General features: G+C 32.6%; 1 protein-coding gene and 2 pseudogenes across 1 annotated transcript in view; all 3 read left to right on the top strand.

Moving 5' to 3' along the window:
- Nucleotides 1-22,830, top strand: part of LOC128169291 (multiple epidermal growth factor-like domains protein 10) — an 85,445-nt gene extending 62,615 nt beyond the window's left edge. The window contains exons 10-11 of the mRNA XM_052835447.1: nt 20,702-20,793; nt 20,898-22,830. The gene's annotated coding sequence lies outside the window, so the exon portion shown is untranslated. The remainder of the gene's footprint in view (nt 1-20,701; nt 20,794-20,897) is intronic.
- Nucleotides 12,325-18,028, top strand: LOC128169300 (multiple epidermal growth factor-like domains protein 10; annotated as a pseudogene).
- Nucleotides 22,831-40,470: 17,640 nt separating the features above from the next.
- Nucleotides 40,471-51,488, top strand: LOC128169286 (uncharacterized; annotated as a pseudogene).
- Nucleotides 51,489-72,089: the final 20,601 nt, after the last annotated feature.

The following is a 72,089-nucleotide window of genomic DNA, read 5'->3' as shown; positions in this document are numbered from 1 at the left end:
GCTGATTGATTCTCAAGGATCAATTTCTCTTCATTTTCCATTTTCATACAATATGAGCGACCACACCCTGGGTTTAAAAAGGCTCGATGGCAGTTGTCATTTTTAAACTGTGTTGATCTTCTTTAAAAGAACAGTACTATATAAAAGTATTAGAAAATACCTACATTTAAAAAGTAAAATGTATCAATTGTTTTCTTTACTTAATAATAGTTTAAAGCTTAACAGATTATATCATATATAACGGATATATCATATAAATTGGAGGTAGAAGGGATGGTTAGTTTTTTTCCTATTCAGCTTCTTCAAACGCACATGGAATAAAGGTGAAATACACATGTTCACGCTGGGTTAAAGAGTATTTGGGGTGAGGGATACATACAAGGCGAGCAATATACGCAAAGCACACTGAATTCTTACAAATTGTGTTGTATTAATTCTGCACGAAATAATTTATACTTGTAATCAATTAACCATAGTCAAGGAAGCATTCATTTGTAGGTAAAGTGTATATAAACAGTCTGGTGTCCCTCTGATACCGGTGATCACATGTGTGATTTGATTGGTCAATTTCAATATTTAATCTCAAATATCGAATTTGTAATATCAGGCATGCACGGCTGATCTTTATTTAGAACAATTTGGTGTTACTAGTATACAGGTGTTCACTGATATGTTTGGTTGGTTAAATAAATATATCTTTTTAATACTAATTAATTTTTTAATGTAAAACGAGGAATTTTTTTTTCAATTTCACTCAAAGAAAACTGTTTAAAAGATCAAACATAAGGTGGATAAAGAATGAGAAATGTTAGAGTACATGTAATAGTTCTTTATATTTGTTTTCGCAGAGTCTCTTTCTTTGGTTTTGCTGACAACAATCTCTCCACAGAAAGTCAAGGGAAACGAGACTCACTAGTGCTGAATTAAGCACAGAATTTTATTGTTTATAGTGTAGCCAAGTGTTAAAACTATATAAACATTGCTGATTGGACGTGTGTGAATCAACAATAGCCCAGGATATTGTAAATAGTCATTTTATGGTTCTTTTATTATTATTCATTCATCAATTGATAATTTAACTGGTTTAGGTTTCTGTTGTTTTATTTTCTCTTTGTTTGTTTTCACTTTCTGCAGTGTTTTAATACAATGGACTTGTATAAGTCAACAATTTTTTTCGTATCTAGGAATGTTATTTTCTTTTTCACATTTTGTTTGTGTATATTTGAGTGTACAATTCACAACGTCGCTAGGCTAATGATATAGGCTGAGAGAGACGCTGCTAGGAATTAAGTAAAAGCAGCGAGAACAGAGAAAAAAGATGAACATAAACTTACTATAGTAAGCTAAGCTCGTGGTAGAGAGAAGCGCCTAGCTCATAGGGAAGACAATAGGTAAAGAATTGATAAAGGGGTTTGATTTAAGGGAATTACATATGCAACTCATAAAAAGAGACGATATTAGTCTATACCCCCCTAAAATATTAAACACCTATCGTAAACATGTAAACATGTGAGCAAATATACATTTAAGACTCCGACTTCTTCCGAAAAGTTTTAAAAACTAGATACGATCTCGTTACGAGTAACGAGTAGGTCTTCCGTTCAATTTTTCAACGATACGATTAAAATATCAATGAAATTTCAGAATTTCCACTCAACCCCTCCCTTTCAGATAATGTATACGATTGTCAATATCTTTTTAAATGATTAACAAAACCTTTTGCTTTTTCACATACAAAACATTAAAGATTTAAGATTTTAGTCCCCTAAAATCTGTAATAACGTCATCACGTCTAATTACGTAATAAATGGGCGTGGCAATGATTTTACCTTATAGATAAAACAACTTTGCTTCTATAATGCATTACAAATCTTTATCGTATTTAAGTTATTTGTAATAGAGTTTACGAGTGTCTTGGCCCCTAATCTAAGGGACCAGTCCCTATTTCTTGGTTTTGTTGGAAAGAACTTTAAATTCTCTACCACTTTTATTATATATCTCTTAAGAAAATATCAACTCATAAAAAGATACAGATCAAAACGTATCAAAATTTTGATTTAAAATTCGTATCCAATTTTCGAGCCCAGGCGAGCTCCTAAACTTTGCGCCACTGGCGTAAAAAAACTGCATTGTGCACAACTTCAAACTATGGTCTACTTATCCTGAAAATTTTATATTCACGTCTCTGATAGTCTCTGAGTTTATGTCTGCACAAAATTAGTCGTAAAAATTTACAAAATCGGCCGTAAATCGGAACCGTAAGTGACGATTTCAAAATTTCAAAAAACTTCTAGAATTATGACCACTGGCAATCATCTGTGAAAAAATGGTTGAAATCGACCGAATAGTTTTTGAGATATCGCGTGCACAAAATTTGTGGAAAAAAATAATAAGAAGAAGAAACAGTACGAAAACTATAAGGTCTTCCGTTGGAAACGGAAGACCTTAATGATAAAATTTTATAAAATGTAATACCCCCTCTCCTTTGAAATTAAAGGTTTTTTGAAAGTCTTGAAAACAAAGGTGTATTTTCCAAAATCTTGAAAGTTTTATTCTTATTTCTGCGTAGATTCATAGACATTGTCACTTTAACATTAGCAGATCCAGAGATGGTGTGTGTGGGGGGGGGGGGGGGGGGGTAGTCGATGGTGGGAATCCTCTCCCAATCATTCCTTTATTACATATTTTTTTAAAAACTTTTAATGCTTATTAAGAGGCAATATATCTCAAATTTTAATCTTAGTACATGGCAATCATTATCTAAAATAAACGCTTTAGAATCACTTATTTTAAAGTTTTTCGTACAACGGACCGTAATTCATTTATCAAAAAGCAAACCCTATCTATATTTGATTGTAGAATAGTGATCTCTTTCAGCATTTGGTATTTATTTTTTAAGAGTAAACATGCGGAAAATTAAAAATGTTCTTAAAGTAGTAAGGCTTATAACCCATATTTTTTTTTTCAATATCCCCTTCTTTATTTCTTAAGAAAATCGATGGTACTTCATTCAATTTCGAACTATATGTGACCGAAAAATCGCGTATATTTACACACATTCGGTTTTACTTTAAAAATCTTCTTTTAAAGGAATTAACAAGCTTTTTAAAGGTCAGTTATAATTAAGTGTATGTAATCGATAACTTTTACTTCATGTATGATGTATTCTTTGTATTTTTTTTTTGACCTTGCATAAACTACTTTTTGATCGATCATACCTTAAGTTAAATTGAGAGCACAAACTTCACGGACTTAAACGGACTGACCCAACGACTAGATCTCCAAGTAATTGCAGATACATGTACATATAGCAATCGTCAAATATCTGGGTATAGAAGGAGGTTCTTTCGTGTTATGTTCTAGTATTAAATTAAATTAAATTAAATGTCTACAATCACTAAAAGTTTCGTGTCTTGATCACTTTTAGTTTCTGAGATCTTGCGGGTACAAAATATGTTTTAAATAAGCTTCTTGAGAAAATAGAGATATCTCACCGGAAGTAGAATGTTTTTGTTTATTTAACATTGCAAAGATGACATTTTAAAAGATTTATACTAATACCTTTTTTCTAAGGAAATTAAATTAAATACGTAAAAACAAAAAAAATTTAAGTGCTTCGGGTGACGACCGGAAGTTACGTCGAACAAAACAAAAATGTTTAAACACGTCTACAAAGAGAGGTTTATCATCCCTCAAAGTTTGGATATTCAAGTCTTTATCGTTTCTGAGATCTCGAGTAGTCAAGGTATTTTGGCTCGGGACAGGAAGCAGACAAACGAAAGTGATCAATGAAAATGAAGGTCAGTATTTGTTAAACAGTAGACAATATGACTTTAATGTCTATGAATTAATCAAAAATTGTCAAAGAAAAACAGTTTAACTTATAAACAAGATCGTTTGTTTGAACTCTTCCGGTATGGACCGGAAGTGACGGTCGACAAAAGAAAAGCAATTAAACATATTTTCAGTCAACTGTATCAGCCATGAAAGTTTCGTTCCTAAATTACAAGTAGATTTTTAGATCTCGTGGGAACAAAATTTATTATTAGTAACCTAACTGAGAAAATTGAGATATATCACCGGAAGAATAATTGTTTTGTTGCTTTAACATCGAATATATGACATTTGTATTACTTTATACTTAAATATTTCTTTTTTGTGAAAAATTAATTAAATAAGTAAAAAGCATAATTTTTTTAAGTACTTCCGGTGACAACCGGAAGTCACGACAAACGAAACAAAATAGTTTAACACACATTTACACAACTATAGGTCTATCATCCAACAAAGTTTGGATGTCCAAGTGCTTGCGGGTTCTGAGATTTTGAGGGAACAATATTTTTTGACGCGGAACAGGAAAGGGACGACCGGAAATGAATTTTGAAAGAAATGAAAAAAAAAAAGCCTCGAGATATAATCATTTTCTATCCTTCCTGAAAATTTCAGGGAAATCTATCAAGCCATCTCTGAGAAAATCTGCCGACAAAAAAGGGGAAAACAAGAAAGAAAGAAAGAAAAAACATTACAATCACTGTAAGGTCTTCAGACCTTAAAGAGGGATGAAACAATTGCCGACTCAACTATACAATGTTGCCGTTGCCTACCAAAGTGACAAACAATGAAACAAAGAATTCTTTGTAAATAAGTCAATAGTTTGTTAAATGAATGTAGAATTAATTTAAATTTTGAATTTAATTCATTGTTAAACACCTTTGACATAGTCTTTAAATTTTATATTTTATCAAGTTCAATTCTGTAATGGAAGATATGAGAGTAAGGTGGAGAAGATTATAATTGTAAAGCTATATATCTGTTATTGTTACTCCCCTATCATATATCTATTCTTATATGGGAATAGCTTTTTTAAACCTTGTGCATGTGTGGTGGTGGTGGGTTGGGGGTTGAGGGGGATGAGGGGGCCAAGGCAGTGTCACCATCACATTTTTGAATTGATGCATGCCTTTTTGTGGATATCGTCTGTCCTATAACACACCAGGCGACCGTTTCACTAACGTATCGTAGATCGTAAACGTAGACGTAAACGTGAACGTAGCACGTAAGTGCGTTTCACTATGAGATGCCAGTTGTGAGTTACGATAGAAGTTGCTCTTAAGTCTATGAGCAGCCAGGGACACTCTTAATTGATCTACGTGCACGTAAACAAATAAAAATGGCCGCCGTGATAATATTAGCAGACGACGTAGTGCAGAGAAAATTACGAAGAGAACGAATTTTCAGAGACAGGACTAACCCTCTGAACGACATTGAGGTGGTAGAGCGCTATTGACTGCCCAGAGAATTTCTTTTCTCTTTTGCCCGAAATTCCTTTTAACAGGTTTTGACACCCATAAACCAGTTTAAATCAACCTATTCCAAATATTTAACATATTTAAGGGTTATAAATCGATGTTTTGGTAAATATTCTATGTTGTCAATAATTTAGAAATAAATTATGAGATTTGTTGTCACTTAATTTTACAGTATCTAATCTATTCTCATATAGGCAATTTACAAACGCCATATTCATCAATCTTCTTTATATTTATCTTGATTCTTATACTGAAAGGAATAAAAGAATATTAAGATTTTTAAAAACAGATAAAATAAAAAAAATTAACCGGGAGTAGAAATACGCTCTATAGATATAGAACCCAGTAACCACATTTCCATCGCTATATTAAAATGTGGATTTTGTTGGGAAAATTTGCTTACATGAAATATAGTCACAGCTCCCCTACGTACAAGATCACAGCCCCCAGCGCAACATCGGGTTTTCGATCAAATACTCCTCAATTCATTTATTGGTTTTCTTTTATAAATGTAGATTAATTTTCTATTCACATGTAATGATTTTGGACGAAAAAACTTGGACGTTCTGCAGTAGGATTCGAAATTTTTTATAAAATACCCTTAAAAAAATTACGTTGCGCCTACCCCACCTGCATATTGTCGAAGTGTTTGAGTTTTTCCAATAATATATCAACTCCCATGTTACTAGAAGTAGTTAATCAATAGTCATTGTGTTTCGTGTGATACTTTTGGTTATCAAAATTGATTTTAATTAAACATAATAAGTCTGAATACTCGATGACCTACTTTCACCGCTTCAAAATCACGGCCCCTGTGTTACACCCATCACGACCCCCTCATGTGTGATTCTACATGGTGTGACACGTATAGATAACCCAATACGATATAAACATGTGTTCTGTTTTAGATACATCAGACAATTTAACGTTTTAAAAGAATTAAGAGAAACAGATGACACATATGTTATTCTAAATCAAAAGATTTAAATATTAGCATTAGCATATTGTTATTTTACACCCAATACACTTATGTAGACAGTTTACCAAATGAAAAATTACGTCATCTCAATTCAAATGGCATTACAAAGAACAATGCTTATATTCCTATTTAGATTTCTTAAAGCTGCATGTCCCGATGTTATATCAAGTTTAATGTACGTTTTTAAAACATTGGTTATGTCAAGAATGTGTTGAATAAAAGGCATTCAGTAGTTTTCCCGATTAGTTTAAACTATGTTTTAATGGAAAAATAATGTTCAACATTAAATTACAAAACAAACGGCATAAAACGGTGACGTGAAGTAGATATGATTGTATTAGAACTTTCATATTGCTATAAATAAAGGTTATATTATTTTAGCAAATCAAAATTAAACCTGCGTATGTTTTCCTCAAATATATTTTTAAAGGTTGTTTTATTTACAATGTTGAATAAACCCAATCATTCGGTTGGGGGTGGGGGTGGGCAAGCGGATCTCTTTTCTAAACATTTCCATAATGTATTTTGTAGGGGTTTTTTTGCACAATTTTTTTTTCACTTATTTTGAAAATTTCAAACTTAAAAAAAAAGACCGACTCTGCTAGAGTAAAAAAGCGAACGTGTCAAACTTCCTGAGATAATCGGTTTATATGGAAAATTAGTTGATACTGTCATACCAAAAAAAAATCGGACTATGCAGCTTTAACATTCACATTCTCAATTATTTCTTAGGATTTCTCATGTTTCTATATAAAACTATCGCTTAAATGTATTTTTAAATCAATATATTATACTTATAAAAAATGAGAGGTGTTGAAAGAGGAAATATGTTTAATGAAGCATCGGGAGTAAACACCGGTCACTGATGTTATATTGGAGAGAACAAATGATGATAGTAAACGTCTGTTCAATTTGTGCTTCCATCATTAATATCGGGAAAAATTTTTCTTCACGGCTACTTTCGTCTTTCAAAAGTTGTTTTTGAAACTAATTTTTCGTGTGGAATTTGATAATTACAAACTAAAGTTGACTTCTACGTTTAATATATGAAAGTTGGCGAAGTAGGAACAAAATCGCCATTCATCCTGTATATATAGTTTTATTTCATCATCTTAGGACTTAAGATAATTTAAAAAAAATTAAAGCCACTGGATATAATTGTTTTACACATCTTAAGAGAGAAACAAATTACAGGATCTCAGTGGAATTGACTTTACATAGAGCAATACTTAGTGCAACTGTACCTATTACGTATCCAGACACTTAGCATGGGGGGGGGGGGTGGCAGCCCCCCACTTTATTGCGCAGCAAAGATCTTTTTTTAAATATACATACACAAAATTGAATTAACATTGGGTAGCCCCCCCCCCTCCATTTTTATGGGACCATGTATAAAATCGAATTGAAAATAAGGAAAATAAAAAGTGAAATTGAAGTTAAAATTACAGTACCCCCACCCCCACCCCCCCCACCCCCACCCCCCAACCCCCACCCAGTATACCTTTAACTTTAATTTCATTAATTATTTCCTTATTTTCAATTCAATTTTATACATTGATACATTTATACATTGATTAGGATTTTCAGAATTTTGGGAAGTAACTTTTTCCTTTTAAACACTTAACTATTATACATGTACCTAATACACACCGTCTAAATAATTTGTCAAGCATTCTTTCTTTTAAACACTTAACTAGTATACATGTACATGTATCTAATACACAACGTCTAATTAATTTGTCAAGAATTCTTTCTTTCAAACACTTATGTAAAATATCCCTTTTAAGTGCATCTTTTTTTGTAAAAAAAATCAAAATCAATTTAATATGAAACAGATAAAAGCTTCGAGAGAAGATATTATTTTCAAGTGAGGCGATGAACAATGCAGGTTTTTTTTCTTCTCTTTCTTTTTTTTTCTTTTTTGTAGAAAGAGCTATGCTGACAATAAACATCTATTTTACATATGATTGATTCAGTTTTAGCGGGAGTTTCTTTTCGACCATTTTTTTCCGTCTGTTCAATGTAGATAAACATGTAATAACACGTCCTTTGTGTTCTGTTCTATGAAGTTTAATAATTGTGCACTTAGAATGACTCCTAATACATTGAGGTTTTCAAGTTTACTAAGCGTAGTAGGAATCAAAAGAATGTTATTATCAATTTAATAAAAATAATGACATTAATATCTTGTCTAGTTAATTATGGTTTGTGTTTATTGTTTATTAACATACACGCGTCTAAGATATCGATATATAGTTAACGTTTAATAAAACTGTGCTGAAGAAACGTCTTCGGTGATTTTTTAATCATTACTTTATAGTAAGTGTTAGGAGTTGTTTAATCAAATGAGAGAGAGAGAGAGAGAGAGAGAGAGAGAGAGAGAGAGAGAGAGAGAGAGAGAGAACCTGCTCTGTTATGGGAAAAACTGTATATTTTTTACATAACTAGAAAACAATATACGAAATAACGATCTGCCCCCCCCCACTCTTTCTCTCAGGAAACACTGTGTCTTCTTTAAGATGTAAAAAAGTGAATTAAAATGGAGTCGGCCTCCCACTTGTTTTTTTTTTTTGGGGGGGGGATGAAATTAAATTGAAAGAAAGGAAACTAACAGCAAGATTATTGTTATATGTAGTTAAAGATATGCTCTGCTCCCCCTTACCCCCCCCCCCCCCGGATGATGTTAACAACGCCGATATCACACTTTTCTTGGTATTCTTAAAACGCATCGCCCAAACTATTTGTCAAGCAATGTTTATTTCTTCTTCTTCTGTGAAATTCCCTTTAATGTGAATTTTTACGCTAACGTGTTATAACACGTCCTTTGTGTTCTGTGTTATGAAGTTCAATTATTTTGCACTTGGAATGATGTTAATGTTCTTGAAACCCCACCCCCTTTTTGTTTGCTTGTCAATTTTTTTTCTTTTTTTTTCTTTTTTAATAATTTTGCCCCTCCCAAACTCTCAAAAACAATGCTATGTGCCTGCAATGAGATGAGAGTGACTTTAAGAAGAACAACGCCGATGTCACACTTTTCTTGGTATTCTTAAAACACATCGCCCAAACTATTTGTCAAGCATTGTTTCTTTAGTGCACTTCTTTGAAATTCCCTTTAATGTGAATGTTAACGCTAAAGTGTAATAACACGTCCTTTGTGTTCTCTGTTATGAAGTTCAATAACTTTGCACTTGGAATGACTGTTGATACATTAAGGTTTTAAAGTTTACTAAGCGTAGTAGGAATCAAGAATGTTATAATCAATTAAATTATAATAATGAAATTAATATCTTGTCTAGTTAATCATGGTTTGTTAACATACCCGCGTCTAAGATATCGATAAATATATAACATTCAATAAAAGAAAGTGTGAAGAAACGTTTTCAGTGCTTTTTCGATCATTACTTTATAGTAAGTGTAAGGAGTTGTTTAATCTAATGAGAGAGAGAGAGAGAGAGAGAGAGAGAGAGAGAGAGAGAGTTGCTTCAGTTATGGGAAAAAGAGAATGAAATGGAGATATGCTTCAGTTATGGGAAAACCTGTATATTGTTTTTACATAATTAGAAAACAATATATGAAATAACGATTTGTGACAGTGCTGATAATAGATATATATTTAAATTCAACGTCCAATAAATAAATAGCATATTACTGTTCTACGGATGTTGTCATTTGCATCAAAATATTGTTCATACTCGCATCACACAAATTAAAAGTTACATTATTTAACGGCTAATTACTGCCAAGAGTGCGCATTTCTCTCATTTAATAAGATGGTGAGAGTAAACATCTGTTTATCGTGTGCTTGTATCGGTATTTCAATCTTTTAAATGTTGTTATACAAACCAATTGTTCTCGTGGAATATAATAATTCAATATATGTATTTTTATTGATTCCCTTGTAAAATACATGTTAGAAGATGGATCTAAATCGCCAAATACCATGGTAATATAGTTTTTAACTGCTTACTAAATAACCAGAGCCACTGGACAAAACTGTTTAATCTATTTTTAGAGACAAACAAGTTGCATCATCTCAATGCAGGAACGTAACATCAGAGGAGGGTGGGGGGGGGGGGTAGGGCCAGCACACCCCCTCCCCCACTCTTTCTCGCAGGAAACATTGTGTTTTATAAGATGTAAATAAAGTGAATTAAAATTGAGTCGGCTTCCCACGTTTTGCGAGAGGATGTATAAAACTGAATTGAAAGGATGGAAACTAACTACAAGATTATTGTTATATGAAGTTATAGATATGCTCTGTCCCCCATCCCCTCCCTACCCAACCCCAAACCCCCGGATGATTTTCATGATCTTTAAAACTCACTCCTTTTTTGTTTGTTTGTTTGTTTGTGTTTTTTTTTTTTTTTTTTTTTGGCTTGTCAATTTTTTTAGATGATTTTGCCCCTCCCCAACTTTCAAAAACGATGCTATGTGCCTGCAATGAGAGTGACTTTAGGAAAAACAACGTCGATATCACACTTTTCTTGGTATTCTTAAAAGGCACCGCCCATTGTTTTTTAATGGACTTCTGTGAAATACCCTTTAATGTGAATTGTTGTTTATTACAAACAATTGAATATTGTGCACTCACGTGTAATAACACGTCCTTTGTGTTATGTTTTATGAAGTTTGATAATTTTTCACTTGGAATTACCCTTAATACATGTTGGATTTCAAGTTTACTAAATTAAGTATGAATCAAAAGAGTTTTATTATCTATTAAAAAGAATAATGAGATTCATGTCTTGACTAGTTAATTATGGTTTGCGTACATTGTTCCTGCACGCACCTGTGTCCCAGATATTTCAGCCATTGATTTATAATAATCGATATGAATTTTGTTTTCTTTAACTAAAACATGGCAACGCTAAAAGGCAAAGAATGATAGATGGAAAATATATTTTGTTAGGAAAAAGAAAACATACTACGACAATATTAAACATGTTATGTGTTACTGTTTTAAGTCTCACTAATAAAATTGTTTCACTTTTGCAGTTCAGTTCAGTTCATTTATTCGTTAAAAACTATTTCAAACATATGGTACATGAGGACAAAAATAACATTAAAATATACAAAAAGAAATGGTCAGAGGTAAACATATATAAATATAAGGGTTATAAAGTTGGGAAAAATTATACAAAATGAACCTCATAGACGACACTACATCGTATATCTTTCTTATAAACATACACAATTTTCTCAACAATTTCATGTTGCATGCTGCCATAAGGTACGAACATTTTAGCACACTTGGTCTAGCCGAAACATGTTTGTCTATAAGCTTGTTCCGGACTTGTGATATTGCATCACATTCTAAAATATAATGTTAGATGCATTACTTTAGCGCTCTAAAGATCAGCACGTTATGTCATTATGTATAAACAATACATGCCGCTGGTGTACAAACTGTATGATTGGCCAACTCGTTTTTATTTGGCGAAGTTACCTATACACGCTTACACAATGCAAACTGGTGTATATTTTAAACACAGTTTGTTTTCATCAGCGTAACCCTCCCTTAATGTAAATTATTTTCTTGAATTATGCAGTCATGAATCTATTTCTATACTGTGGAATAATTAAAATTCATGAAGGCTCAGTTATCATGGTTTTTGTTGGTATCCCTCCCCCCCATGAGTTTACATCCTCAACGAAAACAAATTCAAAAAAAGTTACCTATTTTACTGAAACTGAAAATTGACGCATCCACGAAAATACATACCCATGAATAAGCAAAAAAAATAAACCCCAATAATCCACGAAATTTGGCCCCCATGAAATTAAATGATTTCAAAGAATATCACTCAGCATACTCAAGGTATCGTTTAATGTGACCTTAAACAGAAAAGTAAGGTGAACATTATGATAGGAATAATACAAACACAGACCGAGTAACGTACGTGTGTAGTAACTCGACTACATCAACAGCCTTTCATACATATACATGTGTGTATTATACCATAATATTATATTAGACTTTATTGCTTTAACATTTTCAAATGAAGAAAAAATCTCATAAAGGTTTACTTGTTTTAATAATGATTGACAGCTAGTCATTGAACATCGAACTAAGCTCATAATATTTATTGTTTTACTTCCTCGTCACGTGATCATTGAGTCTCCGCCTTCACTTGCCACTCACACACCCCTCTTCTACTTAAACATCTAAGCAAATACATATACAGCCTGTCTACATATGTCTTCTCAGACGAATGTATACTTTTTATTTGCTTTGTTATTTCTGTAAGGCATACAAATCTATACTCATAGAGTTATATAGTTTGACCAGATTGACAACAACATGGTGTCCCTGTCCGGACACTCTGTGTATCCCCACGATGTCCTCACCGTGTTGTTCTGTCTGCTGACAGTATCCCAGGCGTACGGTGAGTCCACTTTAAGTACATTTCTAAAAAATCATGATACTTTCCAAATGAGGTTGTTTTGGGATACTTTTCATGGACTTAAAGCTGAACACCGCTCGTAAATAGGCACTGTCCGCCATATTTCTCTTTAATCACTGCTTTCCCTACAACCCTTATATAAGGGACAGACCTCTAAACAGTTCAAGGTACTTCGCTGTAGAGGTCTCACCTGTGTGGACGTACATTTTGCCTCGCCGTGTTACCCGGTCGCGATGAAATTGTCAAATTTTACGCACTTTTTGAAGCCAGGAGAATACTAACATCAAATAAATTGGTCAATGCATTATTTACGAACAGAAAATGAACATAAGATAAGAAAAAAATGCATAAAATCTAAAGACCACGAAAGGAATACTACATGTCGGCCACGAGGTTCAGGTGTGCAATCGGGTGTAACGAAGTCGAAGTGTTTATATACCAGGTATCTGTGTGACGGTGCCTATTTACGAGCGGTGTTCAGCTTTAACCAAACCATTAGTTGGTAATTTAAAAGAATATATTTACATTCTACTGTGTTTTTCCATTAAATTCAGTGATGGTTAAATGCCTCTAAATGCAACACCTATTCACTGCGTATGAATTTACGAGTAATTTACATAAGTAGTTCTCAAACAGTGATTTCTATGTTATCGGTTAAAAATGTATTTTATGAATGTTGTCAAAACACCATGTTTTATAATTATTCGACAAAAAAGTTTACTTTATTGTAAAAAGCAACATTTCAAGAGTTATTTATCATGGATTATATTCCCATGCTCGTTGATCTCCTCTCAACAGTCTATGTGAAAACCAGTTTAAACCGGTTTTACAAAACAGCTGTTCTTGCTGTTACTTATTCACTCCCTCCGTGATCTGCACTTAATATCGATTTATTTAAGTAAACAATTGATTTCTTCAGTAAGGGAATGTAAATATAAGTATTAAATGATTTATTTTTGACGTCGTCGTGTCAATAACTGCCGTCAGGTGAACAGACAAATTATCATAACGCGCTAACGCGCGTTATTCAATTTGTCTGCTCACCTGACGGCAGTTATTGACACGACGACGTCAAAAATAAATCATTTAATGCTATAATAATGTAAAAAGTAAGGGCATTTTATTGAATTTCCCAGGTATTATTGTTAAAAGAACAATAGCAATACTACATTCTAAAACCAATCTCCACACTCAAAGAGTATTTACATATTAACTACAAATATTTTAAAGGTTATATACTTAACGTTCTTCAAAGAAATATACTGAAAAAGGAAATATCAAGTTTCTAAAGTCACTTGATGCCGGAAAAAGGTCAATGCATGGTTCGGTAGTTCGGAACAATGACAAGTTAGGGTTCTTTATCGTGCTGGCACCTACCATGATTCATGACAATGCTGCAACTTTTATATTTTATTTGTAAGTATTTTACCTGATTGTACTACATTTGAATTATATACAGACTTACTAGAAAAAAAAAATATTTTTAAAGCGTTTAATAGACTGCAATTCATTTCGTGTATTTGTTTGATAGTACACGTGTCTTCCTGGGGGGGGGGGGGTCAATTTTGAGACACTAATACTTCATTGTATAACATATAAATACATACACAATTTACATTAGATCAAACTCATGTAGCATTAATATATCCATAGGAATGTCTTTTTTTCAAACTTCAATGTCATTCTATTAGATATGAAATTTATATTCATAATATTTATAATAATAATTACTAAAGTTCTTTTATCAATTGATTATAAACTATTAGAACCACGAGTTGACATCATCACGATAGTAACGTTGTTAGAACATGTGTGTTAATCTTCACAGTTAATGTCGCCCTCAACAAACCAGCGTACCAACACTACTCTTTACCAGGTAACGACAGATATGACGCCAGTAACGCTGTAGATGGACGTAAATCAGACCTGAGTGGATGGGGAGGTCAATGTGCTGCATCAAGAGGGAGACAAACCGCCATCTGGTGGGTGAACCTGACCACCATCCACAGCATCCATCACATCACCATCTACTTCAGGACGGAGAATGAACCATGGGGTATAGTCACATTTACTCCTTCTCGTTATTGATAAGGTTCTGTTAAACGTAAATTCCGTTGTTGGTATTAATTATTTGTTATGAAATTGTTTAGGGGGCAGGTAGAATATATCGATGGGATATAGTCACATTTTTCGATCATCTCATGTAATCATAAATTCCGTTGTTTTTATTTATAATGAGACTGAGTAGGGTACTATTTTCGATTTTTTTCAGAATCCAAAACAAAGTAACAAGTTTATCTGTGTTTTGTTCCGTGCAACAATTTATTTGCAAATAATGTATGCATAGATTATACATGTTGAGAATCATTTATCAGAATCATTTATCAGTTCTCTTTTGTATCTAACTAATGGCCTTCATATTAATTTTCTTATTATTACGATACAGGTCCTTCTAATGAGTTCACTAAACTCCGTCTTGGATTCTCGGTGTACGTCTCCAATACAACAGACAGACTACAGGGAACACTGTGTTACAAGGACGACAACTTTACACTAGACACCATACCTGCTGTCTTCACCACCACCTGTCCTGTACATGGACAGTACGTCATCTACTACAACGAGAGACTACCAGGAGTTACCTACCCTAGGGATTACTCTGATGATGTTGCCACTGGCCTCTGTGAAGTGGAGGTGTATGGTGAGTGTACTTTATCTTCGATTCAATATGTGTAATTAAAACATAGTATACCGTGGTTCTGCCAACATCTTTTAAATTGACTAACTTTAGTATGTGACTTGTATGCTGTGTTTTTGATCGATATAAGCGTGTTAATTTTCATGCTACAATTACCATTATTTCAAACAATTTGATTTAATTGTAGATAAATTTGACAATGATGCCATTTACATATGATGATTGTGTTTTCCCCAATAGTGTCCTCACTCATTGCTACATAAAAGTTTAACATGAACCATATCAACATAGATAATTAGTACTCGATGCATATGCATTATTAAAATACCATGATGAAACACATGCCTAGTTATGCATAAGCAAAGTATGCCATTCTACTCATGAAGTAATTAAGAACTTTTTAGAAGTATAACTAAGTCAGTACCATTGCATAAATTGAAGGATGTCCTGCTACCGGATATTTTGGGTTTAACTGTTCCCTTCCCTGTCCAGACGTAAACTGTCAGTACTGTCATATAGAGACGGGCACCTGTCAGGGCTGTAAACCTGGATACAAAGGCCACCGATGTGAAATAAGTAAGACTACAGATCTGAAATTCTACGGAAAAATGGATTAAGATGTTGTATAACTACAGTAACATACTAATGAACATAACTATATCATATTATAAATCTTTGTGTTTGTTTTTACAGTGTAGGCTAGAATACAGTAAATTTGTAAAATAAAAAAAAAGGTCAGGTTGATTATGTTCAATATGAAATTGGTTTGTATTGATAGCTTGTGAAGAAGGAACATATGGTGCTGGCTGCAAAGAAACATGTGGACAATGCCGTGATATAAACAATTGCTCCATCAACAACGGGACTTGCTTAATTGGGTGTGATGCTGGTTTTAAAGGAGACTTGTGTAAAACTGGTAAGTATGAAGATAGATCAACACATTAGGTAAACAAATGTGTTTTAAGGAGTAGTAGATTGATAAGGAGAGCGTAGCAGGAACTAAACATAAGATGCACTATTGTCAACTTCATAGGCGATCTCTCCACATATCATACTGATATTAAGTGCTTTTCATGTCAGAATGATATTGAAATCACATTATAATTATCATGTCGATTTATTTACATAGAGCTAATAAACTCACGACCTACACCTTTCAAAACTTTTCAAAGAAAACTGTGCATAACATACCAGCTGTTTTTGTATAGTTCCTTTAATAGTTAAAGCTAAAGTGATAGCTTTTGTTTTGTTTATTTCCATTTCATGCAATTATTTTTTTGTGTCTAGAAAAAGGGACCGGGTGCATTAATTTTAAAAAAATAATTAATTAAATGATTCTGTCAATTTGACATGTACTAGCTATTTGGATGAGATTATCGTTCTAATAAATTAACCACACGAAGTTGTATAAAATGGTATGTTTATAAGTTTAAAAATAAGTTTAAAAATTCTTTTAACTTCACATTAGAAAACTGTATTAATACATTAAACTGAGTTAAATTTATAGCATGTGACAGAGGATCGTATGGCTATGACTGCAGAGAAACATGTGGACATTGTCGTGACAAAAACCAGTGTGTCAACATCAATGGATGGTGTCTGACGGGATGTGACCCTGGTTATCAAGGAGACTTGTGTAAAACATGTAAGTGTGTTGTCGTATGATATACATTTGAATAAACAAAAATATAGCTATCATTTGTTTATCATAATAATGGTATTAATGTTACCGTGTAATCTGATTTTTAGATTAACACTATAAGTTTGTTGAATACATATTACTGCTGTTTTGTTAAACTAATGCAGAAGACGCTTGTGTTTTTTTTTACTATGTTTGGAAAGCAAACAATCTGCTGTCTAGATGTGATTACGTAAAATAAGTTTAAAACATTTAAATTGAATAGCATTTTTTAACACATAAACCTTGTTAGATTGAATATTTTATTTGCAGCATGTAACAGAGGGTCGTATGGTTCTGAATGCAATGAAACATGTGGACATTGTCGTAACGTAGACCATTGTTCCAATATTAATGGGACGTGTTTGACAGGGTGTGGTGCTGATTATCAAGGAGACTTGTGTAAAACTCGTGTGTAGATTTGTATTAAATATATAGCACAAAAAAAAAATATATAATACATGTATTTCACATGTAAGTAGATTGTCTTAGTAGGTAGGGATTAATACTAATTATATAACACATTTGGTTCATTTCAGTTTGCCCCATTGGATATTTTGGACAATACTGTTCTGAGACATGTATCAACAGTTACACATGTGATGGCTGTAACGATGTCAGTGGTTCATGTGATTATGGCTGCCGTCCTGGCTGGATTGGTTACTTATGTCAAAAAAGTACATAATCTATTTATTTATTTTTTATTCATGGTATGGTAATCAGATATTTGATGCAATTGATTATTAATTATCGAAATAGTATTCAAAACATTACATAAGACATTTGTTTTGAAATATGACGCTTGGCTTATAAATCGTATATTGTCAACTTTACCTCAAAGTAACAATAACATTTATAAATCATAAAATGTGCCAACGAATGACTACGTTGATCCTTTAATGTGTACCAAGTTGTACTAATGTAGGTACATCGGACGCCAACATTTTGTTCATAGGTTAGTGTTTACATTTTTTTGTAAAATAAGTAAAGAATTAATTAAGACAACAAACACAGCCAAAATAACAATAAAACCGATGTATTTTTAAGAAAATCACAAACTTAATTTGCGTAAAAATATATATACAATCGCCGTAGTTAATTTCTGAAGAGAGAAGATATGGTAACCCAAGTAAGTATGAATATGTGATGTTTTTCAGTTTTTCTCTTAAAATTACACACCTATAATTTTAATCTATAGGTAATATTTTGTCTCTAAAAATAAGTATTGAATAAGATCGTTATATAAAAATTGTATATATGTGAAATACAACCCTGTCATCGCGTTGGTGTTTAAAAAAATTCGGCTACTGAAAAACAACGTGGAATAATGCACTCGGTGTACCAGGGTAAGTAGTCACTTTGCTTATCGAATCTATATCATATCGTGTTGCCATTTATTGAAATTGTAATTTCGTGAATTTTTTCTCAAATCCGGCTGTTCTAATACATGTAAAAACAAACCCACACGTATAAGTGTGTTTATACTTTAAAGTTGTTTCTTTAATATAAATGAAATAAAAGTGTTGGTAAGTCATCCAATGTTGATGAGTTATAACCTATATGTAAGTTTGTTTTGAAACTTTGTTATTGTATTATGACACTTTTAATTCTATTTGTTTGTCATGTGTTTTTTCTTCTCTAAAGTTAAAGGAGAAGGAAACTAAAATTATGTTGTACAATAAATCAATTAATTATCATCTACTATAATTATAAATCGTATTTATTTTCATTAAAAACCCCGGAACAATGAATAAATCAAGAAAATCGATCGCTTAATTTTAATTTCCCGCCACCATGGAGGCTGCCATTGAACTTTAATCTATGACGTCACCATCTATCCCGGTTTGTCTTATCAACATAACATCAGTATATTTGCTCTAAATGACAAGTTCTGAAAAATTTTAAACAATATTGATTTGAGACCGTTCTTTTACATTTGCAAACTACAAACTAACGTCAAATGGAGCATGTTCGTTGAAATCTAAAAGCGGAGGTTAGTGTCGGAGAAATCTCCGCGTAAATGTGGAAATTGTCAACAGATGCCAAGTATCATAGAAAATGTCTGCCGTCGTTATTTGGACATGGTAATTCCGACTTAAAAGAAAGAATTTTAAACATCCCGATTACAATTATAACATTTATTCAGTTAGCGAAGAACTTGACTTGGAATAAAATATTTAATCGAGGTCGTTTTCAACTTTGAATGATAGCAGATTAACAGCGGTCATTTACTTATGAAAATGCATATATTTATGCATACAATGATACATGTATATATTCTTTAGATTGATGTGTGAACTCAAACATTATCAATTTTGTTAAGTCGATTATTTGAGTAACAGGAAGGCATAATCCAGCGTTAATTATATTCAGAGCACTGTGTACATTCATTTGTATATGTAAACCAAACCGGAATAGATGGTGTGACGTCAAAAGAATTTTTTTTTTTGGTTTTTAATACAAAAGAGTTCTACATCATGTCAGCCTCCAGTAAATACGATTTCTCCAACTTCAAACGTTCATTAAAGCTTAATTACGTATTTTATTTTAAAAACAGCATGACCACATGTGATAATTTACACCACTTTATTAAAATAAATAAATTATGTTTTTGACTTCCCTTCCCCTTTAAGTATATTTTAAAATTAAACTATCTGTCAAAACAGGAATAGGACCGGAAGGGGGATGTGTCAACTATGTCAGAACAGGAATATGACGTGAGGGGAGAGAACTGCTAATAGGGTCAAATGTCGCGAAGAAGACAAAAAATGGTGTGAAAAGTGAACATATCCGATTTGCTACATATTGTACGACATGTAAACTTTATGTACTATTATTTTGTAAAGATAAAATGTGTGAAAGTGTTAGACTGTGTTATTACAATGGTTAAGACGGAAACATGGTGTTCCTGCAGGTAAAAAACATTTTAGGTTATTGATGTTTTTGAAAGAATACCATAACGTGACTATTATAAACATCCCGTAAGACGATTCAGAGGCAGGTGTTCCCAAAAATACAGAGAAATTCTTTCTGAAGTATAAATATCTTCTTGTTGACGTTTATTTTAGCTTTCACTGTCTTTTGTCTATGAATAAAACAAGGCAATGGAGGTCAGACACTATCAAATAACATCTGGAGAAAGGAAGAGGACTGAAAAAATTGAATTAACATTATTGTCGCCATCGATCATCATAAGGGACGTCTTCTGTTGCAAGGCCAAATGCATTGACCGGGGCATGGAGAGGGCAAACGTGTGAGTAAGAGCTCTGTGTCTTAAGTGTTTCTTGTAATTTAAATATTTAACTCTATCTTTTTAAATCAAAAAGGAATGCAAGAAAGAAGTAAAGTTCGAAGACTTGGAGTAGACAAAAGTGGACGTTAACAAAAACCAAAACCATACAAAAGGAGTGAGGCAGCTTGTTCTTTTTGAACAACAACGAGTGTTTGTGGTGTTGTATTGTATGCATTTCATGATTAACACATTTTTTCTTTTATTAATTTAAATGTTTCTGCTACTGATGACATATATGTGGTTCTTTTTTGTTTTTGTTTTTTTGTTTGTTTGTATTTTTTTATTTGTTTTTTTTATTCTCTAAAGTCAAATAGAACTTAACACATGGTTGTATTAAATAGTAACTGGATGTCATTCTCGAAATGTCAACTGGAATAAAGACCTGACTGCTTAATGTATTAACCGCCGGCAGGTACACCCCAATCATTTGCAGGTAAAACATATTTTTATGACCGAAGTTCTTTAGTATTTTATGCTCTTCTATTTTTTTTTCTTTTTGTTTTTTTATTTACGTTTTTACTTTTACCTTTCATTTAGGAATCCATCTTGTACTTAAAGAATTAATGCCTTTACTTGGACACAACTACTGAACTGTGAACTGTAGCAGTTTTTTAAAGCAATAATAAAAAGATATGGTTGTGCAATAACGCACAGAATATTTCCTAATCGATGTAGATATTACATTGTATTTCTTTCATCATGATTAGTTTAAGAAAAGCTGTAAATAATCTTTGAAAACGACGTTCCATCAATAACATTTGCAGACTTCCCATTTTTATGACATTCTCGTAATAAAATGAATGATTGTACAAAAAAGTGTTTATCTGTATAGAAAACATATCAAACCCCTGTCACACCGGAGCTGCATCTTCATGGCGATACCGCTGCATCCTTAAATAGTGTAGATCACCGAAGTACACGCAGTAGAGTCTCCTTCAGCGCCTTAACAAAGCAACGGCATCTTCATTTGCACCATAAGGTCTCCAACCTCGCCACAATAGCTCTGTTGGCGCGCTCAAGGAACGCAGCCATTTGCAGTGTAGACGCAGTGATAAGTTGATTGCACTTGCACGAAGACCCCTCGGAGTCATTTGTGATGTCACTGCGTCTCTACCGCGCCATTGCTGCGCATCCATAGCGTTAGAACGAGTTGTTTTCATTTTGCTACGTTCACACAGCGACCCCAAGGAGCTGTTGCCTCGTCCATTGCACTCTCTTGACGTTTCCTAGTGCAATGTCAACCAGAATACGAAAATTTGAACAACGACTGTTGTACAATAGCTAGCGATGTAGTAATTTTAAAATTCATGTAGATGACTGTGTAAAAGGAGAATTTGCGAATATTCCAGGACATATTGGAAGACGTAGATCGAATTCATGTCTTTTTTTCTGATGTTTTCGCATTTTTTCAACTAATAACGGTTCTTTTGGTAGACCTGTTTACTAGGATGTGTGTCTTTCAAAATTATTTAGAAACTAGTTACGTTTCAATTTACTATGAACCTTATTTTATCAAAACAAAAACATATTTTTATCATTCATTTACCAGTTGTAAAGTGTAAAGACCACTTGACGGATACTCAACGAAAGCACAATCAATCGCCAAGTAGAGATCTGTGGAAACACAGTTACACGCCGCGGGAGTTCAGTAGAAACTCCTCAGTCGTCGTCAGGACGCCGTGGCATTTTATTCGTAAAAATTTCAGATAAAATTGAACATTTGTTTTCTGAATTTGGTTTGCGATCCTTCGGCGATTCCATGAATTTTACAACGCTGTTAATACGTTGTTGAAAGGCAACTTTGTGTTACAGGGTTTTAATATAATTGATCATTACATTATCTTTATTAAAGGCACTGAATGTAGATATAATATTTTACTACAATTAAGCTTTTTAAAAATCAGATCTGTTTGTGTTTTATTTTTCTTTTAAAGTTTGCATTTGTCAACTTTATTCCAGTTAAAAAAAACTGTATGATTTTTTTTAATTTGAATGTTCTGTTCTTATCAAAACATATTTTAGAAAGCTGTGAACATCTTCACTGGTAGTTTCGTATTTAATTATTTACATTCTTGAAATACAAATATAATCAGCTATTGTATGTTTTCATATGACACTTTGCTGCTTTGTTTGTGATGTGACGTCAGAGCTCGCTTGTTACAGTATTAAAAGTATCGTTTGCGAGGAAAGAGTCGCCGGGAAATTGGAGGAGGAGGAGGAATATCCTGGAATTTCTGTAATTTATCAAGGGGTTTCTGACAAAGAACTGTTTTACCATGCGATGTGTGTTGTCTGTAAAATGGCTATAGACTTGTGACCGGCCTGTGGGAGTACCGTCCATTTAACTGCCCCGTGTAATCGTAACAATCAGCTCCGATCAGTCGAGTATATGTTGAAATGTGTTTAGATAAATTAAAATTATTACTGTTAATATTATTATTATCATTATTATTATTATTATTATTATTATTATTATTATTATTATTATTATTATTATTTTGTAAATAAATAAGATAAAACGTTATTTGTTGTTTTAACTTGTGAATTTTGTTAGTGAGTCAATTTATTTAAATTTAGGAGTTTCATACTATTTGTGATTTTACGCGTTTTACTTTAGTAAAAAAAATTATAATTCTTAGTGTTTGTGGACACTCTACAAATACTAATATGTCATTTAAACGAAAGATTAATATATTTACAGTAAAGAAAATACTTCTTAAATAAAATTTAAATATTTCTTTCGTAAAAAAAATATAATACTGTTGTCGGTGTTGAATAACAAAACATTAAACAAAAAGAAAAGATACTTTTGACTATCCAATCAGATTCGGTTCAACAAACTGCAGTAATGGTTATGAGGGACGGATAGCAGTGGTAACTTTTTTATGAAACTGACCTCCTTTAAAAAAAAGTGCTCTGCATAAAATAAGGTAAAATACTTGAAGTTAAGAACATAATTATGTGGAAATTTTGTCTACTGAATAACTGTTTTAGCTTTACAAATTATGGCTGAAATTTGAGGTATATCTTGTTAATGCGTAGACCACCCAGCCTTTTTTACAGTACAATCACCGTTATTATTCTACCAAAGCGGGATCAACCGTTGATTTTTGTTCTTTTGATGAATTGTAGTGAAAATAAACAAAAATGGTCATCAGAAAAGGGAATGATTGTTAAAAAACAATACTGTAAAACGAGAAAATTTGGCGCACAGGTATTTTAGCGCAAACGCAAGTGCCAGTACATTAGCGCAATTATATTTTAGCGCATGCATCTTTTCTTTAAAAAAGAATACGAAAATGTTGTTGTTTGATAAACGATCATGCCCAAAATTTAGTTCTGTGTTCACTCAAGCACGTGAACAAAGCGACTTTGAATTGTATCTCCCTTGCACGGTAAACTGTCGTTGAAATCAATACACTTACTTTTGTGTAAATCGTCAGTAGATAGATATGAAAACCTCATTTATTGGCGATGATGTGTAATTTTTGTTGGTAAACAAATTTGAGTTATCGGACTTTGAATTTAACGTGTCGACTTGGATAACACTAGAAGAGTCCCGAAACTAAAAGTGAAATCGAATGCTACATTTACCATTAGTTTCGATCAACATGTGAGCATCTTTTTCACAGTAATTTTACATTAAAAAAAATACGTATTGTCTTGTTATCTTTTTATCCACTAATCGGAGATCAAAGAAATTATGATCAATCATGTATTGTCAGCGTTAACGATCGCCACGTTTAATCACATTTTCACCTCGAGGCGCTAAATGGAAGTGGCATGGGAAGAAGCCCAATTTTCAGGGTGCTGATGAGAGATAATAAAAAGCAATTAAAACTGAATTAATTAATCCATTATTAGGCACTTCTACCCGATAACCCATACCGTTTACCTGTGTAATTGTTTAAACAAACAGAACCGACAGCATCTGATATTTAAATAAACACTTCTATATAGCCTTAAAAATGACTGACGTTATTGTTTTGCAACTTAAAGAAATTTAATACAAATGGAAAATCGTTGGCGCACTATTAATTTTAGCGCTTAGAGGCAGTTGCGCCAAAGGTGCTAAAATTTGTAGTGCGCCATATTTTCTCATTTTACAGTATAACTTGAGTACAACATGTGTAAAAAATGATTGATATAAAGAATATATAGCCTGTCTGCAAATAGCAATAGCAACAAAGGTTCTAAGGGGTTTTAAACACGATTTTAGCACAAATGTTTCAAAATTACTGTTTTTTAAATATATCAAAAGTTATTATCATTCATCTTAAATATATCTTAAGTGCTGCGCACATGGCAATCTATATACCAGTTTAGATCGTCTGAGACATCGTACTTGTAGTTTAGAAAAGTCCAAAATCAGCTTTGAATCTATATTTTAGATTGATTTAAATTTGGCCTAGAATCTGCTTAGGGGTTTGTCTTTAAAATACTTTCTTAATATTAGATTTTCATAATCATGCTTGGTCACATTGAACAAGTTTTAGTAATAGTGTGAAAATGTTCGGGATTGAAATAAGAAAAAAAGATCAACAATTACCTAAACAATTTGACCAATGTATTTGAATATATATTTATCATTCAACATATTGCAGTTGCTATGTTTTAGAATGTTGCAATCGTACATTTTTGTCTTTTTATTTTCATGAATTACTTTTTCATGCATGTATACCATACAAATAGAATGTATTCCCTTAACATTATATAAATATACGATCACTTATGATTCGCGATGGTATACGATGTTTATGGAATGATTTGTGTATTTTCTATATCCGAGCAATGGTGATGGGTTAGAAAACACCATTATTATTGGTCCATTTCCGAAAATCAATCTTTCATGGGAATTAAATGAGCACATCAAATGTAGATCACGTGGTATAACACAATCTCACTGATACTGTCTTTTGTCTGTAAATCAAACAACCACGTGACTTTAGTTGAGGCAAAGGATACGGTGCACTTGTTTCCAGTTGCTGAAATTTTAGTCTGACCTACATGTATACTTGTCGAGCGTCTGTTTTAACTTCAGCTTATTGTTAATTTTCCGCAAACTCAGACTTGCAAACTTTTAAAAAGTTTTTTAAAAAATAGTCACTTAATTGAAAAATAGAAATGGAACACAAACAAAAAACAAAAACAAAACCCTGAAGATCTTTCTTGCAAATGTAAAGACGGAATGAATAATTTTCGGCTAATGGTGAAACATTTAAGAAAATCAGAAAAAATGATTATGCTTACATCCCTTCATCGGACCTTGACTTATTGTGACCCGAGTTAACAGAACATAAGTTAACATCATTATCGTTTTGAATAAATCCCGGCTCACATAACTTGAGTCCTCTGATAAAAAAAAATGTGGAATCTTTTAAATTCGTGCGGGGCAATTTTTGTGGTTTATTCTTGAGGATGTCGTGGATGCGTCGATTTTCACTTTCAGTAAGAAAACTAACTCTTTAAGTTTGTGTTCGTCGATGATGTAAATTTGTGTGTGGGGGCTTCCCACGAGTACCACCAAAATTGAGCCACGATGAATTTGTATGAGTCCACTGCTACTAACTTTAGAGCTTTCAAAATTCAAAGTACATCTTTTTATGGGTTTTTTCAGTCCATACGTTTACATTTCAAATTACGCCTGTGTTGTTATTATGTGTTTTTAAAGTTTATGAAACGTTAACATGATGCTCTCTATCATGATGAATCTGCAAGATTATTGCAAATCTGTATTAAAAGTACAACGTTTATTTGAACGTTTTGAATAATTTAACACAAATCGATGTTTAATGAATATTTCATTTCTCAGGAGATAAAGAAATAATCATCATAAAGAGATACATATAATACGTTCATAACGTGAAGTATGTTAAAACCCACTGGCAAACGGACCTACCATAAAACAAAACCTTCATGCGTAAGAAAATATTTTGTGTTTATAGAAGTTAGAATTGACGCAAGTAAACCAATTTCACTGTGCCGTTAATATGAAAAAAAACAATGTTTGCATAAACTAACTTATTATTTGGATGCATTTTTCATTAGCGTAGTGCATTATTTATGTTTCTAAAATTGTTCTAAATTAGCATCGCCTTATTTTGTTTTCCGGTTTAATTTTAACATTGTATCTTAAAGCAGTTATAGAAGGCTTTCAATGAGTTTAAAAAAAAAAAACACAACACTTTCTGGGAGTTGATTTTAATCAACTCTCCTATGCAATTACTCTGGCAAACCGAAAGTGAACCAGTATTTGGAGCAAAGCACAAATCATCACCGCTGGCAGGACGTAGATCTTGAAAATAATAGATATATTCGGTGTACTGTATGCTGTACTTTTGCTTTTTTTAAAAAAAAACGTTTTTATAAACACATTGAAAATAGTCAGGTTTTATATAGTACGAACAATTCGATTGATAGTTGTATGTATTCCTACGCCAAAGTTCAATACAGTCTCGTTCAACCAGACGCTCGGCTGTCTCCGTAAATCAGCGACAAGCAGAGAATCGGAGACAGCCGAGCGTATTGTTGAACGAGACTAGAGTTCAATATTTCATGAATCCAGACGTGCACAATTATTAGACACACTTCGATTACTGATACACAGTTTGATGGTATTAATTTTATCTTTAAATATTACGCAACATGATTTATATGGGGTTTTCTAGAAATTCTTGTCGGAAAAGTTCGAGAATTCATATTAGAAAATACAGATTAGAAACTTCTTGCCAGGCAAAATAACATATCGTTGATTTTAAAATTGATAATAATCAATAAAATCAACTCCCGACAGTACTTCTGTACTTTGATATGGGTCTCTCCCAAAATTTAGATACAGTTCTAATCATTTAAGACAATTACGACATCTGTAAGTTTTCTTTACTAAGCTCTTTGATTCATTTGTCAATCTGCCGGGCGAGTCTCGCGGATATATACACAATTCCAAGTCTTTGAATAAAATCAGAAACACACAATATACATGTATACTTGTTTGTTGATATTGTTGATAACATACTTAATTTAAAGCTTGCCTTAGAACAAACTATTAGTTATGTAAAACTGTAAATGTGTAATAAGTATTATATTATAATATAAGTATTAAAAACACTCATTTGGCATCACATATTTTGCTTCCATAATCATTACGAAAAAAATCATTTACAAAAAGCATTTACAAATACTTTGACAAATGACGATGTTTTTCATTTTCTTTGAATATATTGAAACGATGGGTGTATGGACAAATATTTATTTCTTCCTGACTCTTACGTTGATCTCCTTGACAGGATGTATTTGAAAGTATTATTTGATTTACATTTATAGTCATTCGTGCAACGCTGTCTAATCTTCAACAGATTCCTCAATGGCAAAAATATAAAGGGTTTACGTCTTAACCGACGTTTCTTGGTATTTGACTATGATATAATTCGTTACATTTAACAGGAATTGTTATTTTTAAGATGCACATTTTTTAATTTTTATCTTTGGAGATAATCTGGCCTACAAAAGGCCAACCTGGCAGATACCAAGCATCAGCATCTGAGTCTTCTGATGTTATCATTGTTGTTATTATTATCAATTGTAGTAACATAAGTAGAAGACATAGTATTAGTAGTAGTAGTAGTAGTAGTAGTAGTAGTAGTAGTAGTAGTGGTAGTAGTGGTAGTAGTAATATCAGTAGTAGTAGTAGTAGTAGTAGTGGTAGTAGTAGTAGTAGTAGTAGTAGTAGTAGTAGTAGTAGTAAATGTGGTAAATTAAATGGTCAGAGAATGGTTCGCATTACTCCCTGTTTTAAATGTGTTGAAAAATGCTTGTTCTAAAGAGAATCTCTTAAAGGTACTCTAACATATATAGACATGTTCAATCGCCGTATTTAATTTCTGAAGAAAGAAGAAATGACAACGCAAGTAAGTATGAATATTGCATGTTTTGCAGTTTTTTTCTTAAAATTACACACCTATAATTTTAATGTATAGGTAAAAAAATTTCTCTAATTACAAGTATTGAATATGATCGTAATATAAAATTTGTATATATGTGAAATACAAACCTGTAATTGCGTTTGTTTTTAAAGAAATTCGGCTACTGAAAAACAACGTGGAATAATGCACATGGTGTACCAGGGTAAATAATCAATTTGCTAATCGAATCTATATCATATAGTGTTGCCATTAATTGAAACTGTAATTTTGTGGAATTTTCACAGATCAAACACATGTTAAACAAACCAACACGTATAAATGTGTTTATACTTTAAAGTTGTTTCTTTAATATAAATGAAATAAAAATATTTGTAAGTCATCCAATGTTGATGAGTTATATCCTAAATGTAAGTTTGTTTTGAAACTTTGTAAATGTATCATGACACTTTTAATTCTATTTGTTTGTCATGGGTTTTTTTCTTTTCCAAAGTCATGCATATTATACAATTAAACTTTCTGTCAAAACAGAAATAGGATCGGAAGGGGGTGATGTCAACTACTTGTCAGAACAGTAATATGACGTGAGGGGAGCTGATAAGGTCTAATGACGTGAAGAAGACAGAAAAAGGTGTCAAAAGTGAACATATCCGATTTGCTACATATTGTACGACATGTAAACTTTGTGTAGTATTATTTTGTAAAAAAAAAATGTGTGAAAGAGTTGGACTAAGTTATTGCAATGTTTAAGACGGAAAAAATGGAGCTCCAGCAGCTAGAAAACATTTTAGGTTATTGATGTTTTAGAAAGAATACCATAACGTAACTATTATAAACAGCCCAAAAGAAGATTCAGAGACAGGTGTTCCTAAATATTGAAAAATACAGAGAAATGCTTACTGAAGTATAGATGTCTTCTTGTTGACCTTTATCTTTGCTTTTACTGTCTTTTGTCTATGAATAGAACAAGGTCATGGAGGTCGGATAACATCTGGAGAAAGAAAAAGGACTGAAAAGAATTGAATTAGCAATGTTGTTGCCATTGACCATCAGAAGGAGCGTCTTCTGTTGCAATGCCTTATGGGTCTACCGGGGCACGGAGGGGGCAAATGAGTGAGTAAGAGCGCTGTGTCTTAAGTGTTTCTTGTACTTTAAGCATTTAACTCTGTCATTTCAAATTGAAAAGAAAGAAGTAAAGTTAGAAGATTTAAAGAAGACAAAATTGGACGTGGACGAAAAAAAAACATACTAAGGGAGTGAGACAGCTAGTTCCTTTTGAATAGCAACGAGTGTTTTGGTTTTGTATTGTCTTAATTTCACTTTCAGCACACTATCTCTTTCATTAATTTAATTTTTTCTGCTACTGATGACATATGAGTGGGTTTTCTTTGTTGTTTTTTTTATTTTTTTGTTTCTTTTTTTTTATTTTCTGAAATAAAAAAAAAAGAACTTAACACATAGTTGTATCAAATAATAACCGGATGTCAGTCTCGAAATATCAACTGGAATAGAGAACTGACTGCTAAATGTATTAACCGCTGGCAGATGCTCCGCAATCATTTGGTAAAACATATTTTTTATGAGCCAAGTTCTATAGTATTTTATGCTCTTCTATTTTTTTTTTCATTTTGTATTTCATTTTGTATTTTTTTTTTTACGTTTTTACTTTTAACTTTCTTTTTTAACTCTCTTTTAGGAATCCCTCTTGTAATCACGGAACTCATGCCTTTATCTGGACACAATTACTTAACTGTGAACTGTAGCAGTTTTTAAAAGAATAACAAAAAAATATGGTTGACCAATAGCGTACAGAATATTTCCTAATCGATGTGTACATTACATTGTATTTTTTTCATCATGATTAGTTTAAGAATAGCTGTAAATAATCATTGAAAACGATGTTGCATCAATAACATTTGCGGACTTCCCATTTTTATGACATTCTCGTAATAAAATGAATGATTGTACAAAAAGTGTTTATCTGTATATAAAACATATTTTTAAGACCCCTGTCACACCGGAGCGCGTCTTCATGGCGATACCGATGAGTCCTTAAATAATGTAGATCACCACGCAGTAGAGTCTACTTCAGCGCCGTAACAATGCAACGGCATCTTCATTTGCACCGTAAGGACTCAAACCCCGCCACAATAGCTCTGTTGGCGTGCTCAAGGAACGCAGCCATTCGCAGTGTAGACGCTGTGATCAGTTGATTGCACTTGCACGGAGACCAATTGGAGTCATTTGTGATGTCACTGCGCATCCACAGCGTTAGAACAAGTTGTTTTTCATTTCGCTACGTTCACACAGCGACCCCAAAGAGCTGTTGCCTCGTCCATTGCGCTCTCTTGACGTTTCCTCTGCGTTTATACCGCGCTTAAAATTGCTAGTGCAATGTCAACCAGATTACGAAAATTTGAATAACGGCTGTTGTACAAAAGCTAGCGATGTAGTAATCTTAAACTTGATGTAGATGAGTGTTTAAAAAGGAGACTTTGCGAATACTCCAGGACCTATTGGAAGACGTAGATCGAATTCATGTCGTTTTGTTCTGATGTTTTCACATTTCTTTCCAACAACTAATAACGGTTATTTTTGTAGACCTGTTTACTAGGATGTTTACTAGGATGTGTGTCTTTCACAATTTTTGTTAGAAACTAGTTACGTTTCAATTTACTAGGTACCTTATTTTGTCAAAACAAAAACATATTTTTATCATTCATTTACCAGTTGTAAAGTGTAAAGACCACTTGGCGGATACTCAGCGAGACCACAATCAATCGCCAAGTAGAAATCTGTGGAAACACAATTACACGCCGCGGGAGTTCAGTAGAAACCCTTAGTCGCTGTCAGGACGCCGTGACATTTTTATTCGTGAAAAATTCTGATAAAATTGAACATTTTTTTCTGAATTTGGTTTGCGATCCTTCGGCGATTCCATGAATTTTACAACGATGTTAATACGCTATGGAAATCCAACTATGTGTGACAGGGTTTTAATATAGTTGATCTTAAAATTATCTTTATTAAAAGCACTGAATGTTGATATAATATTTTATAACAATTACACTTTTTAAAAATCGGTTTTGTTTGTGGGTTTTTTTAAAGTTTGCATTGTCCACTTCATTTCAATGTATGATTTTTTTTTTAATTTAAAAGTTCTGTTCTTATCAAAACATATTATAGAAAGCTGTGGATATCTTCACCGGTAGTTCCGTATTTAAGTATTAACATTGTTGAGATACATATATAATCAGCTATTGTATGTTTTCATATGGCACTTGGTTGCTTTTTTTTGTGTTGTGACGTTAGAGCTCGCTAATTAAAGTATTTAAAGTATCTTCTGCGAGGAAAGAGTCCCCGGAAAATGGGAGGAAGAGGAATCTCCTGGAATTTCTGTAATTTGTCATGGGGTTTCTGACTATGAACTGTTTCACCATGCGATGTGTGTTGTCTGTAAAATGGCTATAGACTTATGACCGGCCTGTGGGAGTACCGTCCATTTAACTGCCCCGTGTAATCGTAACAATCAGCTAGTAAATAAATAAGATAAAATGTTTAATTGTTGTTTTAACTTGTGAATTTTGTTAGTGAGTCAATTTATTTATATTTAGGAGTTCCATACTATTTGTAGTTTTACGCGTTTTACTTTAGGTAACATTTGTTATTCTTGAGGTTTGTGGACACTCTACAAATACTAATATGTCATTTAAACGAACGATTTATATATTTACAGTAAATTAAATATTTCTTAAAAAAAATTAAAACATTTCTTTCATAAAAAATATAATAATGTTGTCGGTGTTGAATAACAAAACATTAAACAAAAAGAAAAGATACTTTTGACTATCTAATCAGATTCGGTTCAACAAGCCGCAGTAATGGTTATGAGGGACGGATAGCAGTGGTAACTTTTTTATGAAACTGACCTTCTTTAAAAAAAAAGTGCTATGCATAAAATAAGGTAAAAATACTTGAAGTTAAGAACATAACTATGTGGAATTTTTGTCTACTGAATAACTGTTTAAGCTTTACAAATTATGGCTGAAATTTGAGGTATATCTTGTTAATGCGTTGACCACCCAGCCTTTTTTAAAGTACAATCACCATTATTATTCTACAAAAGCGGGTTCAACCGTTGATTTTTGTTGTTTTGATGAATTGTAGTTAAAATATACAAAAAATTGTCATCAGAAAAGGGAATGATTGTTAAAAAACAATACTGTAAAACGAGAAAATTTTGCGCACATGTATTTTAGCGCAAACGCAAGTGCCAGTATATTAGCGCAATTATATTTTAGCGCATGCATCTTTTCTTTAAAAAAGAATACAAAAATGTTGTTGTTTGATAAACGATCATGCCCAAAATTTAGTTCTGTGTTCACTCAAGCACGTGAACAAAACGACTTTGAATTGTATCTCTCTTGCACGGTAAACTGTCGTTGAAATCAATACACTTACTTTTGTGGAAATCGTCAGTAGATAGATATGAAAACCTCATTTATTGGCGATGATGTGTATTTTTTGTTGGTAAACAAATTTGAGTTATCGGACTTTGAATTTAACGTGTCGACTTGGATAACACTAGAAGAGTCCCGAAACTAAAAGTGAAATCGAATGCAACATTTACCATTAGTTTCGATCAACATGAGAGCATTTTTTTCACAGTAATTTTACATTAAAAAAATACGTATTGTCTTGTTATCTTTTTATCCACTAATCGGAGATCAAAGAAATTATGATCAATCATGTATTGTCAGCGTTAACGATCGCCACGCTTAATCACATTTTCACATCGAGGCGCTAAATGGAAGTGGTATCGGAAGAAGCCCAATTTTCAGGGTGCTGATGAGAGATAATAAAAAGCAATTAAAACTGAATTAATTAATCCATTATTAGGAACTTCTACCCGATAACCCATACCGTTTACCTTTGTAATTGTTTAAACAAACAGAACCGACAGCTTCTGATATTTAAATAAACACTTCTGTATAGCCTTAAAAATGACTGACGTTATTGTTTTGCAACTTGAAGAAATTTAATACATATGGAAAATCGTTGGCGCACTATTAATTTTAGCGCTTAGAGGCAGTTGCGCCAAAGGCGCTAAAATTTGTAGTGCGCCATAATTTCTCATTTTACAGTATAAGTTGGGTACAACATGTGTAAAAAATGTAAAGAATATATAGCCTGTCTGCAAATAGCAATAGCAACAAAGGTTCTAAGGGGTTTTAAACACGATTTTAGCACAAATGTTTCAAAATTACTGTTTTTTAAATATATCAAAAGTTATTATTATTCCTCTTAAATATATCTTAAGTGCTGCGCACATGGCAATCTATATACCAGTTTAGATCGTCTGAGACATCGTACTTGTAGTTTAGAAAAGTCCAAAATCAGCTTTGATTCTATATTTTAGATTGATTTAAATTTGGCCTAGAATCTGCTTAGGTTTGTCTTTAAAATACTTTCTTAATATTAGATTTTCATAATCATGCTTGGTCACATTGAAAAAGTTTTAGTAATAGTGTGAAAATGTTCGGGATTGAAATAAGAAAAAAAGATCAACAATTACCTAAACAATTTGACCAATGTATTTGAATATATATTTATCATTCAACATATTGCAGTTGCTATGTTTTAGAATGTTGCAATCGTACATTTTTGTCTTTTTATTTTCATGAATTACTTTTCCATGCATGTATACCATACAAATAAAATGTATTCCCTTAACATTGTATAAATATACGATCACTTATGATTCGCGATGGTATACGATGTTTATGGAATGATTTGTGTATTTTCTATATCCGAGCAATGGTGATGGGTTAGAAAACACCATTATTATTGGTCCATTTCCGAAAATCAATTTTTCATGGGAATTAAATGAGCACATCAAATGTAGATCATATGGTATAACACAATCTCATGATACTGTCTTTTGTCTGTAAATCAAACAACCAAGTGACTTCAGTTGAGGCAAAGGATACGGTGCACTTGTTTCGAGTTGCTGAAATTTTTGTCTGACCTGCATGTATACTTGTCGAGCGTCTGTTTTAACTTCAGCTTATTGTTAATTTTCCGCAAACTCAAACTTGCACACGTTTAAAAAGTTTTTAAACGAAAATAATCACTTAATTGAAAAATAGAAATGGAACAAAAAAATAAATAAAAACAAACCAAACAAGAGGCACAGGGGTCACCTCGCTCACCTGAGCAACAATGCCTTAATTCTTATCAAATTAACATTACAGTATCAAAATATCTTGACAACTAAGTACGGTAGATATTGCTAAAAAAAAATGAAAATCTGCCAATTTTCATTTACTTCTTTTTTTGGATAAATACCAAACACCTTTTGTTGTTGTACTAAGATTTGTCTCTATTCCTATAACCACCCCCCCCCCATTTCATGGCCCCACTTTTTTTCTAGGGAATCTTGGCGTCATCAAACTTAAATCTGCATAACCTGTGCTTTCACACTGGACCGAAAACTTTCCCTGAATATATTTAAAGATTTTCTCTATGTATTTCTATGTAAAAATTCCTCCCTTAATTGTGGCCCCACCCTACCCCCGGGGACCATGATTTGCACACACTTGAATCTACACTATCTGAGGATGCTTCCACTCATATTTGAGCTTTCCTGGCCTAATAGATTTTGAGAAGAAGATTTTCAAAACTTGATCCTCCCATTTGTGGCCCCACCCTACCCCCAGGGACCATGATTTAAACTACACTACCTGAGGATGCTTCTATTTGAATTTGAGCTTTTCTGGCCTAATAGTTTTTGAGAAGATTTTTAAAGATTTTCTCTGTATATTTCTATGTAGAACTTGATCCCCCTATTGTGGCCCCACCCTAATTCCGGGGACCATGATTTGAACAAACTTGAATCTACACTATCTGAGAATACTACCATTTTAATTTCAGCTTTTCTGGCCTGATAGTTTTTGAGAAGAAGATTTTTAAAGAGTTTCTCTATATATTTCTATGTAAAACTTGATCCCCCTCTTGTGGCCCCTCCCTTCCCCGGGGACCGCGATTTGAACCAACTTAAACCTACATTATCTGAGGATGCCTCCACACAAGTTTAAGCTTTTCGGGCCGAATAGTTTCTGAGAAGAAAATATTTTGAAAAATACCAACAAATTTTCAATAATTCTCAATTAATCTCCCCTTTAAAAAGGGAATGTCCTTATATTTGACAAACTTGAATCCCATTTACCTAGTGGTGCTTTGTGCCAAATTTGGTTAAAATCTGCCCAGAGGTTTTTGAGAAGACGATGAAAATGTGAAAAGTTTACAACAACGACGACGACAACGACGACAAAAACAGACACCGGACAAATTGTAATCAGAAAAGCTCACTTGAGCCTTTGGCTCAGATGAGCTAAAAACAAAACCCTGAAGAACTTTCTTGCAAATGTAAAGACGGAATGAATAATTTTCGGCCAATGGTGTAACATTTAGGAAAATCGGAAAAAAGAACGTACTGTAAACGTACTACATTTGGCTGTGTATTCTTTTTAGCGCTTTTGGCGGAATGTTGCCCTCCGCTAAATCAAATACATCGCTAAATACCATACATCTATGTATAAGAAAAGTCATATTCAGGAATACGCTAATTCAAATCCACGCCAACTTGTTCGAAAACTAATTTCCGATAAAATAGCGTACGCACCAAATACAATACGTTTACAGTGTATGCTTATACCCTTCATCATAAATGGACTTATTTTTTTTATTCTTGGGGATGTCATTTCGTGGATGCGTCGGTTTTCACTTTCAGTAAGAAAACTCTCTAAGTTTGTTTTCGTCGATAATGTAAATTCTTGTGTGGGGTTTCCCACGAGTACCACCAAAATTGAGCCACCGCGAATTCTTATGATTCCACTACAACTAACGTTAGTGCTTTCAAACTTCAGTTTTCAAAGTACATTTTTTAAAGTTTTTTTTTCAGTCCAGACGTTTACATTTCAAATAACGCTTGTGTTGTTATAATGTGTTTTTAAAGTTTATGAAACATTAACATGACGCTATCTATTATAATTTATTGCAAATCTGTTTTAAAAGTACAAAGTTTATTTGAAAGTTTTGAATAATTTAAACACAAAGCCAATTTTAATGAATGTTACAATTCTGAGGAGATACAGAAATAAAGATCATAAAGAGATACATATCATACATTCATCACGTGAAATATGTTTTAACTATGTACATGTATCCACCCATTGGCAAACGGACCTATCATAAAACAAAACATTCATGCGTAAGAACATATTTTGCGTTTATTGAAGTTAGAATTGAAGCATGTGAACACATTTCATTGTGTCATTAATATGAAAAAATAACCAATGTTTGCATGAAATTATTTGCATGCATTTTTCATTAGCGTAGTGCATTATTCATGTTTCTATAATTGTTCCAACATAGCATCGCCATATTTTGTTTCATCCGGTTTATTTTTTACATTGTATCTTAAAGCAGTTATAGCTAGCTATCAATAAGTTAAAAAAAAAACTTTTTAAGGTTTATCTCGAAATTTAGATACAGTTCTAATCATCTGAGACAATTAGGACATCTGTAAGGTTTTTTTTACCAATTTCTTTGCTTCAATTATAATTTTGCCGGGCGAGTCTGGCGAATATATACACTATTCCAAGTCTTGAATAAAATCAGAAAAACACAATATACAAAGATACTTGTTTGTTTATATTGTTGATATTACTGAATAGCTTGCCTAACAACACAATAATGAATAATATACCTTTTTATACAGTATTTAGTCTTAAAATATGCCTTTTGAAGTAAGTGAATACATGTAGACATGCATGTTCAATATACAAATAAAACATCATAGACTAGGTTACTCTAGTTTTTTTTAAGAGGTTGGTGTTTGCTCTTGTTCTGGTTTGTATTTTTGTTGTCTGCTTTTGATCTAAAACACTGTTCGTTTTCGCTACATTTCATTTGTATTAATGCGTTCAAGTGCGAGATATGTATTAAGTAATATCCGTGTGATTAATTAAATACATCTAAAAATACACCAAACTTGTCACTTATCTGTCAGTCTCTCTGTTTATATAACAAAGAAATAACATAAAACAAACCGGACGTGCTAATAATAAATAACTAAGAAATTTATCTTGTAACAAAATATGATGATGATTGTGTAACCAAAACCCCAGAATGATAAAATAAATATCAGAACATAAAAAAATACGAGATTTCTCATCAACAATGACTCCCAAGTACTTTGATTTTTTGTGTTAGCTAAATTAGAGTTCAAAAGAGTTACAAAACATTGTTTCACTATTTAACAGTATCCTGACTTTAGGTGGCTTTTGCAAAAGAAATAGTTCTCTTTTTTTTTTAAATAAAAGTGCATTGATTTACATAAGTTAGAGAAATATAAATCTTAATGTTGGATATTAGAGGTTTGATATTATATACTGGCGCCTAAAAGATATTCAAGATGAAGAGGTAGAAATAAAATAATACTTAAACACTTTAATAACACCTTAACAAGACAAACATATTTATAAATATGAAATAAATGTAAGGTTGTAACACAAGATGTTTGCAATGAAATTAATTACTTTAATTATTGCAATATTAGTATTCAAAAAGCTTATTTGGCATCACATATTTTGCATCCATAATCATTACGAAAAAAAGCATTTACAGATGATGATGTTTTCATGTTCTTTGAATATATAGAAACGATGGGTGTACGGACATATGTTTATTTCTTCCTGACTCTTATATTGATCTCCTTAACAGATTGTATTTGTAAGTATTATTTGATTTACATTCACACTCATTCGTGTAACGCTGTCAAATGTTCAACAGATTACTCAATGGCAAAAATATAAAGGTTTTACGTCTTAACCGACGTTTCTGGGTTTCTGAATATGAGATGATTTGTTACATTTAACAGCAATAGTTATTTTTAAGATGCATTGTTTTTAATTTTTATAATTTGAGATAATCTGGCCTACAAAAGGCCAACCTGGCAGATACCAAGCATTAGCATCTATCCTCCAGAAAGGGCTGTAGATTATCTAAAGTCTAGCCGTTCGGCGGCCGGTAACCAATGTGCTATTTCTGACGGGACACCACACGGCGCCACTTGGATGGTGGACCTCCAGTCTATTCAAGTTATACACAATATCGTGATATATTACAGGACAGAGGGCAAGACGTGGAGTGAGTCTTCTGATGTTAACATTGTTGTTATTATTATCAATTGTAGTAACATAAGTAGAAGAAATAGTAGTAGTATTAGTAGTAGTAGTAGTAGTAGAAGTAGGAAAAGTAGTAGTAGTAGTGGTAGTAGTAGTAGTAGTAGTAGTAGTAGTAGTGGTAGTAGTAGTAGTAGTAGTAGTAGTGGTAGTAGTAGTAGTAGTAGTAGTAATAGTAGTGGTAGTAGTAGTAGTAGTAGTAGTAGTAGTAGTAGTAGTAGTAGTGGTAGTAGTAGTAGTAGTAGTAGTAGTAGTAGTAGTTATAGCAGTAGTAGTAGTGGTAGTAGTAGTAGTAGTAGTAGTAGTAGTAGTAATTGTGGTAAATTAAGTGGTTAAGAATGGTCAGCATTACTCTCTGTATTATATGTGTTCTAAAAAGAATCTCTTAAAGGTACCCTATCATATATAGATATTAATAACATTGTTTACCCGTACGGTGATCAAAGAGATACATAAAATTGCGTATGCACTCAAATGAATGTAATTATCAATAAATCACAAAAACATCGTCGGACGTAATTCAGGCGGCATATCGTCTTGTCCGTGAGGAATCTAATGAAGACCTAACGATAAATAGGTTTAGTTTAACCAGGCTAACCTAGAAATTGATTTAAAACACTTATTTTAACAATCTCGACAACTGCAATCAATTGTTATTGATCAGCGCAATACAAACATGACACGATTGGGTACTCGTTTTTAAAATATAGACCATTACCTTTTTCTGTATAAATGTCATTATTTTGTAAGGTTGAGTTGAATATTTAAACTTTTTTCTTGAAAGTTCAAAATCATCAAAATAAATCCTGACCATGATCGATTCAAGTGCATAAGGAAGATAAATACACAAAAAGAGGGAAAAAAATTGACCTTATTCTTAAACAATTCTATCTTCATTCTATACCCTTAATTACTAGAATATCATATCTGTTCTATTTGTTAAGCAACGAGAATAAGTATAACCCCCTTTCCAAGAAGAAGTGTGTTTTAGAATTTGAGTTATAGCTTATGAAAAGAACAATCGTTAAAACCAGGAAACATGTTGAATAGAGATTTTGTCTAGAAAGCATATCGGGTAAACAGCGTTTTCTAAGTAGCGGTAATTTCTAAAAAGATGTACCGATATCCAAAGAAAACTTCTGTTGCAATTAAAATAATAAAAATAAATCAAAGATTTGTTCAAATTATGTTTACAATAAGCTTAACCTTTTTAAAGGTGATGAAATAACAACCTTTTGCACAGTATTATTCTTAGGAAATCTTTTCCAAAAATTTTATGTTAATGATTTTGACCAAAAATACACTGTACTCTGTGATCAAGACGAGGATATATTTGGGTAATTTTATTTACAGTTGATTAAGGGCCTTTAGAAGTAAACAAGCACTGTCAACATTTCAGAGAAATCTGTACGCATATAAAATTGCAATAGATAAAACTCTCTTTGAACGTTTGCATCATATCATTTCATTTGTAAGCAATGTTATCTGGTTTTTTTTAATAAATAGGCAAGTTTGGTATAAGATAAATTGTTTCGTAAAATTCTTTTGTTCATTTTACATAAGATATCAGTCAAAACCGATTTTCTGAAAGTCAAATTTCAGGCTTAGGCTAATATTCTTAATGTTTGAATAAAAACACCACTATTTTCCACAATCGGTTATATTTTTAATTACGGCCCTAGCTTTAAAAACCGATGGACCAGCCAAATGGGTAAAATTTAATAAATAATGTATTTGATTTTATTAATAAGGTATGGGTCATTACCTTAAACACAAGTTTGTGCAAATATGTTAAGAATTTTATAATTGATTGATCTAGAATCCAGCAAGTATGCGAGCAGATTCCTGGGTTTTTCTGTTTACGTATCCAATACAACAAACAAAGATGATGGGTTCCTCTGTTTTCACGATACCAAAAATGATGCCAGCTCCATACAAAGCGTCATGAACATCTCTTGTCAAGTTGTGGGCCGGTACGTGATATATTACAACACGAGAGAGGGAAACCTGACCCAGAAGCCCACTTATTCAAAGGAAGCATACATTGAACTGTGTGAAGTCGAAGTGTTTGGTTAGTTGATATACATAGAGAATAGTCTAGTTTACTTTCATTACAAGATAACTTTCTCTATTATCTCATGCAACATTTGCAAAAATAATTGTGTTACAGTTTTGTATGTGAAACATTTTTGTCTTTAAATTGCGTACAATATTTGTTACACATTTTACGAAGTTGGAGAATGATGCGTATAATTTTTTTTAGTATTTAATAAAATCTCAAAATCTAAACCTGATATTCCTTTAATCAATTATTTAGTATATAAGTAATCTTGTTTGTATTCTTGCCTAAAAAGGCTGCCCCGAACTTGGCTTCAAAGGACCGTATTGTGACGAACCTTGTCCAAATAATTGTCAATACTGTAACCCCAAAACTGGGGAATGTATTGGAGCCTGCAACCCAGGATACTATGGTGAACAGTGCAAATTCTACGATCGGGGTAATTTTCTTTACTTTTCATGATCAAATGAGCTTTTTTTTCTCTTCAAAATGATTATTTCTCACATCCTTTAAGTTTTTTTTTTTCATAATTAACTTTCATACCTAGAGAAAATAGACAACTGATAGAAAGTGTACATTTCACTTTTTACACTTATATATCCACAGCTATTTTAATATAACTTTACACAATTGTTTTCTAGGAAATCTAGCCCTACATAAACCGACATTCCAGTCCTCCACATTTTTTAGTACTACCGGAAGTAAGGCTGCTGTTGATGGTCAAAAGAATGACCAGAGTTTGTATTCGGGTCATTGCGCTGTGACCTCTGAGCATCAAAACTACGCTCTCTGGAGAGTTGACCTCCTGCAAAGGCGTAAAATTGAAAGGCTTACCTTACAAGCTTTGACTTCTGTTTCCAAATGGGGTTAGTGATTTTTGTGTACTATGATTTTTACTACATGTATATGGATATCATTTTGTTTTATTTTATTTTTGATATTAACGCGTTTTTGGTTAGTTAAACAAATTCATATATATACCATATGATTCCCCCACGCAACAATACGATAGGTATTTTAAACGTTTATTTTTTCTTTTAAATTGTGACTTTATAATGAATTATATGCAAATAATCATCATTTAAATTTAAGATATACGCCTTCTTTTTTGTAATGCATACGTTATGATTAGTTTATTGCTTATTTTGTCTTATGTAAGATATAACTTAAAAATATAAATTTGAATACTGCTTACATTTAACTAACGCAAAATCTACGATAAATGCAATTCAAATTTTGCAACTGAATCTAAATGTTTCTTTTTCACATCTTTTGTTAAGTTTTTACCACAGGTTCACTCGAATTAACGTAGCGTCATTAATAACAATCCACTAGCTCTAAATAAAAAAAAGAATTTGAACGATGTTTGCCAATGTTTACATAATATCAGAGTATAAATAAGAATTTGGCAAACATTTTATAAGTCGGAATAAATTCCTATACTTCCATTAACCAAATATCTTCATTGTGTTATTGAATCGTAGATTTCGGGCATTCAATCATCTTCTAGTTATCACTCAATTTTCAAATGGCTGATTGGTTAATTTGTATTGCTTTCAGCTGAACTTACATAGCAGGTCGTTATTTTTCATAAATTAGCCAGTAATTCTTTTTTTTTTTTTAAATCCACATTTTCTGTTATATTGGATTGTAACAATGTATCTTGACAACGTAAAGAACAGTGATAATAACATGTAAGAATGACACGTTTTTCAAAAATTTCAGATGGGAAAAATAATTATACAGGACTTCTTCTGGGCTTTACATTAACAGTTTCTAACTCCACCAATCAAAATGAGGGTGTCGTCTGCTACAAAGACACAAACCATACAAGGTCAACTATACCTTTCTCATTCGATATAAGCTGCCCTGTGATTGGTCAATATGTCTCGTATTACAATGAAAGACTCCCGGACATTAGCTATCCAGCTGGTTACAGTCAATACGCCCAGTCAGCTCTGTGAAGTCGAAGTGTATGGTAATTATTGTTTGGATTTTTGTTTGTTGTAGCATCATTCACAATATTTATAGCCTTTTCGCACAAATGTGTGTTTCTATATACAAAACTAGCGATACTTTGCCTTCCTTTTTTTGTATCCAGGTTGTCCAATTCCTGGATTCGACGGTCCGCATTGTGCTGTCCCTTGCTTCTCTAGCTGCAAAAATCGTAAGATCTTTTAGGATTGGTCAATTTATTTCAAACAGTTTATAAACGTGTCCCAAGTAAAAGACATGCAGCTATTTTCTGTACTAAATCATGTAATATTGTACAATATTTTTTCTACTTTAAACGTTAACGTGAATTTAACGATTTGTAAACAAAATTGGGGTCAATAACTGATATCCTAGATGCATGTAAATAATATTAAACATGATATGTGATTAATAATCCTATACAGTCGGTTTTTTTGCAGTAATTGTCATGTTTTTGTTGGCAAATTATTATGCTTTTCTTAAAAGTTATGAGTTTTGTATATTGAACGGATGCTCTTCGATTCCCACGAGACTCTAGTTCAATGCAATAATGCATCTTTGTTTTTATCGTTAGATCTAGAAAATCTAGCTCTCTGGAAACCAACATATCAGTCTTCCACGCGATCTGGCGCTTCCGGTTCAGAGAAGGCAGTTGATAACCGGAAATCTGATCGGACGTTTCGCGGTGGTCAATGTTCAGCAACTTTACCGGATACTAAAGCAATTTGGCGAGTTGATCTGAAAGATATATATCGGTTAGATCGCATTGTGATATATTTTAGGACAGAGAACAAGACATGGGGTAAGATGTGTTAGCGATGTTTTATCTATTCAATTGTCTTATTCTGTTTATGTTGATCATCGGGACATCTAAAGTGAATTTAATAATGAGTTTGGCACGTCTTCTTACTCGCAAATGGTTGTTTTATAGAAACGACATAGAGTATTTTCTTTGTGTGTGTTTTTTTTTTCTTCATAATGATTTGTTTTTTCTTAAATCTGCAATATCTGGTCATTATATTTCAAACTGTAATACCGTATGTGAGTTTGTCTTTTTTCCATTTAAAATTAATCTACTTTTTGAAAGTAAATTCAAAGGTTGCATGCAGCGTAATCATTCTATACCGAAAATTAGCACCTCAAATGTTGTCAACGAATATCGTAATAGCTCCGACAGCGGCTTCTGAGCAATCGACCATTAGATGCTACGGTTTATATCACATCGTGTTACATGTACGCAACTGCAGCCGTTGATGTAACGGGCGTTTTTTCTATATATTAAAAAAAAAACAAAACGTAGATACATACAAGTTACATCGAGCAATTAAAATTAGTAATTTCTACACCACATCATTAAGGAAAACTTTAAGGTTTAAAAATTCTAAGTAACTTTCAAACTATTGATAAATCATTTTTACAAAAATGTAAATGAGAATCATGGTAAACAACTTCTTGAATGACGATTTCAAGCTATTGATGAATCATTTTTCACAAAAATGTAAATGAGAATCACGGTAAACAACTTCTTGAATGACGATTGTTTGGGAATGCACAAGGAAAACACATAATAGGATTTCGTCTGCTAAACAAGTGTTATCGGTAAGGAGAATCGAGTCTCTTTTTCGTTTTTGGAAAGAATCTAAACGTGTGCTTGTTTTTTGTTTATTGTTATGCAGTTTCTCGATTAAATAATCAACTAAATCAATACATTTATTTGAAAAAGCAAATACTTGCTTTTACGATAATTATTTTAATGAATGGACAACGTTCAAACGTCATAAATAGCGTAAAGCACCGAACATCAATATACAATAATCAGCATAACAGTAGAGATGTGTTGTGTTTGTACTATGCTAAATTAATAGGCAGGGTTTAATACATTAATTATGCACTCGCTTCCAGCTTGTTTACTATGTTTCAAGCCATGACTAGTATTTATATAATAGTGTTGAGTTGTGCATGTACTATGCCTAAATAATAGTCAGGGTTTGATTCATGGTGCATGAGCCGGAGGCGAGTACACTATCAAACCCTGACTACTATTTAGGCATAGTACATGCACAACACAACACTATTGTAATTATTATGCCGAGTTTTGTATATACTGACGTGCTTTGTTTTAAGTAGCTGTGACGTTTGAGCGTTGTCTTGTCCCATAAAATAATCACCGGAAAAGCTAGCGTTTGTTCTTTCAAAGTAATCAATTGAATTCAAATTGATTGATAATTTAATCAACAATTTGTTGTACAATAAAAAATCAACAAATGTTCATGTTCTTTTCAAAAAACAAGGGACGTTCACTTTACCGACAAGACTAGAAATGTTTAGCAGACGATTGAATTTTGTTCTTGTACATTCTTTATCAAGCGTCATTTAAATAAAAGTGTTTTTGTGATTCTCATGTAGAATTTCTTTCAAAATTGTTTAATCCATTTGTTCAAAAGTTTATCAAAACTTTAACTAATAAAATTATCGTCAATAATGAGGTGTTTTTGGAAAGATTTATAAATTGCATTGCTTGATGTCAATCGTATGTTTCTACGTTTTATTAGGTCACCTGGGTCACCCAGGTGACCTATTGCAATTGGTCTTCGTCCGTTGTCGTGCGTCGTGCGCCGTGCGTCGTGAGTTAACAATTTTGCATTTTTAACTTCTTCTTGAAAACTACCAGGCCAATCGATACTACTTTAAGTGTGAAGCATCTCTATGGTAAGAAAAATCTATATTGTGAAATTCATGGTTCTACCACCGATGGGGTGCCGTGGGCGGGGCCAAATAAGCAAAAAAAAAAAGCCAAATTTTCAAAAATCTTCTTCTCTACTCCCACACATGCAAGGAAAATACAGGTTGCATATTTATGATGTCCATGAAGACCTCTACCAAAATTGGGAAATTCATGGCCCCTGGTTCAGGGGTTCTGGCTCTAGGGTGGGGCCAATATGGCCATATAGTAAAAATGTATTAAATCTTAGAAAATCTTCTCTACTCCCATATATATTTGTTAAAAAGTAAATGCATGATTATAATGTCCATGAAGCCCTCTACCAAAAGTGTGAAATTCATGACCCCTGGGTCAGGGGTTCAGGCTTTAGGGTGGCGCCAAATATGGCCATATATAGTTAAAATGTATTAAATCTTAGAAAATCTTCTTCTCTACTCCCATATATATTTTTTAAGAACTAAATGCATAATTATAATGTCCACGAGGCCCTCTGCCAGAATAGTGAAATTCATGACTCCTGTATCAGGGGTTCAGGCTCTAGGGTGGGACCAATATGACAATATAGTAAAAATGCATAAAATCTTAGAAAATCTTCTTCTCTACTCCCATGAATATTTATTAAAAACTAAATGCATGATTATGATGTCCATGAAGCCCTCCACCAAAACTGTTAAATTCATGACCCCTGTGTTCAGGCTCTAGGGTGGGGCCAATATGGCCATATAGTAAAAATGTATTAAATCTTAATTTGTTTTTTCTTTACTCCAACACATATGGGAAAAAACTGAATAGATGGTTATGATGTCCATGAAGGCCTAAATTGTGAAATTCATGGCCCCTTGGTCAGGGGTTCAGGACTTGGGGGGGGGGGGGGGGCAATATAGTGTTAATGCATATAATGTTTAAAAATCCTCTTCTCTATTCTCACACATCTGTATGAAAAACTGACTTCATAATTATGTTTACCAGGAAGTCCTCTAATGAAATTTTAATTTTCATGTTCCCTGGAGTATGGGTTTTGACTCTAGGGCAGGGCCAAACTGGATGTATAGGTCTTAATGCATATAATGTTTAAACATTATCTTCTTTACTCCCACACACCTAAAAGGAAAACTGAATTCATGATTCTGTAGACCAGAAGTTTTTCACCAAAATTATAGGTTTCATAGTTCTTTTTGAAAGATTTCAGGCAGGGAGGAGGTCGTTATTACAGATTTATAATTGTTCTACTGCAGAATGAAAACTAATTAAATGCATATATGAGACTCCTCGACAAGTTTGTGTATGGGTTATATGCTACTCAGGTGACCGTTTAGGCCATTTGGCCTCTTGTATATTTAAATACCGTCAGACATATCATCGGCGGCTGTAGTGTAACGATAACGCGTTGGGCTTCAAGACGTAATGCTATTAGTGGCACGAGTCCGAAACCCGCTGTCGGCGCTTGCAATATTTTCGTTGTAAACATTTGCCGTGCTCTATTTCGGCATAGTATGCTTACGCTATATAAACCCATTGTATACTATGCGAAAATAGATGAGTATTAAATAGATAGAGACAAACTGACAAGAGGCATAATAATTCGGCATAGTAGATGCACAACTCAAATCTATGATAATAAGAATAGGTACTGTAGAAAAAAAACAAAAAATACATTACATGTCACCGGTAAACACTGTAATAATAAATGTACTAATATTTCTATGCACATCTTTTATGACAACTTTGAATAACGTTGTGCAGATGAACACAACCCTCATAGAGCTGTGCCCCTTGGGTTCTACCTCTACATCTCTAACACAACCGATATAACGACCGCTGTCCGATGTTATCACGCTAATTATTACACAATCTACGATCTTCCGGATGTTATGCACATTCTCTGCGCATTGTCCGGACGTTACATCATATACTACAACGAACGGAAAGAAGGATATGTCTATCCTGCAAACTATTCCCAGTATGCATTTGCTGATTTGTGTGAAGTGGAAGTCTATGGTATGTTTTTGTTGCATCTGGATTTAGGAAGAGAATTTGATCATAGTACGATTCAAGGTTTTATTTAGGTTCTCCGATCCGATTCTCAGCCTCAAAGTTTGTTGTTGTTTTTTTTTTTTGGGGGGGGGGGGGAGTATATATATTGTTTTTTTTTTCATGATTAAAGTCTCATGTTTCTTTTAAACGTTTTACAAGAGATGAAATAAAATAAAAGTTTTTAGATTGTATCAATGCATTTCACAAAGTTATTGCATGGATATAATATTAACGTCTTTAAAAAAAAAGCGCCGGTGCACCTGTTGCTCGAATTCTTTATCATCATGTCATTGATAAGTAGTTCTCCGTGAATCCACTACGCCTAGCACGTAGTTGTGTACCTGATGGTAATACAAACACTAGAATACTACTTCATGTAGTAATTAAAATTGTTCGTATAAAAGATTTATGGTACGGATACAAGAAATCCGGATAATTTAGAGTTATCGAACATTGCTGAGGATCGGAGATCGTTAAGGGTACAGACTGTTGATGTCTTCATGATAAAGCCCCTGCTCTTTGTTAATTCTTCCATTGTTTTGTTAGCCGATGTTTGCCGATGTTAAATACCGTGCTTGCATAGCTTACCGTAATTAGCCTGACCAGAAACAAAGTGAAATATAGTCAACATTAGCTTTAAGAATAAATAACTGATGTTCAATAATAAGTTCCCGGCGATGGAATTATGAATAGGCCCCCTTTTGCTTCATTGATGAAACAAAAACTGTGTAAAAAAATATATCGGATAAACTCCGGAAATCAATAGACTACATTGTGTTTGAATGCCCTGTCTTTGATTCTCAAGCAATTTGTTTGTAATGATTTTGGTGATAAACAACAAATACAATTCGGGCTTTTTAAAAGTTGTTCAACCGATAAAAATACTTGTACTAGACCTATTTTAAAGGAAAGTAAACCAATAAATATCCCCAAGTATCCTTCTTATATGACGAGGGTCTTGAATCAGATAGGAAGAATGTAGTTTCAGCAATACTTTATGTATAGTTTAAGGAACACTTTAAGACGTTTTTAAAGTTTTTTGATGAATTAACATTTAATTTTGAGGAACTGTAATTTATCACTAAACGGAAATTTGATTAAAACGTAAGTGAGATTAAACATTCGAGAAAAAAGTGAGAATTTATTGAACAAAATACAGTATATGTTGTTTTAATGTATTTCATCCCAGGCTGTCCTGCCCCTGTAGAAGATGGACCAAGGTGTACTCGTCCCTGCCCAACTAACTGTGAACAGTGTTACCCACATACTGGGGTCTGTCAAAAATGCAAACATGGCTACCAAGGGACTGAATGTGAACCTGGTAAGAGCAGACATCAGTTTCCTGATAATTATATATTGATATTGGCTAGACAATTCATGTTTCAAAATCATAATTATGATTGTTCGATAACACAGGGTCCCTAGTCTAGATGAATATGCTTAGCGTATTTCAGTTTATCGATAGTTATTTTTTTTGTATAATGTGTAGATAATTTAGAGTTCAATCTTTTTTTAAAAATAGGTTCGATAATTAAACTTCTTTCATGGTTGTCTTTTGTTTATACTAGTAACAATTGAAGGGACTCATCATTAGGTTGTCAGAAAACGAAAAATGTGAACTTTGCCTATCTTTACAAAAGTAGGACTATCGGAATATTGAAAAAAAATACTTTAGAAAGTGAAGTATGCCTGATTGTGAAACTTGGATAAAAACGTACGAAAACTAAATAAAGAATATATTTATTTGCTTTGATTGAGTCGGTTAAAACACTATATTATGATAATAGATGCTACAATATTGAAACCAATTATATGAATTGTTTTGAGTTTATTGTATCGAATCGAAAAATGTTTACTATATATCGATGTATATTGAACTTACTGCAGTTTACTTACTATATTTGTTTTCTATAAAAGTTGTTTGCAGTGCCTCTGCCTCCATAAGTATTTCACCAAACAGTACAATTAATAGTCCTGACTACAATGCAATATATTCGGCGGACGGACTCACGCTTCCTTCCAATGGACGACTCCGGGTGGTGTATATCTACATTACGTTGCCAAAGCTGGCATCCGACCTAGCTTACTTGCATATATCTATTGTTAAAGCTGAACTTTTCAATGTATTGTTTCTCTCAGACAAAATGGAAAAGACTGAGGTATGATTTAAAGCTTACCCAAACACTGTTTTTTGTTTCTGTTTGTCGGAGATTGGTATTGATTCCCTGTTTGTTTTTTTCTGTTTTGTTTTTCTTTAAATTCCACATTGTATTTGTTTATTTGTTTCGTGTATGAGGGCGTAAAACACACGATAAACGCTAAAATGCTTGTTTGTTATACAAAATGTATGTATATATGCATTTCTGTTTATAATCTAAAACAGCCAGTACTTTAGTAATTAAATTATTTTAGAATTAAAAAATTTTCTTATCACTTAATCAGTAAAATGTCAGTTTAAAATGTAACATTAAAATAAGAATACTATTTAGATACTTTTAATATTTTGGACAATAATATTTCAGTATAGAAGAACGAGTATTCAAACAGTTTTCAGAATAATTTTCCATTAAGATATTATAAAACAAAGTAACCGTCTCTTTCTTTCTAGCGTTGTGTGTATTGTAGGAACAGTATTGGACAATGTATCCCGCATCAAAATGCAAATGAAATACACTATAATACCTTTTTAATTGTGTACATTTTATTCAAACATATTCTCTCTCTATTGATTTGCTACTATTAATTCCATTCCTTACATATTATTTTGTCGGTATCTATTGTGATTTAAGACATTTCTATTTGCATAGAACGCGTAGTTTTGAGTTTTGTAATTTATAGCATAACATTTGCCACTCAGATTTATACATAGGTTCATTCTTAATTAAAATATGTAATTTGTTGATGTTTTATAAGTTGTCAATGGCTTATGGAAATAAGATAGATAAATCATTCGTATTACATAGGCAGAATCTGAATGTCCTGTTTCTTATTTTGCAGTATGATCAAGATGGTGTGGGCCCTTTTCATGGTCGCATATATGCACGTACCAACTATGGCTCTGTAACCCAAGCTATCCGTATTAAAGTACGATATAGGAATTCGTTCACCATATCCAATCTCAAACTTCCTCTGAAGACGTGTAGAAATGTTACAGTAAGACAACCAGACATTTTATTTACTGAACTTTATAAAAATGTCACAATGAAAAATTATGACAGAAAAACGAAATGTTTAAGTAGTAAAGGATACTTATAATGTACCTTTGATTTGAATTATTAAACAAATAAATACGTCTGAGACAAAACATCTAGTCAAATACACAGAGAGAGAGAGAGAGAGAGAGAGAGAGAGAGAGAGAGAGAGAGAGAGAGAGAGAGAATGTTTGAATAAATGTAATAATTATTTCACTTTGTTTACAGACGCACACATAAACCAGGCGGGAAGACCGGAGAAAAACAAATAACTAACATAATATGTTTAATGCGTTTACAGATTTACAACAAATTTGTGTAAATATATCTATTAAGCTATTTTTGTTCTTTTACGTTTCTGATACACAATCTGCCGGACATGAATTCTTTACAAAGTCTTCATTGTGTGTACATTTTTATCATTTTAATTGTTTGTACGTTTTTTTTTTATTTCTACAGTAATATAAGTGCCTAACTTTACTCTTAAACTTAAACGTTTAAGAGCTTAATGAACTTGTATGAATATTCCATAAAACTTATCATCTTATTGGTCTAGAACGTCATCTGACATGGTAAACAAAAATTGGTTTTCCCGGGACATAATTACCAAACTCAACCTTTTTGGAAACGTTGGGATTTTTTACATTCGATTTGTATGAGAAGCTGAACTAAAAACATCATTAAAAGATTATTTGAAGATTCTCATATTTTTTATCTTAGAACACACATCAAACTATCAATTAAGTTTTTATTTCATAAACGTCTTGGAGATATGACGATTAATTGCAAAATAAAAATCAAATTTACATTGGGAAATATAATTTTTCTTTGGTAAAAAAGAAAGATGTGAATATTCTTATCAGAATTGTTGTACTTTCTTATCAAAATTGTTGAAAGGGTCTTATGGAATGACGATATTTGGTCGTGGGGTATCTTGATATTCTTTAAACTATTTATAGATTTCTGCGTTTACACACGTTATATTTTTAGATAGGTAAAGTTAGCTACTAGTAACTGGCTACTAGTAACTGGCTACGAGAAGTAAGAAAAGCTAGCTACTAGTAACTGGCTACGAGATGAAATAAAAGTTAGCTACTAGTAACTGGCTACTAGTAACTGGCTACGAGATGTAAGAAAAGCTAGCTACTAGTAACTGGCTACGAGATTAAAGAAACTTGGCTTCTAGATACTTCTTACTGTCCATGGGAGAACACATACCAAGGATTTCTCTTTTTGTTCTTAAGATGTACATTGCACTATATCACTGTCAATTGTCAATATATCTCAAGTAGCTGTATATATAGACTGAAGATATATGCCTGACTTGCTAATATCAACATTCTGCCGAGTCATCCACATAATATTACCACACAAATACTCAGATATCTCTCTTTATGTAGTCAGCTACTTGTGCGTTTCGTTACAAATATCTTTATTTTTTGGCTGTTTTGTCAATATATCTCAAGTAGCTGTATATATAGATTGAAGATATATGCCAGACATGCTAATATCAACATTCTGTCAAGTCATCCACATAATATTACGACACAATTACTCAGATATCTCTCTTTATGTAGTCAGCTTCTTGTGCATTTCGTTATAAATATCATCACTTTTTGGCAGTTTTGTCAATATATCTCAAGTAGCTAATTATAGAGATGTACGATATATGCCAGACATGCTAATATTAACATTCTGTCAAGTCATCCACATAATATTACGACACAATTACTCAGATATCTCTCTTTATGTAGTCAGCTACTTGTGCATTTCGTTACAAATATCTTCATTTTTTCGCAGTTTTATCAATATATCTCAAGTAGCTGAATATATAGATTGAAGATATATGTCAGACATGCTAATATCAACATTCTGTCAAGTCATCCACATAATATTACGACACAATTACTCAGATATCTCTCTTTATGTAGTCAGCTACTTGTGCATTTCGTTACAAATATCTTCATTTCTTGGCGGTTTTGTGAATATATCTCAAGTAGCTGAATATATAGATGTAAGATATATGTCAGACATGCTAATATCAACATTCTGTCAAGTCATCCACATAATATTACGACACAATTACTCAGATATCTCTCTTTATGTAGTCAGCTACTTGTGCATTTCGTTACAAATATCTTCATTTTTGGCAGTTTTGTCAATATATCTCAAGTAGCTAAATATATAGATTGAAGATATATGTCAGACATGCTAATATCAACATTCTGTCAAGTCATCCACATAATATTACGACACAATTACTCAGATATCTCTCTTTATGTAGTCAGCTACTTGTGCATTTCGTTATAAATATCTTCATTTTTGGCAGTTTTGTCAATATATCTCAAGTAGCTAAATATATAGATTGAAGATATATGTCAGACATGCTAATATCAACATTCTGTCAAGTCATCCACATAATATTACGACACAATTACTCAGATATCTCTCTTTATGTAGTCAGCTACTTGTGCATTTCGTTACAAATATCTTCATATTTTTGCGGTTTTATCAATTTATCTCAAGTAGCTGAATATATAAATGTAAGATATATGCCAAACATGCTAATATCAACATTCTGTCAAGTCATCCACATAATATTACGACACAATTACTCAGATATCTCTCTTTATGTAGTCAGCTTCTTGTGCATTTCGTTATAAATATCATCACTTTTTGGCAGTTTTGTCAATATATCTCAAGTAGCTAATTATAGAGATGTACGATATATGCCAGACATGCTAATATTAACATTCTGTCAAGTCATCCACATAATATTACGACACAATTACTCAGATATCTCTCTTTATGTAGTCAGCTACTTGTGCATTTCGTTACAAATATCTTCATTTTTTCGCAGTTTTATCAATATATCTCAAGTAGCTGAATATATAGATTGAAGATATATGTCAGACATGCTAATATCAACATTCTGTCAAGTCATCCACATAATATTACGACACAATTACTCAGATATCTCTCTTTATGTAGTCAGCTACTTGTGCATTTCGTTACAAATATCTTCATTTCTTGGCGGTTTTGTGAATATATCTCAAGTAGCTGAATATATAGATGTAAGATATATGTCAGACATGCTAATATCAACATTCTGTCAAGTCATCCACATAATATTACGACACAATTACTCAGATATCTCTCTTTATGTAGTCAGCTACTTGTGCATTTCGTTACAAATATCTTCATTTTTGGCAGTTTTGTCAATATATCTCAAGTAGCTAAATATATAGATTGAAGATATATGTCAGACATGCTAATATCAACATTCTGTCAAGTCATCCACATAATATTACGACACAATTACTCAGATATCTCTCTTTATGTAGTCAGCTACTTGTGCATTTCGTTATAAATATCTTCATTTTTGGCAGTTTTGTCAATATATCTCAAGTAGCTAAATATATAGATTGAAGATATATGTCAGACATGCTAATATCAACATTCTGTCAAGTCATCCACATAATATTACGACACAATTACTCAGATATCTCTCTTTATGTAGTCAGCTACTTGTGCATTTCGTTATAAATATCTTCATTTTTGGCAGTTTTGTCAATATATCTCAAGTAGCTAAATATATAGATTGAAGATATATGTCAGACATGCTAATATCAACATTCTGTCAAGTCATCCACATAATATTACGACACAATTACTCAGATATCTCTCTTTATGTAGTCAGCTACTTGTGCATTTCGTTACAAATATCTTCATTTCTTGGCGGTTTTGTGAATATATCTCAAGTAGCTGAATATATAGATGTAAGATATATGTCAGACATGCTAATATCAACATTCTGTCAAGTCATCCACATAATATTACGACACAATGACTCAGATATCTCTCTTTATGTAGTCAGCTACTTGTGCATTTCGTTACAAATATCTTCATTTCTTGGCGGTTTTGTGAATATATCTCAAGTAGCTGAATATATAGATGTAAGATATATGTCAGACATGCTAATATCAACATTCTGTCAAGTCATCCACATAATGTTACGACACAATTACTCAGATATCTCTCTTTATGTAGTCAGCTACTTGTGCATTTCGTTACAAATATCTTCATTTTTTCGCAGTTTTATCAATATATCTCAAGTAGCTGAATATATAGATTGAAGATATATGCCAGACATGCTAATATCAACATTCTGTCAAGTCATCCACATAATATTACGACACAATTACTCAGATATCTCTCTTTATGTAGTCAGCTACTTGTGCATTTCGTTACAAATATCTTCATTTTTTTGCGGTTTTATCAATATATCTCAAGTAGCTGAATATATAGATTGAAGATATATGCCAGACATGCTAATATCAACATTCTGTCAAGTCATCCAGATAATATTACGACACAATTACTCAGATATCTCTCTTTATGTAGTCAGCTACTTGTGCATTTCGTTATAAATATCTTCATTTTTGGCAGTTTTGTCAATATATCTCAAGTAGCTAAATATATAGATTGAAGATATATGTCAGACATGCTAATATCAACATTCTGTCAAGTCATCCACATAATATTACGACACAATTACTCAGATATCTCTCTTTATGTAGTCAGCTACTTGTGCATTTCGTTACAAATATCTTCATTTCTTGGCGGTTTTGTGAATATATCTCAAGTAGCTGAATATATAGATGTAAGATATATGTCAGACATGCTAATATCAACATTCTGTCAAGTCATCCATATAACACTACGACACAATTACTCAGATATCTCTCTTTATGTAGTCAGCTACTTGTGCATTTCGTTACAAATATCTTCATTTCTTGGCGGTTTTGTGAATATATCTCAAGTAGCTGAATATATAGATGTAAGATATATGTCAGACATGCTAATATCAACATTCTGTCAAGTCATCCACATAATATTACGACACAATGACTCAGATATCTCTCTTTATGTAGTCAGCTACTTGTGCATTTCGTTACAAATATCTTCATTTCTTGGCGGTTTTGTGAATATATCTCAAGTAGCTGAATATATAGATGTAAGATATATGTCAGACATGCTAATATCAACATTCTGTCAAGTCATCCACATAATGTTACGACACAATTACTCAGATATCTCTCTTTATGTAGTCAGCTACTTGTGCATTTCGTTACAAATATCTTCATTTTTTCGCAGTTTTATCAATATATCTCAAGTAGCTGAATATATAGATTGAAGATATATGCCAGACATGCTAATATCAACATTCTGTCAAGTCATCCACATAATATTACGACACAATTACTCAGATATCTCTCTTTATGTAGTCAGCTACTTGTGCATTTCGTTACAAATATCTTCATTTTTTTGCGGTTTTATCAATATATCTCAAGTAGCTGAATATATAGATTGAAGATATATGCCAGACATGCTAATATCAACATTCTGTCAAGTCATCCAGATAATATTACGACACAATTACTCAGATATCTCTCTTTATGTAGTCAGCTACTTGTGCATTTCGTTATAAATATCTTCATTTTTGGCAGTTTTGTCAATATATCTCAAGTAGCTAAATATATAGATTGAAGATATATGTCAGACATGCTAATATCAACATTCTGTCAAGTCATCCACATAATATTACGACACAATTACTCAGATATCTCTCTTTATGTAGTCAGCTACTTGTGCATTTCGTTACAAATATCTTCATTTCTTGGCGGTTTTGTGAATATATCTCAAGTAGCTGAATATATAGATGTAAGATATATGTCAGACATGCTAATATCAACATTCTGTCAAGTCATCCATATAACACTACGACACAATTACTCAGATATCTCTCTTTATGTAGTCAGCTACTTGTGCATTTCGTTACAAATATCTTCATTTCTTGGCGGTTTTGTGAATATATCTCAAGTAGCTGAATATATAGATGTAAGATATATGTCAGACATGCTAATATCAACATTCTGTCAAGTCATCCACATAATATTACGACACAATTACTCAGATATCTCTCTTTATGTAGTCAGCTACTTGTGCATTTCGTTACAAATATCTTCATTTTTGGCAGTTTTGTCAATATATCTCAAGTAGCTAAATATATAGATTGAAGATATATGTCAGACATGCTAATATCAACATTCTGTCAAGTCATCCACATAATATTACGACACAATTACTCAGATATCTCTCTTTATGTAGTCAGCTACTTGTGCATTTCGTTATAAATATCTTCATTTTTGGCAGTTTTGTCAATATATCTCAAGTAGCTAAATATATAGATTGAAGATATATGTCAGACATGCTAATATCAACATTCTGTCAAGTCATCCACATAATATTACGACACAATTACTCAGATATCTCTCTTTATGTAGTCAGCTACTTGTGCATTTCGTTACAAATATCTTCATATTTTTGCGGTTTTATCAATTTATCTCAAGTAGCTGAATATATAAATGTAAGATATATGCCAAACATGCTAATATCAACATTCTGTCAAGTCATCCATATAACACTACGACACAATTACTCAGATATCTCTCTTTATGTAGTCAGCTACTTGTGCATTTCGTTACAAATATCTTCATTTCTTGGCGGTTTTGTGAATATATCTCAAGTAGCTAAATATATAAATGTAAGATATATGTCAGACATGCTAATATCAACATTCTGTCAAGTCATCCACATAATATTACGACACAATTACTCAGATATCTCTCTTTATGTAGTCAGCTACTTGTGCATTTCGTTACAAATATCTTCATTTTTTCGCAGTTTTATCAATATATCTCAAGTAGCTGAATATATAGATTGAAGATATATGCCAGACATGCTAATATCAACATTCTGTCAAGTCATCCACATAATATTACGACACAATTACTCAGATATCTCTCTTTATGTAGTCAGCTACTTGTGCATTTCGTTACAAATATCTTCATTTTTTTGCGGTTTTATCAATATATCTCAAGTAGCTGAATATATAGATTGAAGATATATGCCAGACATGCTAATATCAACATTCTGTCAAGTCATCCACATAATATTACGACACAATTACTCAGATATCTCTCTTTATGTAGTCAGCTACTTGTGCATTTCGTTACAAATATCTTCATTTTTTTGCGGTTTTATCAATATATCTCAAGTAGCTGAATATATAGATTGAAGATATATGCCAGACATGCTAATATCAACATTCTGTCAAGTCATCCACATAATATTACGACACAATTACTCAGATATCTCTCTTTATGTAGTCAGCTACTTGTGCATTTCGTTACAAATATCTTCATTTCTTGGCGGTTTTGTGAATATATCTCAAGTAGCTGAATATATAAATGTAAGATATATGTCAGACATGCTAATATCAACATTCTGTCAAGTCATCCACATAATATTACGACACAATGACTCAGATATCTCTCTTTATGTAGTCAGCTACTTGTGCAATTCGTTACAAAAATCATTCTTTTTTGGCGGTTTTGTCAATATATCCCAAGTAGCTGAATATATAGATTAAAGATATATGCCAGACATGCTAATATCAACATTCTGTCAAGTCATCCACATAATATTACGACACAATTACTCAGATATCTCTCTTTTTGTAGTCAGCTACTTGTGCATTTCGTTTCAAATATCTTCATTTTTTGGCGGTTTTGTCAATATTCCTCAAGTAGCTGAATATATAGATTGAAGATATATGTCAGACATGCTAATATCAACATTCTGTCAAGTCATCCACATAATATTACGACACAATTACTCAGATATCTCTCTTTATGTAGTCAGCTACTTGTGCATTTCATTACAAATATCTTCATTTCTTGGCGGTTTTGTCAATATATCTCAATGAGCTGAATATATAGATTGAAGATCAGTTTTGATTAAAACAAATATATATTTATACAGCTGGAATGTTTACTGAAGGAACTTAATCGCCGAAGCGGGGTGTGACCCTATTTTCGTTCAGTTGGGCGATTTCAGTAATCTTGAAAAAGGATCATAACTCGCATGTCTTACTAAATGTACATTACTGCATTTAACAATTACTAATCAAGTGTGTTTCTTAATTCGTTAAATTCCTTCCAAAACATCCGATCCAAAGTATAAGATACATGTATGTAGCTGTTACAAAACAAATTTCAAAAAATTCATCTGACCCCCTCCCCATGGATCATGAGTTTATTCGTTGCGTGAACGGTAATAGCAGAGTTTCGCGCCATAATATTAATGTCTCATTCATAGTTTTTGCGCACCGATTAGTTGACGAGTCTGTTGGGATCATGCAAATACCCCAGAGCACACCATGTGTTTACATCACATGTACGTAGCATCGGGGTTTGGGGTTAGGGGGCTGTTTCCCCCTCCCCACTTTTTTGGTAGCTGGCACTTTTCTTAACTTTATATGATAAATGGAAATATCCTGGATTTGCCCTCCCCCTCCACTTTTGTAGGAGCATGTCATAAATGATACTACGAATAAGGAATGATTTGATTTGAACATATTTTATTGTGTAAATTACACAAAAGGATTGGAAACAAGTTCTTACAACTTACAAGTTCCTCTCCTAATGATAATACATACAATATATACAATTGTCATAGTATTATTACATGTTACTTATAGTTATTGACTTTATTATAATTAAATTCATAGACATGCATTTACAAATTACTTGAATATATAGTAGATAACGTTAATATACAGCATAAAAAGCAAAAGCAAAAAGGAATTTAAATATTTAATCTTCCAGACTCTTTATAATGAACTTTTGAACTGCTGAAAAATAAAGAAGTTTGTACACTAATTGTCACTACCCCAAAGAGGGAAATGTGAGTTAATTAAAATTGTTTCTTCAAGCCTATTAAAAAGTAATTCAAAAAGATTTTTTGTTGCATTTACATAATTCTTGCATGGGAGGAAAAAATTGATAAACATCCTCCTTTTGACCACAAATACAATTGGGTGATGCAATAATGTTTCTTCTATAAAGCTCTTATTCAAAATACAGTTGTGTCTCAACTTGGAATGTAAAATATCAATAGTGCGTTTACCAAAAGAATAATATTTTGGAGGTTGAGGAATACTTTCAGTAATGTTTTTCTTGAATATCTTGAAAGACGTTGCTTCCCTAGCTTCTAATTTGAGAGAATTCCATTTCCGAAAGGTGTCAGGTACAATAGATTTTTTGTAAAGTTCTAATCTGCTGATTGGAACACTATAATTTTCGCTATTTCTTGTGTGATATATTGAGACATCTTTTGTTACAGGAGGAATAATGTTGCTCAAGTACTCAGGTACTTGATTTATATGAATTTTAAACATGGTTATTAATTAAGCCTTATTTCGTCGACTAGCAAGAGGTTCCCAGCCAGTCTCTGTGTAGAGAGATTCTGTAGATGCTAAAATGGGTAAACCAGTAACAATCCTTGCAGCACTTAATTGAACTTTTTCTAATGTCTCCATGTCAAACATATTGCAACCGTCCCATACTACAGACGCATATTCAAGAACTGGTCTAATAAACGTGATATACATTTTTGATAAATTAGTTATATCTAGAGTAAACTTTATTTTTTTCAAAAGTCCTAATTTTTTGTATGCACTGTTTACTATATTATTAATATATTGAGACCAACTTAAATCATTAGAAAAAAGTAAACCAAGATGTCTGTGGATTGAAATATAGCCCAGTTGACACCCTTGAACAAATAGTTTAGGAAATTCTTCTACATGTTTCTTTGTGAAAAACGCTTTCGTTCTAGACGGATTAAATTTCAATAACCACTTGTCAGACCAGTCGCTGAGAATTTTCAGATCGTGGTTCAATACAATTTCAATGTTTTTAGTTTATAATATCACAGTGCTGTAATGAATTTTCATCAGCATACAGTCTACAAAATGATAACATATTCCTTGCTACATCGTTAATGTAAATAAGAAATAAAAGTGGTCCTAATACTGACCCTTGTAGAACACCAGCATTAATACATAACGTTGAAGATAACTTGTTTTTGTACATTACCCTTTGTGTTCTATCACTTAAGTAACTGTTAAACCATTGTAAAATGTGCCCACTTACACCATAAGTTTGAAGTATAAAAAAAAGGGCGTCGTGTCACACTCTGTCAAAAGCTTTCGACAAATCACAAAAAATCACACAACACATTTTCCCATCTTCTATAGTTTTGACAATGCTATGATATGTTTCTAATAGTTGGAATATCGTGGAATGTCCAGGCAAAAAACCTGCTTGGTATTTATAGAATAATTTTTTTTCGTGAAAGAAATTGTAAACATGCTTAAAATTTATTCTTTCCATAATTTTGCTGACACAGCTGCTCAGCAGGGACACCGGTATGTAGTTACTTGCAACAGATGGATCATCGTTCTTAAAGAGTGGTAAAACATGAGCTATTTTCCAATAAGTGATTTGTTAAAAAAACATACAATGTCATATAGGTTTTGAAATGGAAAATTTTGTATATTTCAACATATTATGACTTATAATATCAGGGCCAATAGCCTTATTAACAGGCAAGATTGATATAATGTCAAAAACTTCTTCAACCTATATGTGTATATCTGAATTTTTTTATTGCACATATCGATTGGGTAATGTACGATTCGCAGATTCAATATTTGAAATTGATGAAAAATATTTGTTCAAAGTTTCTATTTCATCAATATCTGAGAAAGCTAATGTAGATTGTCCATTTTCAAATAATTGCAATGGGGGTATAACAGTTGTTGCTTTAACTTTGAATAAATCTTTCATCAACTTCCAATATATTTTACCATTCTTACTACTGCCAATGCCATGCAATGGAAATTCGATATTATCGTAATAATTAGTTATAGTGTGTTTTTTAACAATTAATTCTAATTGAATTGAAATTACAGTTAGCTTTTTTTTTCATGAATTTGAGAATTCACCCTTTTTTATTTTCTTGTCAAGATGATTTTGATGAAGCTGCCCACACACATTAAAAAACAATACGTGTTTGTATACCCTTTCAAATATTTCATATGGTTGGACATTTTTTAAAATGCCTTTGAGTGGATTTCGCATCTTAATATAACAAATACAATTTTAAAAAACGACTATGTACTCTCCAGCTTTTAAGCTTACATGCACTTATATGATATGTGTACATTCCTTAAAAAATTGAATTAATAAAATAAATGAATTTCAAGTGATTTATATGTACATGTTCTAGATCGAAGAAAAGGCTGTCATTTCGTCTTAAATTTGCACGTTCCGTTTACAAATTTATGATCAGCAGCGAAAATTAAAATTTATTTTTAATAAGATAGCCTAATTGATACATGCATGTTTCCATTAAATAATTTCGTTTAGTCAGGCAAGCTTTTTGGAAAGCTATTACTTGTAGTGGTATTACTTCCAGTGGACATGACACAATTAATTGCAACATTATTTGATTGGTAGTCATACGTCCACGTATGTCCACCTGGGACTCTGTCTTCCGGACAAAAAATCACCAAGAGAGGAATTAAATTACTAATTTTTAGCATCGCACAGATATAAAGGAGAAAATAAAAGTATTCAATCATGTGTCCATCGAATATTTAATTACATATGAAAAGTATTTTCTCTATTTCTTAAGAAAGCATAAAGTGATTCATAGCTGTATAAAAACAGGGTGAAATCTACACGATCCATTTCTTACCAGTTATCGATCGATAGAAATCTTCAGCAACCTAAGAAAAATCACCGAATGCACAAACTTATGTCAGACTTTAATACCAATACATACGGGCTTATAAATCTTTAGTTTATTTATAAACAGTTGTTATAGAATTAGGGGATATCTATATAGAAATGAATGTTTACGCATTGATAAATTACTTAATTTACACAAAAGATAACAAATAATTTACATAGTAATCATACGAGTTGTTGCAGTTAGTGTTGATAATGTAACCCAAGAGACGAGTTAAAGTATTTGAGTAATATTTTCCTTTTATCTTAGCTTCTTTATTTTCATCATATCATAGTTTCTTCATTCATTCATAATAATGGGAAAAATATATTTCCTTTCGTTTCCATATAAAATTTTTAAAAATTGGTTTGTACATTTGAGGTTCAATCCCGGTGCCTTTGGGTTTGGGTGCCGCGCTCAGGCTGTCTTGACTATTCGATGTTCGATTTGTATCGCGTTTTTATATAAGTAATGGTTACCTTAGGAGTTAATATTAGAGCTGGGAACTATTTTCTTGTAATGAGTTATTCGGTTCTTGTGGTATTTAAACCCAGGACCAAGGCTCTATTGCCATTCGACAACATAGCTATGACCACTTAGTCGCAAAATTGCTGATGTTTTTCTTTTTTCTCGTTTTTTAAAAGATAGCTGATCTCGATGTCCTGCTTTTGGCAAGAATATCTTTTTAGGATGCAGTACTTTTTGCGGTGGATACTTTATATTCGGGGCTGGCTGTTCCATGGATGAAACCAAATTTACTTGTATTTAAAAACGATAATAAATTTGGCTAATGTTGTTACCTCCTTCATTATGCGTTTGTTTCGTTTATTTATATGATTATGAACTTGAAATAATTTATGTTCGGCTGAGCGAAGCGAAAGAGAACATAAGGTAATAGTACGTAGTAATAAAACCTAGTGAGACCTATGAGCACGTGTATACATACATAAAAAGGAAATGAAAATTAGTGTTATTTCTTCTGACTTAATGAAATTTTTCTTCATTTATCACTTTCAACATTTTGCTATCGATTAATCTCTCTAAAAATTGACAGAACACATCACAAACAAGTCAACCATTCCAGACGCCGCAGCAAATGTTGATGCGCACGTAGTCCCAAGAGACCTATACACATTTTCCTTGGTTTCTTTGAAGTTTGTTTACCAACTCTGTGTATTGTAATTATATTTTTCGGCATTTCTGTGCCAATGAAAGGGAATTCAAAAAAATATAAGTAAGTCCATTCAAAATTTAAAATGTCACAAAATATTGACAGCAAGGCGTCATCATGTCATGCCATAGTGCGACATCGCCTACGACTTAAAGAGATGATAATGAAGGCAAGTGGGAAACGGATTAAGTCATCAAAGTCTCTGACAGAGAAACGAATGGATTATCAAAGCTGTAAGCCATGTAACATTTTGTATCTACAGAATCATTTGTTTGGACAAAGTCGGGGTGAAAGCTACCCACTCACACATCCCACCAATACCGATACCTATATGCCTTCTCATTATTGAGAAAACTTTGTCGTAGTTGGTTGATTACATTTGGAATCAATGTGTACTATGCATACTTTTATTATGTAAAAGAAAAGAAAAAAAAATGTATTATTCATCCGTGAATCTGAATGGATGACAGACTTTGGTAAACATCGCCTCAGAGAGTATCATTATAAATTGGTTTAGAGGGGATTTAGGTCCCCCCCCCCCCAAAAAAAAAAAATCCTGAATCCGCACTTGCAAATACGGTTTGTTTCTTTGGAATATAAATTATCGATTACAGTTATGGTAATTTTTCTTCCTACTGAAGCAGTATTATATTCAAAGATGTTAAATTATATTTTTCAAAGTTTTAATTTAATTTATCAATTTTCGTTTAATTTTGTATCTTAAAGCAGAATAACAATTGTTAATTATTCCACAATAGTGTTTTATCCCATTTTACTGATTTTATGAAGAAAAAAATACTTTTATCAATGTTTTTGTATTCATTGATTAATGTATTGCAAATTGGAGATGGATTATTATCTTTATTCGTATACACACAAAGAATAATGAAATATTTTCGTCTAACGTTCGCTTAGTGTTTGATTTAATTCATTCACTTGTTTCTTAATGTTTTCACAAGTGTTCCACATGTTATTGTTGAACCTTAGAAATATCAGCCTTACACAGTGAAATGAAAATACATTAATTTTTAAAGACGTTTGATAAACATGTTGAGAGTTGACATTGCTTTTGATGTTGTGAAGTGTGCCTCTACTGCTGCCTCACCGGACCTAGTCTCTGCTAGAAGGCGTGCGATCTTTTGAGGTAAGTGTCGTTTCAACTCTAATTGTTCAGTACTTTACATAATCTCGCGCAGGCGCGGCGTATTGAAAATTAATTATGAGTCATAGTTTTACAACCTCTATGGCAACGCACTTTAAAAAAAATGCGTTAATTTTGAGACACTGAATGCCGCCTATGAACTCTGCACATCTTCACTTTTTTTTCTCGAAGCAAACATTTTTTTCTAGAATTTACATATGCAAAATTGTATTATCATTCCGTTGCCCATTCCTTTTTTTTTAATAGACCTTCCGCTTTTTTTCGCTCGTCAAGATCTTTTGAATAAGTGTGACCACCCCCCCCCCCTTAAAAACCGATGTTACGTGTCTGTTATACAAATTTCATGAATCTTTTGAATGTGTAAATTGTTGAACTTGTTTAGCTCATTAGAAAAGTTTTGAATCAATAAACTATTGTCTTTTATTAATTTTCAATCTAAAGTTGAAAATGATTACATGACAAATTATAATTTGTCATGTAATCATTTTCAACTTTAGATTGAAAATTAATAAAAGACACTATTTATCAAGTTAACTGAGAATGTTTGGGTTCTCTTTTTGATATACCCAATTGAATGAACAAATGTTACTTAAATAATTAAATGAACAAAATGATTGATGTCTATGTAAACGATGTCAATCGAAATGATACAGTGTAATAATTTGATATGTATAATTAACACATTCTTTATTTGAATAATTCACATGCAGTTGATATATGTTTATTAGGACACACATATAACAGCGAAGATAATCGAATACATTGTAAATTGATTGAAAATAAACGATTTTTTAAAACAATCCCAACCTTCATATAAAAGGAGGATATTTTTATAGGCAAGAGAGGTGTTTTACATATATCGTTTAGTTTTTGTTCATTTTTAGATAGTTGAATGGTCATGACTTTTAAGAATTTTCTATATAAAAAAGCCAGCTATACCGGGGATTAAATCGAGGGGGAGGGGGTATCCTGTCTTAAATTACCTGTGGGAACAAACATTTTAATTGTGAAAATGTCGGGCGGGTGGCTTCCATAAAGATACCCATATTGCCTGGATAACTCCTCTTACAGTATTCAAGTAGGGTAGAAAGGGTTTTTTTTGCATGTAATTAATTTGTACATATAGGCCTATAAGAAATGTGCATATAAATTACTGCATTTTGATTTTTTAGTATCTTTGCGAAAATTGCCAGTTGTTAAAATTAGTCATTTTTGTCATGATATATAGCGAGCGCAGCCAACCGGCGCTGTGCGCCAAAGAGTAAGCGAGCTTTAAGAACCGGTGCGCGGTAAAAAAGATCGATCTAAACCTACACATTTATCAAGAAAAATATTTTGACAGCATCTCAGCATGCTTTTTAGCTCTAGTAGTGCAATGCCCAAATTGGCAGACCTTTCACTCGGAATATACGGTTTCGGGAGGTTTGTGGATTCGTTTAAAGAAAGTCCATCCAAAATTATCATATTTCATATCTCATAGATTCCAAGTTTGATCACTAAAATCATAGTTTGATTTTAAGGGATTTATTGAACAATAAAGATTCACCTTTAAAATTAAAAAGAAAATGAATATTAACATAGTAATCATATGTTGAAGTTAACATTGAAGTCTATGATAAAAATGAATTTCAAATACTAGTATATATTTTAAGTACATGTAATTTTCTCACATTTATCTCGGTAAAAAATTTCAAAAGCGTGCCTTTTTCGAATATGCTAACATATTTCATTATTTACCATACATATTCTCAGAAAATGATTTTTTTTTTAATTTTCCCAAAGGGCAGACAACTCTTTAAAAAAGTTTAAAGTGCAAAAAGTTCATTTATTTGACTACATACATATCTCCGAGCTCAGTTAATGTCAGCCCCATTTTAATTTTAATATACGTATATGATTTAGTATAGATCAATCAAAATTGTTAAAGAACTAGGTACTAGGTTAATGCCTAAAATTTCAACATTTTTTAAGTTGTTTATGAAAAGTAAATAAATGCATAATTACGAATATGATGTCAAGTGTAAGCGATAATCGTGCAAAGCGTTGCTAAGCAATATGCACGATGTTTTCCGGAAATTAACATATTCAAGGCAATTTTTACTATAGAATTTAAGCACAGTCCTCGAGCAAAACGAAATCTAATTTTTTAAAAATATAAGTAAAAAGAGAAAATATTTTAACATAATTACATTTTGCTCGAGGCCTGCGCTGATAGTTAAATTTCCCATTTTGTGGCGAGTTTTATACTGGTGGTTTCAGTCGGCAACTTGAATTCGCGGATGATGCGGTTATTATCGCCGTACGTAATCATGATCAATTATCGATGACGACAATCCGACAAGATAACATTTATTTATCTTCAGTAACTTTCATTACAAAATAAGATAGCATCTTTAATATATTTTTTTTAATTTATACATTTTATTTTAAACTTTGTTTTTTTTTCCTATGGAAAATATGAAACAATGTACACATACACATTTTGTACTCGGAACAATGATACATGTAACAAATCGCATCACCTTTCTTCATTATGATAAAATTCTTATCAGAAAAAAAAAATAAAAACTCACATCCAATGTAAACATTTACCGCTGCACTGACATAAAAAATAAGAAGAAAAAAAAACAAGAATGGTACACTTCCTAACTCATGAATAAAAGGTTCTGGTAAGTTTATAATTGATTGATTTTACCTGCATCAACTTTGAAAAAAAAAAGCAATTTGATTTACTAATGAATAAAAGAACAATCTGGCAGTTCTATGTTTTGATCAGTGCTTTCACCTGCAGTAACTTTTGAAATAAAAAAAATATTTCAGAATAATTCACATGTAAATTAATTCTAGAATTTATTTGGAACTCAAAACATGCTGAAAATAGACAAAAGGATGCCTCTAATGCAGAACACCCATGCATTTTAGGCTCCCCCTAAAAGCAGAATGCAACCAAATCAGCCATTTTAATTTCAGCACATTTTTAAGAACAAGTCCTTGGGCATCATTTTATAGTATATTCAGGATACAATATTTTAAAGAGCTATGTTACCCGCAAAAAACAAAAGAAGAAATCATGAAATTCTGCATATGTAAAATCCGGATGTTTTTTGAGTTATCTCCCTTTATTTTAGAAAATCAAGCCCGGACTTTTTCACCCCCCCCCTCCGGAAACAACACGCATCAAATTCAAATGACCTCGCATTATTACAAAACCGGGATAGTTAGACCTCTTACACATTGTTTTTCATCTCATTAAAAAAACCCAGCTCCTGTCTCGAGCGGAAACGCCCCAAATTCAAAGGAAAATTCGGGAATTATTTTGCCTCAGCCATGTTTTAAAATATAAAGTACTGTAGTGACATCTGCAATGGGGGGAAAGCTGCTATATGGTAGGTTTTCCGGGTGATCAGCTATTATGGGGGGAAAACTGCTATACCTATTCTTTACCTATTCTTTATTGACCAAAGGAGCCATATGGCTCATGGGCATATAATACATACAATTAACAAGAGAATGGTGGGGGATTCTACATGGTATATATATACTCGTATCTATCAAATGGTGTACAATATTATTAATATATAATAGATATGTAAATATACGTAAAACATATAAAATCATAAGGAATTGACATATTAATTTTTCTCTCAGCTTCGAATTCGAAGCTTTCAATAAATATTGGCAAGTTTCTGAATATATTTGAAGTTATCATAACTAAACAACTGTATAAATTTGAAAATGGAAGGTTTCTTATAGTAAAGTAAGGTTTCTTATAGTAGTAAGGTTTTCTGTATTTTTCTCGAATATTTGAAAAGCAGGACAGATCAGTACAAAAAGAAATTCGTCATCTATCTCTTGAGAATGTATGTTTAAAATTATACCTTCCGTTTTCAACGTTTATGGAATGCGCTGATATTCTATATTTCCACAACAGAGACTTTTCTTTATGTGACAACCGTTTTAAAAGATATTTCTGTAAACAAAACTGTGAAGCTATTTCCTTGTATACTATACATTTTGAAGAATTTTCAAAAACACTACAACAATTCTGTATGAACGCGTCTGTGAGGCGCTGATCAAATAGTACAACAAATTGTTTAACATTAGTAACTTCTTGTTGTTCCCAAAAATTCCCAATTATTAAACAATTTTTCATTAATACCAAGTTTAACCAATTTATGACATATACAACAACGGTCGGACATTCACACGTTGCCGCGATCATATTGAATAAGTCATGTGTTTAGTCAAATGTATAACATTTCTATTTTGTTAGTTTTACGTTTTTTCTGCATCATTTAATATAATTTTTTGCACGCACAGTCCATTTACTTTATGTTTTAATATATATGTGCTGTAAAATTAATGTTTGTATCGATAAAGCCGATGATAGTCTACAAACGTATAGTTATACGTTGAAAGCGTTATACCTTAGAATTTAAAATGAATAAAATCCATGCGAACAAGACTTTATTATTTCTGTATTGTTTGTACATACATACATGCACGTACGCAAGCAGGCACGCACGCACTCACGCACGCACACACAGATACATAAGAGAGAGAGAGAGAGAGAGAGAGAGAGAGAGAGAGAGAGAGAGAGAGAGAGAGAGAGAGAGAGAGAAGGGGGGGGGTATTCGTTTGGTCGATTGGAGAGCTGCAAGAGTAATCCGAATTTGCTCGTTTGCCATATATGGAGATCTCTGGTAGATCTCGACGGTCTAGTATAGTTATCAAAATGTAGTAAAGAGAGCATCCAAGTACAGGATACCTGAACGCAGATATTTATAGCTTCATAACTGTAATAAAATTCGTAATTTTTTATATTCAAGATGATGAAACGTACCCATTCAATGCCAAAGAAGTACAAGGAATTCATACTGACTTTTCCAAAAAAAAGACGAAGAAATGAGAATAAGAGAGAAGCAGAATTATTGAATATTAACGATGATAATAAACTTCAGAACGATCATAATACCAAAACTAAAAAATGCAAAAATGATAACTTTGATGAGTTGTTAAACAACACCAATTCTAATAGAGATGGTGATTGTTTGCTAGACCAGAAAATCGAGACAATAAGTAGTAGCTTAGAATATGAAGAAGATTTATTGGATGATGAAAAAGTTAATCTGAATATCACAAAAGGAAGCAATGGTCGGGAAGGAAAGAAAAACACTGCCAGTTTAAATAATTTGGACGATGAGATAATCGATGCGCAAGAAGAAGATTTGAGGTCTGCGAGCACTGATCATAACAATTTTGATGAAAGTTTTAGTGACGATAGCATTGAAGTTACAAGTATCAGCACCAATTCTAATAGAGATGGTGATTGTTTGCTAGACCAGAAAATCGAGACAATAAGTAGTAGCTTAGAATATGAAGAAGATTCATTGGATGATGAAAAAGTTAATCTGAATATCACAAAAGGAAGCAATGGTCGGGAAGGAAAGAAAAACACTTCCAGTTTAAATAATTTGGACGATGAGATAATCGATGCGCAAGAAGAAGATTTGAGGTCTGCGAGCACTGATCATAACAATTTTGATGAAAGTTTTAGTGACGATAGCATTGAAGTTACAAGTATCAGCTCGTCGGAATTCAGTGATCATCACGTTCTTTCTTCTCCAAAAGATAAGCAATATGAGGGGTGTATTGATGACAACGAACAAAGTAATGATGATAATGAAATCGACAACAAGGACAGTGACATTGAGGAGGAAACTAGAAAGGGAAATGACGAGGAAAGCGACGAAGACAATACCAAAAAACACGAAGATCCCGGCGCAAATTTTAATTTCACAATTCCATTTTCTGAGTGGGCAAAACTTCCTTATGTAGACAAAGTGTCTTACAAACGCCTTGGGGGAAATTGGGCGGATGTCTTTGCAAAACACTTTAACAAGGTTCAACCAATGTGTGTCTTGATTTTCAAATACAACCGAATAGCTAGATCCCACAAGGCCGCCAACTACGGTTCATTTTCTGCTCATTGTAAACATGAAATGTGTTCAGCAAATTACAAAATGACCATATCAGACGAACCCGAAGGGAAATCATCGGTTGTAGTGAATGTTTGCCAAACAGGAAAATTATCGAAAGAAAATGAAGAAAAATCCAGATTTGTTAAAGGCCAACGACGGAGTGCAGTGAAGCAAGAATTGAGCACTAAGTCCCCATATATGTATCGGTCCGAGCTTTTACTAGAAACCGATACAGAACAGCTTAAAGCCGGTAATTATTCAGGTGTTCCTACCAAAGATGTCCTAAATCAAATAAGAGCAGAAGAAAAACAGTACGAGAAAATAAGCGACTGTGTTATTCGAGAAATTTATGCAGTAAAAAGAACATTAGAGATAATAGATATAGCTGCTAAACCAGTCAATGGCTATATTCAATTCATCGGTTTTGAACCATTTTTTGTGATAAATTTTTGCGCCGAACAAATAAACATACTTCGGGACGCTTGCAGACAAGAGGATTGCTACTTGTACTTTAATGCAACAGGTTTATCTATGAAAAGACCGATGGACCAACCAAAACGACTTTACATGTATTGTCTTGTTCTCCAAACTAGGCGACACAGGGGAGGAATTCGAGTTGCAGAGATGCTGACAAATGACCATACAACTCCATCAATTAGCAATTTTCTTTTGCGCATACGACATGCAATTACCACAGGCAGTCTTTATCGAGCCCCAAGAAAAATTGAGACTGATTTTAGCTTTGCCATGATTAATGCTGCATGCCGGGCTCTTAATTCTTGCAGTTTGGTTAATTATTTAAAAGATTGTTGGAACAGCATAACGTCATCCACGTATATGTCATCAAAATGCACTGTTCTGCACATTTGCGCTGCGCACATGCTGAAAATCTTTCAAAATCTAATTGTTCAATTCACAAATATAAAAGATGTAAGAAAAATTTTGGTTGTATGTATTGGCAAGACTGCAGACATCAACTTCTTTAGAGATTGCGTCACAATTAGTCGAAGATCTTTCAACAATATCAAAGAGCAAGCTTCTAAGCAAGCTAGCGAACCGCGCATTGAAACGACTAAACAGTGCAATACAGATGCAGGATCCAATTGTTGAGGAAGTTTATGATGTTGGCAAAACATGTACCTCAGAGGAAATACTCGGAGATGAAACTTTAAGGTCGCAATCTCCTTTCTTCAATCACTTCAAGCATATTGTGGAAAATGCTTATGTTTCAAATGCATTAGGCGACAAAAATCCGTATTATATTCCAGAGCTCGCCGAGAAAATACTGAAACAATACATGCCCTTCTTTCCTTTGTGGTCAGGCGTTTTGCTGCAAGAACCAGACAGAAATTTAACTGAAGGATCAAATCGAGATACTAACGCTGTTGTTGAGCGTCATTTTGCGACTATAAAAAATGAAATATTGCATAAAGAGAAAAACATCAATCCAGCAAAAGCCTGTCGTCTTCTCTACATCTCAGCAAAAGGCTTGGCAAAGGCATCCCTTGCCTCCATAAAAAAACAGAGAGTCAAAGATGACACCCAAGAAGAGGAAAAGTGGCAAAG

Source organism: Crassostrea angulata, unplaced genomic scaffold (genome assembly GCF_025612915.1).
Source record: "Crassostrea angulata isolate pt1a10 unplaced genomic scaffold, ASM2561291v2 HiC_scaffold_114, whole genome shotgun sequence".
In the NCBI taxonomy this organism is placed as follows: domain Eukaryota; kingdom Metazoa; phylum Mollusca; class Bivalvia; order Ostreida; family Ostreidae; genus Magallana; species Magallana angulata.
The sequence above is the reverse complement of the archived record's forward strand: the minus strand, read 5'-3'. Positions and strand labels throughout refer to the sequence as shown.